Below are 72,089 nucleotides of genomic sequence, written 5' to 3'. Positions count from 1 at the left end.
AGTGAGACTGTAGGCTGGTTCCTAACCATTCCCTGTGATTACTGAGTTTTCTGCAGAATTTCATGAACTTATGGTGCTTCTAGCAAGACTTCTTCAATAGTAGGTAATGATGCCAGCTGCCACAATCTACTCATCATTCTCTGCGAAAAGTAAGAGCAACACGTGCGGCCCTTACCTGGGAGGTCACTGGGTTGACCTGGTCAGCCTCTGGGGCACCTGAGCAGGGCTAAGGACACCAGCCAAGTCAGCGGCAACGTCTGGATCCATTTGCTAGGGCTGTCGCAACAAAGTAACGCCAACTGGGTGTCTTAACAGAAATGTATTGGGGGGAAAATGCGTCTTTTCCGCAGGATGGTTCCTCCCAAGCTTTGTGAGGGAAGGTTCGGGTCCAGGCCTTGTAGGTGGCCAACTTCTCTCTGTGTCTCCTCACATCATCTCCCCTCACGTGTGTCTCTTTCTCTGCACACAGCACTTTTCTCAATAAGGACACCAGTCCAATCGATTAGGAGCCCACCCCAAGACTTCACCTTAACGAGCTATATCCACAATGACCCTATTCCCAACTAAGGTCCCCACCTAAGATACGGGGGATTAGGACTGACTTAATATTTAATTTGGGGGGAGATACAATGCAACCCATAACAACATCCAGGGAACAACACGCGTGCCCCAGCAAATCCCACTGTGTAGTCACATGATCTCTCTATGCAAATACGGAGAGGGTGCTTAGGTCTCTTCCTCTTCTTATAAAGGTTAGAGCCCCACTCTTATGACCTCATTTAACCCTAGTCTCCCTCTCATAGGCCCCGTTTCCTGATACACTCACATTACAGGTTAGGGCTTCCACATATGAAGGGCAGGGGGGAGGCGGGGAGGCAGGGACACACCCTTCACTGCATCGCAATCCCCAGTGGAAGAGACTATCATCCTCATTTTACACATGAGGAAACGAGGCACAAGAAACTTAAGCGCAGTCCCACCGCTAGAACTAGAATGAGCTGCAAGTTGGACTCCCAAAAGCCATTTATTTGTCCACCATTACTGGGTGTCCCGCACCATATGACTTAATATGAAAAAAGGGAAATTTAGAAGCGCTTTGCAGGTGTCTCTAACCGGCAGAGAGGTACGACGCACCCGGGTGAGGACCATGATTCCTTTCCCCACTGCCAACCGCCCTACTCTGCTCCGGATCCCGGAGGCATGGTGGATCCAGGGGGCTGGGAGGCTGTACTGCCCAGCCATGCACACGGGGCGGAGCTGGGTCTGAATCTCAACTCTGTGACCTTACTAGGACCTAAATGTTTGATGTCTCTGTGCCTCAGGGTCCCTTGTGCAAGGAGTTTCGGAATATGGCCCGGCACATGGTAAATTTATAGATGCTTTAGAAATATTACTTGTTATTAAAGCCATATAAGCCTTGAGAATGAAGAATTTTTGAATGCTCCCAAGTTCCTTAACCAACTGGGGCTATCTGTAAGTTAAGGACTATGTGCTCTCTGCGTTCAGAGGCCCCAGAAACGAATTTTTGACATCAGCTTAACCCAAACTCTTCTAAGATGTCTTCTGCACTTGGGCTGCAGATCCAAGTATGAAAGAGTCGCTCTGGGATCCAGCGGTGAGTCTGTCTTATCTACAAAGAGGCACAAATCACGTGTCGGTGAGGCTAAACCCACACCAGACCACCTCGTCTCTCTCCCTCACACGCCTCTCTTCTTCCTCAAGGTCTGAAAGTTTATTACACCAAGGCTCAAGAACGAGTTACCCAAGCAGTCTTGCGGTATGCACGTGCCATGTCTTAGATCTATTTTATTCATTTCAATCCAGGGTGTCAAATGACCTGCTCCAGGAAAATGCGCCCCCCCCCCCAACCCTTTGGTAGGTTGGAGGAAGTCCAGAGGGAGGCAATGAAGTCCTCACTCTGAAAGACTGAAGTCTCACATGCTCCAGGAATATGCTCTGGAAGTGGGAAGGGATCAGGGAAAGAATGTTGCTGAGGTCAAAATGAAAGAAGATTCGAGCCCTGTATCCTCGCATCCCCACGTACAAATGTGGGTGATACGGGCTGTATCAAACCCCACGGATACTTCCCCAACCAAACGCTGACTCTCGAAGGGTAGAGACGGGAGGAGTCCCATGGAGGGGCCGCTTGACCACTGCTTCCTCTGTGAGGGACCCTCTTGCCCCCGCGGACTCCGTGGGGGAGGAAAAGTCTCCCATCTGTTTCCCTGCGGCTCCCTCTTCGCTCTCCTGCGCGAGGATTTTGTAAAGACACCCCTGCCACCCAGTTGCAAAAAGTAGCAACTTCCCCTCCGGCCGACTGAGCGCTCATTTGAATGCGTTTCCTTTTCATTAAGAACAAAGGTTGGAGTCCGAGCTCGGCTGCGCGGGGGCAGGAAAGTTCGCGGCGTGTGTCGAGAGAGAACACACACACACACACACACACACACACGCGCGCGCACACACACCCCACACACACACACACACTGACCCACGAGAAAGGGAGAGGGGAAAACACCAATCCTCGGGGCGCTGGGCTTTTTCGACTTTTCCTTTAAAAAGAAAAAAAAGTTTTCAAGCTGTAGGTTCCAAGAACAGGCAGGAGGGGGCCGAGGCGGGGGGTTTTACAGAAAAGGCGGCCGTTCGGTTATGAGTCACAAGTGGGTTATAAAAGGGTCGCACGTTCGCTGGCGCGGGCTTCCTGTGCGCGGCCGGCCACGTCGGGCCGCCTGCAGCCTCGGGACCGGAGCAGACGCGAGCGCGGGCGCAGCGCAGGCCGCCCGGGCCGCCAGGTACGCCGACCCCGCGCCCCCGCCCGCCCTTCCGAGCCCCCCGGAGCCGCGGCCCCCGCCCCGCGCGCACGTGGCCGCCGAGCGCCCGTCGGAGGGGCGCAGTGCGCGGGGCCGCGCCCGGGAAGGGAGGCCGCTGGGGGAGGGGGGGGGGGGGTCCGGGGGGGGGGGGGGGGGAGCGCGGGGAAGGGAGGGTGGAAGGACCCGCACGCAGCTTCTGTGCCAGGTTCCCTTGGCTGGCGGAGGAGGTAGGTCCCCGTGACCTGGCCTTGGACGAGCTTAGCCAGCGGGGTGGCCAAGTGTGTGCAAAACACACTTGGAGGGACAGGGTCGATCTGAAGGGACCGCCTTCAAAACACGTGTCCTTTCTATTTTCTTTGGAAAAGCAACTCATAATCATATAGCTTAATTTTACAAAAGTCCGAGTCCTAACTTATCAGATCCCAATGTCTGTATAATGGACGTAAGGCCATTGAACTTCGGGATTGATTTGCCCCCGTGGTGCCAGGGGCGGGGGGGGGGGGGGGTGTTTAGTTTCTGTGTTTGTTTTGTTTTGTTTTTGCGGAGCACGTTGGATATCTTTCTTTATTCTCGTAAAACCCCAGGGCCCGGTCTTTCGAATTTTATATCGTCCTAAGCAGGCATATTGGGACGGTTATGAATAAACTTTAAGCTAGAATTACTGAAGCTGACGGCTGACAGAGATACAAATGAGAAGCCAGTCTTTAAAAATGAGGGGGCTGAGGCCGAGAGAGGTGAAGTTACTTCTCTGGTGCCACACAGCAAATCTAGGATTCCCCTATGATTTCAAGAGGCCGACAGTACCTAACGATGCTTGTAATTTAATTTATATTTTGCGCCAAATAGTTGAGGTTCAATGGAGATAGACTTTCCCCCTAATGTTATGTAGATGTTTCCAAGTCAAAGTCGCTCATTATCTCCGTTCATCTCCCTGAAGAAGTAGTGCCTCTTTTATATGGCTTTAACATAATGTAGAATCTAAATGAACTAGGGCAGCCAAACTTTTAATAATCACAGGACTGATCTTTTAAAATGGGCATGTATATTTAATTGCTTATCTATGCGAACAGTGATATAAGCTATGAAGGTGACAAAGCAATTTCCTGCACATTGTCTACTCTAATAGTCATAATGATAAGAAACTGCAGGGTTAGGTGGTGTTATCCCCATTTTGTCCGTGGGGACTTGTGGCTCAGAGAATTTGTGTTTTCTCTGGTAAGGTCATTAGGTTCTTAGTGTAAAGCCTACTGTTAGGGGCAGATGTGAGATGTGGGATGTTGGGGGTTGGCCGGTGGTGGGTGGGGGACTTGGGACATGAAACCTCTCAGCTCAGGCTCATTCCCATCATACTTTGCTGCCTCCCTGATTCCTTCCTTAGAACCGCAGCGCTTTTAGTCATTACTTCTGCTGCACAGGCTACTCCGTAATGGCCTGTAATAACTGGGTTCTCTCACATGGCGGGGGCAGCTCACCTTGGCCACAGGACAGAGTTTCATCACCACACGTATTAAGAAAGAGTAACATGAGTGCTGGCTGAGACCTACACTGTTTCAAGACCGAACAGTGGCATTTGCACAAACTCCTACTCTGTTTTTACCTAACTAGTCATATGTAAAAAGTATAACTTACTGGTTTTTAAAAGAAAAAAAAAAATCCGTAAATGCCACGTTCCCTAAATGGGAAGGCCATCATCACGTTCTGTCTGGGCCAGACACTGTGCTGGACGCTGGAGAGCAGTCAGCAGTGAACAAACAGCACAGCCCTACCCTCAGGAATCTTAAAAGTTGGAGGAAAGGCTAACAGCACATTGCTCTGTCAACGGCATGTAACATAAGTAGTTAAACTACTTAGGATGTGCTGTGAATTTGGTCATTCTCTACGTTCCAGTGGCATACATGGAAAATTAATAACCTTCATCTTTCTTCATAGCTCATCAGATCAGTCTTCGGTGAATCAAAAAATCCACCCCTAAAAAGCCCCCTAGGTTTCAACTTCTGAAGAGTTTTTTCATCAGCTATTTTATGTCATGACTAAGATCTACCATTCAGTCTAAAGGAGGTTTTTCATTTTAGAGCATTAGTTCTTAAGCCCCTTTTTTCCTACCTTAAATCTAATGGAAGCCATGTGCGCTTTTCTCAGAAATGGTAAGAAGCGAAAATATGCATCCTCACACACAATTTTGTATTCGTGTCAGTGGGCTCCAGCCTTCCTTGAAGCTCAGGCACAACCCTCCTGGGGTGGACTTTGCTCATCCATCCCTATTCTAACCTGGTAGAACTTGAATAGCTTGAAAGATAGAGAGTGACGTGTGGACTGCACCTTGCACCTAGACAGGACGTCTTGGCCCTTGACTCGTTGGTGTCTCTACATTTTTGTGAGTCACTAGCTGTGAATCATAGCTCAAGCTATTGATTTTAATAGCTTTCCTGCTTTGGTGGTGGGCCTGCCGCCCACAGAGCAAAAGCCTGGTATTTTGGAAGAGGTACCAGCCTGAGAACCATGGTAGGACTCTAGTCCCACCTCTGTGCAAATTCCTGTGCCTCATTCTTCTCATCTCTAAAATGGGTGGTGGGGACTGAGTCATCTCTAGAGTCCCTCAAAGTGATGAAGAAATTCTGTGATTCCAGCATATGATTACTTACCACTTCACTTCACTTTCATACATCTTCTAAGACAGAGCCCGACCCAGTGAATCCATATCCCCTCTGTCCAAAGAGTCAGAGTCAGTAAGCACCAGTACAAGTGACTGGAGAATGTATGTTTGTCTTTCATCATCTTACTGGCTTCCAAGCTGTCACACATTTGCTGAGTTGGACAGAATAAGAAAATCATGACACACTCTGTCTCAAGGAAAAATGCTAAAGTTTGAAAGGCCGCTCTTTATCCCACCTTTTCTCTGACTACATCTTTCTTATATGTATATATTCCCTTTATCTCAGACTCTTAAAGAAAACAACAATGTTTATTTGTTCATTGCTGCATAAGACTCACCCGCCATAAAACACTGAAGCCGTGTCCGTCAGTCTTGTCTTGGGGCTTACAAGAGTCAGGGCCAAAAGCACACTTATCCTCAAATGAACACATCACACATCTGAGCAGTTCAGCATCTTCATTCATGGCTCCAAGGCTCTCTCTCGGCAGCGTGGAAGAAGAGCGAACCAAAAGGCACAATTCCCACCCGTAGACGCCGGTGACATACTAGCCAGAAAAAGAGACTTCGCATGGGTCCAGTGGCATGGCTTGACGGGTTGTGCCAACTCGGAATCAGTTCTGGAAAACAATACCCACATGCGGGCAGATGGGGTTAAGGCAAAGGCAGAAAGGTTAGTGAAGAATATCACACAGCTCGTGTGATCAAGTTGTGAAGCTGATGTTTGGAGAAGTGAATGACATTCAGCGGCATTTACGCAATTCTCCATGATGAGAATGCTGTATACACGGTGTAAGTTCCTGGCTGTCCTAACGAAGTGCTGTGCTCCTTTATGTTGTGCAGCCACCATGGGGCCAGCATAGTGGTTCAGAGCACGGACACCGGTGGCGGATTGCTCGAGTTTGTATTCTAGCGGCAGCCCTGCTTACGCACCCTTTAGCCTTGGGCAAATGACTTCACTTGCCTGAGCCCCAGTGCCACCAGGGATAAATGGAGAGGATGATAAAAGTCATTCCTAAGGCTGCTATGAGGAAGAAGAAGTCAAACGAGTGCATGGCCCAGAGACCCATGGAAGTGTTTGCAGTTAGCGTGCATATGTGTATGATCTTGCGTATTTCAAGAAACCAATTTGGAAAGTGAGATACAAAACCAGTCCGAAAGAGTGAGGTATGTAGGTACAAAATGGCCTCTAGAAGTTCTTGACAAGGTTGTTCGGTTTTGATGGGTTTTTAACAGTTTCATAATACGTTTTTTTTCCCTCCGTAGCCCCAAGAAACTCATAAAACACTTTGGAAAATTGCTTCCACGGAAACATTTTGGCGTACCTTTATGATTCAAAGATTAGAATACCAAAGGATGATTTTCCTCCGACTTGTATGTGTTTGTTGCTAGCCTCTAATTTAGGGGATGACTCAACCATGCAGTTGTAAATGTATCTTGTACTTTTCAAACGGCCAAGGCAGCAGGCGGCACATAGCCAGGTAATTTCAGGGACTCAGCAGGTATTCGTGACCGATGTCGTTAGTACCGCAGCTAACATCCATTGAGCCCTGAGTGTGGGCCTGGCGCCCACCCTCAATGCTTTATGATCATTGTGTCACTTCATCTTCACGACGACCTTCTGAGCAGGTTCTATCATTATCTCCATTTTTAAAGAAGCAGCTAACACAGAGTTTAGTTAAATTGCCGAACACCGCACAGCTAGGACCATTGCTGTGGTCAGGAACGGAACGCAGGCAGGTTGAAAACAACAGACCAATAACACGCCTCGACCTTTCACTTTGAGACATTAATTGTTAACATTTGCCACATTTGCCTTCTTTCTCTCTGTGCCTGTCCGTCTGCCTATCTCTCTCTGTCTCTACGAAGACCTGGCATCTCACCTCTAGATGCCTGGGCACTTATCTCCTAATAAGGGCACACCCCTACCAACAATGAAAACACGTATTATGACATCCAAGTGTGGTTTTAAAACACAGGAATGGAACCTAGTTTCTACCCACAACTTCAGATTATTTCTGGTAGCATTCTCCAGCTTTATCCTTTAATGATTATACTTTGTGGACTCAGTTCCAAGCCTCAAATCCGCTAAATGTGAGTTACTAATGCGGAAAAGCAACAGACCTCATTAATACATTTCCGCATTCATAAGCTGCCACTACGCCAGTTCTCCAAGAATCTGCGTGTTAGTTCGGTCATGCCCCAGGGCCAAAGCCAAAGCGAGTGTGCAGACAGAAATACCCCTGGAGCATCTCAGGGGTTTACCCAACAGCATTTACTGTCAGTCATGTATCAAGCACTGAGGTAGGACCCAGTCTCTGCCCTCAAGTATACCTCAGAAGAGACAAGAAGAAATCATCCCAGCGTAGTGTGAAAACAGCTTTGATGGAAGTCAGAACCAGGACTAACCGTCTTGGGGGAGGCAGTGAGGAAGGGTCACGCGGGGCACTGAAGAGGGCCCAGCCTCCAAGAATTTGCTCTGTGAGAGAAGAACTAAGAAGGAGAAGGCAAGGCGGGCCAGTCCGTATCCTAGGAGCAATTGGAAGTAGGTGTCCTAGTGCCTAAGTGTACATGCGACATGACGTCTGCAGAGGACATCTTGGGGAGCACCAAATACGACCCTCATTTGGTACGTGAAGACATTGCGTAAAACACCGCGGGGCTGTAAGTAGGGGATGGGATGGTGTTTGCTGTGTAACAGGGTCTTGCCATACATCATGAGAAAACTGATTTTTAAGCAGGCAAAAACCAAGCCTCTTGTTCCCCACAGACTCCCATCAGTTTGTCTCACATCCTTCCCAGGACACAAATTCTTCCTTGTGTGGGGCCATCGCTGTGTGTAGAAATAGAAAAGAGGACTTTTCCTGCGAGGAAGTCCACGTAAGTGACAAACAGGTTGCACATAGTAAGTTCCAAAGGAGGCGTTTTATTGACGTTCCACGTTGGGAATAAACACAGTGAATTCAAGTGCACAGAGAAGGTCTCTGGAGGAGGAGACTCTTCCAAGGATGACAGAGCACGCCAGAGTTGACAACTGCCATCACGTTTCCTTTCTCTGGGGGGAGATGGGGATAGAGAGGGGAGCAAGGATATTGAAAATAAATTGCAAACAAAGAAAATGATTATCAAAATTCTCTTATGGAAGTATGATATTAAAAAGTTTAAGTGGTTAGGCACGTGGAAAAACCTTTGAGTACTTATGAAGTAAGAATGAATGGCCGTGATTTAAAGAGAAAGAATGCGTCTCCCCCCATCCCAAGCTCTCTCCTTCCTGCTCCTTGTTTTCATCCATGTTTGCTTAGTAACATATTCCGCAAGTTTGGGGCTGGCAGCTGAGCCAGTGTGAGGTCCGGTGTTGAGACGCTGGTTCAGGACAGGAGGGGAGGGGACTCATGCTGGCTCTGGACCCACTTCTGCTTACGCTACAGAATGGCTCTGGGGGCAGATACTTCTAACCTGTTTTTTTCCCCACATCCTTATCTGAAAAAGTGAAGGTATTAATCGCTGTCTATAATAAAAATCTATTGGGAAGGCTGCTTAGCTTGTACATAAGATCCACAAGTGGTTTCAGTGAAATTTTCTGGTTTTAAAATTGGGAAAAGCAGAGTAATCCTCTAAGGTCCAGATTCTTTCTCATTTGTACATTCACAGTTAAAACGGCCACTCAATATGATGTTTCCATAGTGATCCTGTGAATTCCACACTGGCTGTCTTCTGAGACAGTGCAAAAGTATGTCATGCTTAGTTTTATGTGTTAATATCATTACTGGCATATATCTTTAAAAACATTCATTTTCTGGATTTCAAAATACAGAAAGGTATGTTGTATTACAGCTGTTCCACATGCAAACCTGCCTTTTCAAGAAGGAGCCCTTATTTGGCAAATAGCAGGTATTTGCCTTAAAGGATTCATAATTAGAACTATCAAGGGATGCTAGATTTTTGTGAAAATAGGTGAAAGAAAATATCATGACATAGAGAGTTGATGATCATTTTTTTCCCCAGCAATGACTTCTATAGGGAGTTTTTCTTAAATGTAAGAAAAAAGTTAATAATATGAAGAGTAACTTAACCATTCACCCGGAGGTCAGGACATGGATGACACTTACAGACCACGCATTTTACTTTTAGAAGATGCATTTGTGTGCTTTTGAAGACATGACCCCCATCACTGACCATCTCAATCAGTAGCAAGCCACACGGTCAACCCCTTTTTACTGAGGGAACTCATGTGAATTCGAGAGGAATCATAATATTCTTTGCCCCATTTCCTGACAGCACAGAAGTTGCCTTCGCTTCTCATTTGCTGAGATGTAACACAGAATGATCATATGCTACAGAACACATACGATTAAAAAATTGCACACACGTTAACAAAAAACAGTTTAGAAAACCATTCCTGTGAATATTTCTTTTTTCACAATATTAAAGGTCTGTATGAGGAATTACTGAGATGGTACACTTTTCTAGGAAATTTTAGACCATGTAGGAAATTCAGACACAGAGGACTGAACTAAAACTCAGGCAATACTGCTTCAGGTACTCAATTGGTGACTGTTTCATGCCGGACAGGAAAAGGACGAGCTCTTGAACTGGTGGGAGTACATCATCATCTTTCCTCTAAATCATTCTTCATCCCCATTAAAACTTACCCACCCTGAGTCCTCTCTTCTCAGTCCTTGATCTCTGCTTTCAAAGATGACTAGCTAACCAACCCACTAAATAAGTCTAAGTTCCAGTGCCAATGAGAGGGGCTTCTCCCTCTCCAGATACCTCCTTTCCATTTCAAGAACAGCTTACCTGAAACCCTACCTGGCACCTTGCTTCTCCCGCCCAAAGGACATGGTTCGAATGGTAAGAAATGCAGACGGAGTGGAAGGAACGCGAGGCACTATGACAGGTGTGGCATTTTTAGAGGGGAAGGTCTTTGAGGACTGTGTTTTCAACCACCTTCATCTTCTGACCTTAGGTCAAAAAGGTAATGAAGAAATTGTCACTGTAAAGATTAACTACGACAGGTCCAAATTTTCTCGGGTCCTTGATCCTTACATACCTGCATTAATCTTCACTGCTTACTTTCATGACCTGAGCCAAAACAGCAATTTCAGAATATAGAGAATCAGCGTGAGTTCTGGTGGGAAAGCCAGACAACGCTCTCTTACCCAGTTGTATACTAGTCACTTCTAGTGATCGGATCCAAATATGGATCAACATTGAATGCCATCTTAATGATTATGTTTTTCCCTGGTGTATAAGAAAATGGGAAATACTTAATGTATCTAAATTTAATCATTTTAATTTTCAAAAGCCTAATTACTTTTCACCCATTAAGATGGCTTTGGACTAGAATTTGCCCTTACTGCTACATCAATACAGGATCCTGCCTTTCAGTAGAAATTCGTGTATATTCACTTTTTGACAACAAATTAATAGTTTCCAAATATTTGCACATTTCAGGATGAATCAACTCATGATGGCTTAGTTATGAAATTCAACCACGTGACTCTTTTAAAAGAAAACTTTATGGCATGCAGTTCTTCTGGTATGCAAAAATTAAGTAGTTGGTGCTGGGAATAAGAAAAATGGGGAAATATAGAGATATATAAAATTATGGAAGGATATGTCATGATTCATTATGAGAAGAGATCCTTAGTGACAAACTTAGGATATATTCTGCTCTGAATACATAGCTGATAACGTCTTTCCTGGCAAATGAGTAAGGTAAGAATGAAAGGATCAGGGCGTGCCTGGCTGGCTCAGTTGGTAGAGCATGCGACTCTTGATCTCAGAGTCGTGAGTTTGAGCCCCAACTTGGGTGCAGAGTTTACTTTAAAAAAAAAAAAAAAGTATATACTGAAATGACATGGCCCTCCTCCAGAAAAAAAAAAAGAAAAAAGTCATTCTCAGGAAAAGCATAATTTGAGGAAAAGTTTCCCAGAATGCACCCTTCAGAGATACCTCTGGTAATGTCTTACCAGAGAGGAAAAATAGGCCTGCCATATGATAAAAGGTATCCAGTATTATTATTTATCTAGTACATATCCAGGACTTCATCTTGGTAGATTTTTTATCCAAGGTGAGAAGGGATGGTTTTGACAATGACTGAGTAACAAATTCTCCAAAGTACTAGATTTAGCCTGGAACCTATATGATTATTCAAAAGATGTTCAGTGGTAAAGCTTATCTTGACAATGGATGTGGGCCTGAAAGTATTGTGGAGTGAGGGAGTTTGAGGTAGGTTTTCAGAATTACCCTAGTGAAGCCTCTATTTTGAGTGAGCCATATAAATTGCCCTTGTATTGCTATACATTGGAAATCATGCTTGTCGCATTCTTATCAAATGCTTAGCGGCTGGGGGCTGCCGATGGCTGGGTCTATCACTGTGTCTAATTCTTCTCCTGCCAGTGGGGTGACTGTACTGGTGCCAGAAAGGGCCACTTCACTCCTCATTGCCTCATGACAGCATCTTCTGCCCAGTGTCTTGGCTATTAGACTAACCTTTGTTGTCTGTGGTCACTAGTTTCCACTCAGACACGGAGCAATTCTGGAAAACGGTGGAAGGCAGAAAACTTCAGTTGTTGGTTAATTTGGTTAGGAAGCCTAGTCAAAAACACTGGAAGTGACCATCACTTCCACACTAATGGGCCTTCTGGCCAATCGAACATCTAAAAGTCTATTGAATATACTTCTTAGGCCATTCTAAGATATTTTCTCCTTTATTCTGTGTACTGGGGTTAATGTTTTGCACCTCTCCTTATGTTTTAAGTGAGATTTCAGACTGTGTAGTGTAGTTAGACAAACTGTGCCTGAGAAGTCTGTCTAGATACACAATAGCACAGTTTGTGTTTGAGCACTGAGAACAAAAGACCTATGTGACCCTTTTCACTTCGGCATACTTTTCAAGTTTGAACCAATAAAAAAAAAAAAGATGTTAGAATGTTTACTATAGTGTAGCACATTGTGAACAACTGGTCACTTTTCTCAGCACTGTAATCAGGCAATCTGTTAAAAAAAAAAAAGATGAAAGAGAAAAAAATCCAATTATTATACTACATGTATTTTAATACCTGTGATCAGATGTCACCTTTAGAGAATAGGAGAAAAATTTATGGGTAGAACAAGATGCAAACAATTTACCTTAAATTTGAATTAGACATAACTCTTTAAGAAAGGGTTGAATTATATTGGTTGGAGAGGAACCAACATTGGGATAGTAACATGTGTTGAGTATTTACTGTATCTAAGGCACTGTGGATAGGGGGAAAAGGTTATTTTTATAATCTTTATTGACCGAAAATCTGTAAAAATGAATTAAAGTCCTGAATTGGCATCATTGTTTAGAGCTCTTCATCCTTAAGTTAATTCATCTCAAAAAAACAGCAAAGTTAAGAAAAAAAATTACTATCAGTAAGAATGATATATTTCCTTGGTTTGGAAATTTCCAAACCACGGTATTCTGCTCTGTCAAAATACATTCATTGGGGAATTTTTAACTTTATACATTTCTTTTGAACTTAATCACAGTTTTACATCTAGCTGGTTTCATGATGAAATAAAGGAGAAGGTGATTCCCCTCTTGCACAGAAGAGACCACATGCTTGAATGGTACTCTAACTTCTAGGTTCTGCTATAGTAACACCGAAACCAGAAGCTTGTGGGAGAAATGTCACTTTATCTGAGAGAGTAAAATCAGACTCCAACAGGAAGTAGCAAATTCATCTTTGTCTTTTTTTAATCCACTCCTTGCTGAAGACAAGAAGTTTGAGAAACAGCACTTTTAAGTCATACTTCCTTTACGTAGATCAAAAACCAAAGCCACCGGGTAGCGCTTTGGCCACAGGAATCTCTAAATAGCAGATGGGGCCATTTTATGATGGATTCATTTATAGGAGAGATCCCCACTGCGTGCACCATATCTCTTGGAAAAAATAAAGGTAAAGCCTCAAGTGTTTACCACGAGTAAAATTCTAGCCTGAACTCAACCTTTACAAATTAGGCTAATTCGGTTTTAATTCTTACAAATCAGAAAGTACTATGTTGAATATTTTGGCCCTTTACTTAAATCATCTAGTTCCCAGGTAAAACATAAATCAAAAAAAGATAGTACTATCAGAATTCAGAATCCCCTGTTTGCATTTTAGCATTTGGCAACTTTTGAAGAGTTGTTTTGTTTTGTTTCAAAAGAAGATGATACCTGTGCATAAACAATTCACATTACAGAATAGAATTTAAAACATATTTTTTTAGACAGAGAGAGAGAGAGAGAAAGCAGGGGGCGGGCAAAGGGAGAGAGAGACACAGAGAGAAAGAGAGAATCCTAAGCAGGCTCCATACTCAGTGTGGAACCCACCGCCCTGGATTCATGACCTGAGCCAAAATCAAGAGTCAGATGCTCAACCAACTAAGCCACCCAGGCACCCCAAACCATAAATTTACAAATAGTCTTCAAGTAGACCTAAAGGTAAAAATGTCTTGTGATTGCCAATTTCTCTAGCCTTTCCAACAAATTACTTGCGAGGATTTCATGAGCTAACTCTCTCCCTTAAAAAGAAAATAAAGGCCATTTTTGCTCTCAGACTTATATTCCCTCGCTCCAGCTTTAGAACCGCATGTGCACACACAACCATTTCTCTCTCTCTTGCAGGTGGCGCAGACCAGGAAGGGGAAATCTGTGGTTTAAATTCTTTATGCCTCATCCCCTGAATGCTCGAGGCTTGCTGTAGGCTGTATGCTGTTAATGCTAATCGTGATAGGGGTTTTTACCTCCGACTGACTCCTACATGTTAGCATTAACAGGGTATGATGCCTGTTACTAGCATTCGCATGGAACAAATTGCTGCCGTGGGAGGACAACAAAGAAGCATGAGTCACCCCGCTGGATAAACTTAAGACTTCAAGCTGTCTTATTTTCTGTTAATCATGATCTGGTCACCAGGACGTTCCTTCCACCTTAAATTAAGTTTTAAGAGAGTAATGTCATTTAAAAGATTGATCAGCAGCATTCTGAACGCAAGCATTTATACTTTCATCCTCAAGTCCCCATTTTTGTATCTTTTAGTGGAAAACGTATTCGTGTCATTTTTTAATTCAGAGTTATGGTTTATTCATCGTAACTGTCCATAAGTACTTTTCATAACTGCCCTGGAAGAAATATGGACTAAACTCATTCTGCAAGAAATTTCTAGAATATCTTTGTAGTTAAAACTTAGAAGGACTGCTCCTCTCCAGTTACATCATGGATGGTCTGGCAACATTTTTAAACAGAAAAGTTGGTATTATTTTCCCCCTTGTTTAACAATTTTCTTTTTTTAATTTTTTTTCATATTTATTTGTGAGAGAGAGAGAGAGAGAGAGAGAGGGAGTTGGGGAGGAGCAGAGAGAGACGGAGACACAGAATGTGAAGCAGTCTCTAGGCTCTGAGCTGTCAGCACAGAGCCCAACTCGGGGCTCGAACTCACGAACCATGAGATCGTGACCTGAGCCGAAGTCAGACGCTTAACCTACTAAGCCACCCAGGTGCCCCGACAATTTTCTATTCACAACTCTAAAGTTAGCACTTCAAAAAAATTTTTTAAATAAAGTTAGGACTTTTATTTGAAACTTAAGAGGGAATGGAAAGGCTGTGACCATGAATTTGTTTTTTAAAAATGCAATATTTTTAAAAAATGAAATATTTTCCCATTTAGCATGGTAAATGATGTCTGAGAGACAACCCCTGTCTTTTCCCTACAAGATACAAAGACTTAATTTTAAAAATTTCATATTTGAAATTAAGTCCCAAATCTAGGTTCAAGCATAATAGCTTGGCCGCATAATAATGTCGTGGGGTCAGAGAATCCACTTTTCCTCTCTAAGCCTGTTTTTTCACCCACAGAATGCAGCTGACACTTCACAAAGTTGGTGTGAGTCTTACACGGAATAGAGAACTATTTTGAAAAAGACAAAGCATTACATTAATGTTACAGTAAAATTAATCCAAGAACTAGTCCCCCACCTTCCCGACTTTGTTAGAGAAAAGCTAATGATTTAATTTACAGATTTTTTCAGGTTTGGCTTTCCATGCAGTTTTTTTTTTCCCCATAATTGACTATATCATTTACAAATAAATAGTTAATTGTAATTGTGAGCATATTTAATGTATACTGGTATTAGCGACTTCTCAACATTTTGTCAAACAGTTATGCACTGTAACCAAATAAATCTCTTTTAGCCCTTAGTTGATTTAAAATCATGTTTCATTTATGGCCTTTTTTCTTTTGCAAAGTACAAACTGTAACTTCAGAAGTCATTCACACCAAAAAAAAAAAAAAGACAATGGGAAAAAATTATGAGAATACCAAAGGAACAGCCATGACCCCTAGGACATGGTATTCTCCTCTGAGGGCATCCCCTCAGCCTAGCCCACATTTGTGGTCAAGCTCTTGTCCTGCCAAGATCAATTTCTCCTCTTAGCGCTTGGAACGAACCTCTGGTTCCATGGAGCTCCGAAGTAGGCACGTCACATTCAAGGGTGTTTCTTCAGACTGTGCATTTTATCTACACTGCTAATCTCATAAAAGGAGTCCTTGTTTTGAGTCCCAATTCTCCAAAACCCTGCTTGCTGCCTACAGCCAGAATGTTAGGCATGTTTTGGCCTGATCAGGTATCCTTTTCCTGCTGTTCTAATGAAAAGCTATGAACACCAAAAAGGCAGCTTGAGAAAAACTGCGCTGTGAAATGCTTTATTTGAAGAGCACTAGACTACATGAAACTTGGGTGGGTTCCTTAATCTCTGTAGGCCTCAATTTTCTCACCAGTAAAATGACGACTGTTTCAGAAGGATGGTGGGCTTAAGTGAGATAGCGTAAAGTGCACGGTGTCTATTACGCAATACGTGTTAAATGAACACTAGCTTTAGAAGTTCTAAATTTCAGTCATTAAATCAAATAAATGATCTACTGTAGCACACCTCCCTGGTGATGCATTAGCTCCAACCTAACCATAATCCCGTGGTGACAACCCGGAGAACCTAGATGTGCCAGGGTGGCTGGGTTTTCTCTGATGCCCGGCTCTCATCTCGTTAGGCTGCTGGTTCCTGTTCTCTTGGTCTTAGATGGAGTCCTCTTGACCGATATGTTCAGTCATGCCAAAAACTCTTGGAACATGCATAAGACTGGGTGTGTGTTTAGGTTGGAGGAAGGCGTAAGTAGCAAAGAAGTGTGTGTGTGTGTGTGTGTGTGTGTGTGTTGAAGCAACAAACTAAGGGTGCTTGAAGTAATAGTGTGTTCTGTGTTACATGGAGAAGGTAAAAGGAACCCAGAATAATGAATCGAAGGAAACACTACATTATGCAGGACATGGTTTCTTTAAAAAAAAAAAAAAAAGAAGAAGAATGTCAAGAGAGTTGCCTAGGATCTGACCCACTTCCCCAGAAATTTGCTGAATTAGAGACCAGGCTTTTCCTATTCAGTGTCAGCAGTAAGACCCAGTAGCTAAAAAATAGAACAAGGACAGGGGGAGGGGAGGGACGAAGTCAGGAGATTGAAGAATATATAGAAAGCATGGAGTATTAGAATTTTTCCAAAAATAAAAAGATGACCCCAGTACTTTGGTCAAAGAGGAAAAAGAGCTTGAAGAAAATAAGAAGTCTATAAATGGGAAGCACTCAAGAAAAGTTGGCCCATTAGGTGGTTTTCTAGTAGGAAACAGTGAAACCAACAGATTAAACTTACACATGAGAGTTCAGCTTTCCACTTTGGACTTCAATAAGGATAAGGAACTAACATACACATAAAGGGGTTGGGTTTTTTTCTGTTGCTATTATAACAGATCTAAGTCTTCCAGTATTCATCGCCAGCTGGTTAACACATATATTATATTCCTAACCACTCAGGTAATGGATTTTTTTTTTTTTTAGGTAGATTGCTCAAATGTAACTCTTCCTCACTTCTTTGCAGAACTCAGGGATTTCCCAGGTCACTAGCACTGAACACAATGCATCATAACTGGTTGTGGTGTGTAAATGACCGCACTGTGAGAAGCGACAGTCTCCACCATCTTGCAGATTTATATCTTTGATTATTCCAAGTCCAATTGTAAAAACAAGTAGATTTAAATACCATGAACATTTCACTTTATACCCATAGGCTCAAGGAGGCGATTTTTGGGAAAAAGAAGCTCCTCGCAGCAAACAAATGACTGAAAAATGCTACCTATAACTGAAGAGCTGGGGCAGTGATTCTCACTTTGAGAATCTGTCTCCAGGATCCCACCCCAGGGCTCCCAATCCTGCAGTGGAGCTGAGGAAACTGCCTTTTTACCAGGCTCACCAAGTGACCTAGAGGCAAGTGGTTCATAAACCAACTGAGAGACAGTGGCTTATACCCAGCACTACTGTCCATGTGACAGTTGGGAATGCTCAGCAGAAATCCTGCAACATACAGATGCGCTTCTGTTTACTGTTTATACGGCATTTATTCTGTGCAATGAGAGGCTCTGTGACACGGGTGGCATGGGGAGGTGCCCTGTCCTTGGTCTCTTTGCAGGATGAGGAGCAATTTCAGGTCCCATTAGCCCTCCCCACCAAAAACGTCCTAACCATCTCCATAAAATCCACCTGACTTGAAAGTTGCCCACTGAGATCAGGTGCCCTGTGTTCTGTCCCAGCTGCAACTAATCAATGACCTTGAACTATCCATGCCCAAGCTATCGGCTGCTGCTTAGGGCAGCTGTTAGGGAAGGTCAGGGAGAAGGGACTGGGTGCCTGTTCCTGCCTCGGAAAGAGCAGGCTGACCTGATGGAACAATCACAAAACGTCACCGCCATCCTGGCTCACCTCGTGCTGTCAAAGCTTCACCAATCGAGATATCCGGTCTCCCCTTAGGAAAATACAACCCTTTCCCAAATGCTGACATTCAACAATTTCTGATCCTTTAGCCCATGCCCGGCACATAGGAAAAGAACTCTGCAAAGGGTTCCATCCAGCATGATCTTTTTCCTCTGTTCTCCCAAAGTACAGCTTGTAGCTCCCCTATAAACAAGTGCTTCTCACGGTGCCCCCACATTTGTTACTTGCTTACAGGCTGTCCTCTCTTCTAGATCATGAGCTCCTGTAGAAAGAAACACTTCCTACAGTATAAAACCGTTTTACACTTTTCTGTATCCCACTCAGCTCAGGACCTTGCTCACAGTTGCTTAAGTAGAATGGGAAACTGTATCCAAGTCTCCATCGACTTTGGAAATACAGCTTGTTCTGTTGTTGGAGACTATCTGTTCCTGCCATATGTATATATCCCGACTAGAAGAACTGTTTTTCAAGTTGACCTGTATGGACTTATCGCAGACAGCTCAAGCATCAATTTGGCTCTTCCTGAATTCTGCACATAAAGGAGGCCGTCTCCAGATTCATTTTAAGAAATTCCATTATTGAAAAAATATATATGAAAACTTGTCCTTTTAATCTCTACAGGCAGGCTTCACAATAACACCCAACTTCGAGATCCCTTGGAAATAAATTACAGGGGTGTGTGGCTCAGTCGGTTTAGCATCCGACTCTTGATCTCAGTTCAGGTCTTCATCTCAGGGTCATGAGTTCAAGCCCTGGATTGGGCTCGATGTTGAGCATGGAACCTACTTAAAAGTAAATAAATTTTCCGGGCACCTCGGTGGCTCGGTTGGTTAAGCAACCAACTTCGGCTCAGGTTATGATCTCGCAGTTCATAAGATCCTGCGTTGGGATCTGTGCTGACAGCTCAGAGCCTGGAACCTGCTTCAGGTTCTGTGTCTCCCTCGCTCTCTGCCCCTCCCCCACTCATTCTCTTTCTCTCTCACTCAAAAATAAACATTAAAATTTGTTTTAATAAATGCAACAAAATAACATTGCAGTAGTAGCCTCTCCTAAAAATTTCCCCTAAATATTTCCCCTTTCTTTCAACATATTTAATCATGTAGGAAACCTAAAATCTACTCATTTGAATAAATTTATCTTTGTCTACATTATCGAAACTTAAAATACACATACTCTTTGATCCACAGGATCACCTATAAGAATTTATATTCTAAACTTACAAACACATGTGTAGAATCGTATGTACTGGGTTACTTGAAGCATTACTTGAATAGCAAAAATTAAAAATCAACCATCAACAGGGACTGATTAAATAATGGTACACCTATAAATGAATACTATCTACTGAAAGAATAGGAACAAAATATGTAAATTCTGAAATAGAAGAGAAAATAAGGAAAATCAGATCAATCTAATACTTGGCAAGAAACAAAAAAAAAAATGTAAGAAATAGATAATCACAGTAAAATGTACATGCACTAAAACTTATCTAGTAAAGGACAGTAATTCCAAGACTGGATTTTAAAAGAAAACAACAGTTTTATGCTGTTTGCAAAAGACTTGAAACTTCATGACCAAAAAAAAAAAAAGAAAAAAAGAGTTGAAAAGTTAATAGTAAAGGGACACAAAAAACATATACCAAGAAAATGTTAAAAACCCAAAGTAAGGGGAGCCTGGGTGGCTCAGTCATTGAGCATCCGACTCTTGATTTCAGCTCAGGTCATGATCTCAGGGTCGCGGGATCAAGCCCCTCGCCGGGCTCTGTGCTGAGTGTGGAGCCTGCTTAAGATTCTCCCTCTCTCTTTCCCTCTCTCTCTCCCCCTGCCTGTTTCCCCTGCTCATACTCTCACTCTCTCTCTCAAAAAAAAAAAAAGAAAAGAAAAGAAAAAGAAAAACAACAATAACAACAAAAAAACACAAGGTAATAATAGAACCAGATTAAACAAAATAAATAGATTAAAGAAACCAAATTAAAGGGGATAAAATCATTATAAGGGATACAGAAGACCCTTATTTAATGACAAAAAAGAAACAATTTGCCAGCAAGTTATAAAAACCACAAACCAGAATACACGGTGCTAACAAAATAGTCTCAAAATATTGAGCAAATACTAGTTTAATTACAGCAGAAATTGTCAGATCTACAATCTTTGCAGGAACATGGATTTAAGGGGAAAAACGATTCCTCTATGCTTTTTTTTTAAATTATTTTTTAACGTTTATTTTTGAGAGAGAGAGAGACAGACAGACAGAGCACACGAAGGGGAGGGGCAGAGAGAGAGGGAGACACAGGCTTTGTCAGCACAGAGCCTAACGCGGCCCTCGATCCCACGAACCGTGAGATCATGACCTGAGCCGGAGTCGGACGCTCAGCCAACTGAGCCACCCAGGTGCCACCCCCATGCTTTTTTTAAAGAGAAAACCTAACACATTGCGACACGAAAGGCCAAAAGGAGTAAAAGATTATTTGCCATCACCTAAAGAAACCTGGTGGAGAAATTTCAGAATCAGAAGAACAGATTTTAAGACAAGTCGCTCAGAAGCTGACAAGTTGGTCCTACAATAACCACAATTTTGAAAAAGGAGAATAAGCAAGAACTCGGAACATGCTAGACAGCTGTACTAATGAAAACTGCAAGGCAGCAGCACAGGGCAGACACATGGGCCGGTGAAAACCCCCGGGGAATGTGAAGGAATCGGACACAGGACAGCAAGGCAGGAGCACGGGGTGGAGAGAAAGAACATGGTAGAGAATAAGTGACTATCCGCGTGGGGTAGGCAGGAATTCAAAATCAAATCAATCCCTTCCCTCCCTCTATATGCAAAAGTATACGTCAAGTACACAACTAAAGAATGTGAAAAACGAGACTGGAAAATATTAAAAAGCACAGAACGATGCCTTTTATTTTTCTCCAAGTTTTTATTTAAATCCCAGTGGGTTAACACAGTGTTAATATTAGTTTCAGGTGTACAATTGAGTGATTCGTCATTTCCACACAACACCCCGAGCTACTTCAAGTCAGAAAGGGCTTTCTTAAATTTCTTAAACACATATAAATCATAAAGGAAAAAATGGGTAATTTTGACCCCAGTAAAATTAAAGCCAGCACGACAAAGTTAAAAGGTAAGCCAGCCTAGAGAAGATATGTACAGTGGCAAAGGCTTAACTTTCTGAATATGTAAAGAACTCCTGTCAAAAGGACAAAAGATCCAGTTGGGGAGGCAAAATGAGAGGCAAAGACTATAAACTGGTAACACACAGAGGAGGAAACCGTGCTGGATAAAAAACAAATGAAAAGATGCTCATGGTCTCTGTTCTGTTCGGTATTAAACAAACTAAATCAAAAGACAGGGTCAGGCAGAGCCAATCAACCTAAATGTCTGACGATGGCAAGTGTGTGTGAGGGGGAGGGGAGACAGGACTGTCACCGCTGATAGGGAGTAAGCTGGTACAACTATTGGCGTGACTAGTAACATCTAGTGGAGTTGAAGATGCATGTTCCCCTTCAAATGTGTACACGAAGAAACCTACACAAGGATGTTCTTTTTGTAACACTAAAAAGCCCACCCTCAATGGCCACCGATAGGAGAAATGAATTAATCATGGGATTAATCACAGAACGAATACTACACGTATCGACCAGCTATGCACGTATCAACAGGTTCAACGTGAAAACATAATGCTGAGTGAGACGTTTCAAAGGGACATGTGTCACGAAACCAACTGCGTTTAGTTGAAAACACGGAGGATACGACACACTGCAAATCATGAAGGGTCCAGCTCTGCACAAAAAGGAGAGCAGTTCTTGGAAGGAAATGAGAAGAGGAAGATTTTCAATGAAGAGGTCGCTTTTTATTTAAAAACAGAAGGATCTGAAGTAACTAAGGGAAAAGGTTAACAATGGTTACACTTGGGTAGTGGCCACACGTCAACAAGCCCGGTTGCGAATGACGGGGATCCGCTCTAGCTAGTTTACGCAGGAAACAAATGGCTCGCGGACAGCCCCAGGCTTGGAAATCGGGTTACACAGCTCGAAGAAATGCCCTTACGCCAGAGTGGCTGCAGAGGGGGACCTGCTGGCACCCTTGGAGCACTGCTGCCTTGGAAGCCACAAGTCACTGCTCCCCTCGACAAAGTGCATCCCGTGTGCCACTCTGTCTTCCTGGTGTCACTCCCAAATGTCACACAAGTGTGTCTGCTGGTGACTCTTGCTGAGCTAGGCTGGCTCAGTTGGTAAAGCACGCGACTCCTGATCTCAGAATCGTGAGTTCAAGTCCCATGTTGGGCATGAAGCCTGGCTGAGCCCCAGCTGCCAGGCAATTTCGGAAAGTAAGTTCCACTCTTGCACTTGCTGAGATAAGATCCATAAAAGGGGAAGTCACCAGAGTGGATGTTCACACAGTGCTAGGTCTCCGAAAAGCATGACAGATGTCCACTCACATAAGGGTGAAGTTCTGCATGTCTCTGTATAAAAATACACAACTATTTTGTTTAAAATAGCTCATAATTCAAAAAAAAAAAAAATCAAAGTATAAATCCACAAAGGGGATGGGAGAGGAAAGCAGGAGCAGACAAGAAATTTCCAGCCATCTCCAAAAGATGTGACTAATACAACAGTAGAGGATGTCACCACCTAGACTGGATGTGGAGGGAGCCCATCAGAAGAGAGAGCCGATGGGCCTGGAGAAGCCCAGAGGTGGTAAAAGACAGAAGAGGAGCTAAAAGGGGGATTAGAGGTCTATATACAAACCAGTTGACCTCAACCCCTTATCCCCGATCTCCAAATACAGAAAGGCCCGAGTCCAGGTTATCTCCCCCCAGGCAAAATGTTGGAGGGATCTCATAAGGGAAAGAACTGTCTGGGAGGAACAAGAGCAGTCAATATAGGCATCTGTCACCGGAACCGAAGACCCCATCATTTGAGCATTTCGAAAATCTCCATCGTAACAGCCAGCATCAGTACTCATCCTCACAGAAGCTGAACGTTGCCTGGACCACAGAGCTGCCATCCAATCTGCCCATAACCACCTCTCCAACTAAAACTAGTAACCAACAATCACTAGATTTTGGAGGCTGGGGGGAAAACCCTGAAACATGAAAAATTGAGATAAGCAAAAAAATCTATCACTTGAGGAAAGATAGAATTCAGGGACCAGGAAATAAATGCATATAATTCTATCTGTTCTTTAGAGTCACACAGAGGGCTGGCTCTCTGGTAGAGGACGCAACTCTTGATCTCAGGGTCATGAGTTCAAGTCCCACATTCGGCATGGAGCCCACTTAAAAAAATAAATAAACAAAAGGTTCAGAAAGATACACTGTCTGTTATACATGAATTTCAATTAAAAAGATAAAGATATACATAGAAAGAAAGAAAGAAAGAAAGAAAGAAAGAAAGAAAGAAAGAAAGAAAAAAGAGAGAGGGAAAAATACAGATCTAAAACCTAACTAAATGGTATTAGAGAAACAGAAAAAGGAATATTTAAAAAGAAAAATTCCCTAGAGCTCAAAAGAGTTATCAAAATTGAAAGCACCAGAATAATTAAAAACCTAGATAGATATGAAACATCTAGGTCATCTAGAACATCAAGGTCCTAAAAGTACCCCAAGTGTGTATGCATGTGGGGGTGTGGTAGGGCAGGTGATATGGAGGAAGGCAGGTTTAAGAGAACAGTATATATAAAAAGGAACAAAATCAGACAGCGTATCAGACTTTTCATTAGCAACATCAGATGCCAGAAGTTAACCTGAGTTGCTTTCAAAATCTTGACAGAAAATTACCTTTCAGGGGCGCCAGGGTAGCCCAGTCAGTTAAGTGTCAGGTCACGATCTTGCGGTCTGTGAGTCTGAGCCCACATTGGGCTCTGTGCTGACAGCTCAGAGCCTGGAGCCTACTTCAGATTCTGTCTCCCTCTCTCTCTGCCCCTCCTGCACTTATGCTCTGTCTCTGTCTCTCTCTCTCTCAATAATAAATAAGCGTAAAAAGAAAATTACATTTCAGTCTACAACTCTAGCCAGTTGACCACATGTAAGTTGCAAAGCAAAGCTCCTTTAGACATGCAAGGGCTCACCTCTTAGACGCTTTTTCTTAAGATGGAACTCACTAGAGATTCCAACACAATGAGAAAGTTCATAAAGGAACAGGAAGATATGGTCTCTAGGAAGTAGATCCCACCCAGGGAAGAAATCAAATCTTCAGAAGAAACCTGTGCACTTAGCCCAGAAACAAAGTGTTCACCCTGGAACAGAAAGAAATCTTTTGGCCAAACAGTTTTAAAAGGGCTGATAATCAAGATTTGCCCCAGACACGGGAAGCAGGCACTCCCAGACTGTTGTTGGGAATGCCATTTGGCAAAACCTTGTGGAGGCTGAGCTCTGGTAGCATCTGTCAATAATTCTACTACCAGAGTCTATTCCTCTGACGTCACTTATATATGTGAGGCAGTGTAGAGCATGCGGGTGAAGTTACGTGGGTCCACATTCCAGCTTTGCTACTGGCCGGTTCTATGGTCTGTAGGTTTCCTCCCTTACAAAATGGAAACACCTTCTCAACACATTTTGAGGATTAAATAAGAGATTCCATGTGAAAGGCTTAGCACCATGGCCAGAACATAGGAAATACTGTTAACTTGGTCAATACTCAACTAATCTAACCACAAAACACTTAAAACATTTTGTACAAAAATGTTTACCGTGCCATCGTTTAAAATAGCAAAAATGGGGGCGCCCAGGTAGCCCAGTCAGTTCAGTGTCTGACCGCAGCTCGGGTTGTGATCTTGTGGTTCACGAGTTCGAGCCCCACATCGGGCTCACTGCAGTCAGAGTGACCCTCTATCCCCCTCTCTCTCTGCACCTCTCCCACTCACTCTCTCTCTCTCAAAAATAAAAAAATAAAATAAGATAGCAAAAACGGAAACTAGTGTGATCCTTTGTTTTCAAAAGATTCCACTTGTATTTGTACATATGCTTATACATGTAGAAAAAAGAACTGAATGGAGAAAACATGTCAAGGTGTTATATCTGGGGAGCTGGAGGGCGCAGGGTTGTTTCTGCGTAAAATTCTTATTGTGAACAGCATAAGCTGTCTTATCCTTTAAAGGAAGGAAAAAGTATAAATTAGTATAAATCTTAGGGAGAAAAAGACAGTTAATCTTTATAAGCCCACACAAACATTTTGTAGAAAACTTTTATTTTAATTTACTATATATATTTAATTTTTAGGAAATTACTGGGTCGATGCACTTTCCTCTGTAGGTTTAGTTTGATCTTCAGTTACCTGTAAAAACATGAATAGCTTTACTTTTCTAATAAAAACAACTTTTAGTTCCACCCTCCCCCCACCATTTTAGATCATTCCACAGTCCTTCCCCTATAATGACCCCTGGTCTTTCTCCTTCGTTAGTAATTATTAAAGAAAGGTAAGTAGAAAAAGAAGAAACCTTACAAGGCCAGGGTCACAACAGAAATTATCAAGTAAAGTACAATTCCACTCAAAATGTAATGAGGCATCCATCTAGGCTTCCCAAGTTTGTCGTTTTATTTTTCAATTACAAAATGAAATCCTTAGTGTGAGAAAAAGCCCAGTAATGCTGTAACACAGTATTTTAAATCAACAGAGTTTCTTGAGAGACATAATTCTATTTTAAACATAGAATATTACAGGTTTAGTAGAAATAGGGACCTGTATGTCCCTATTTCTAGTCTGTGTCACTCAAACACATCCATCAAACAGCTAAACTATACTCATCACCCTAAAACCTGCCCCACGTCGTGCATTACCTATCTCGCTGAGGGGTTCTGCCCAGCTACCCGAGCCTGCCACTGCAGAATATAGGTTCTCTTCTGTGCATATTTCAATCAACAAGAATTCAACGAACTCTACCCGGGGCTCTCACCGCAACACCTGAACTTGAGGCTCTCATCTCTTCCATCCCTCTAACAGACTGCAGGCTTACGTCACAGCTTTGTTCCGTGCTGCCCCAGAGTGAGCTCTGGAACAGGAATAGCTGACCAATAGGTCACTTCCTTTCTCAAATTCCCAGTTGCCTCCAATCACCTTCAGGAGGGGAATGCAAATTCCCTACCATGGAAGACAAGCCCCTCAGATGCTATTTCCAAGAAGCTCACTTTGTTGGACTCATCGCCCACACTACATACGACCGCACACCCAGGTTTATGTTCTAGTCACCGTGCTCTCCATTTCTCCGTGCTTTTAGGCAAGCAGTTTCCTCTGAGATAACTCCCAAGCCAGCCCCCCCAACCCAGCCCCAAGCAACCCCACATACCAAAGGGTGAGCTCAAAATTTGGCATGACACATACATAACAAGCACTGACTGGGTTCACAGACTGAATGTAAAGGCACTAGCAGAAACAATTAGAAAACTATACGAGGAGGCATATAATCCAGCAGGAACTGTAGGAATAGATATTTGTTCGGTGATGGCTCTGAGAAGGTTTCATGGAAACAGTAAGACTTGGACGAAGTACTGAAGAATGAGTCGGATGTTTCATTTATATACAGGAGGAGAAAGGGAAACAGAGTCCAGACAGAAAAACTGCCATGAATAAACAAACCAGAAAACAAGTCTGAGTTAAGAATACTAGTGTTGTATATTTGAAGGTTGCTGAAAGTAGATTTTAAAAGTTCTCATCACACACACACACACACACACACACACACACAGAATATGTCACTCTGTGAGGTGATGGATATGCTAGCTAACCTTGTTGTGTAATGGTCTGCAATCCATACACACATCAAATGATTGCAGGGTACGTCTTACACTTCAACAATGTTAGGTGTCATACATCTCAGTAAAGCTGGGAAGAAATAAAGTGATATAAGAATGTAAACTAAAAAAAAAAAAAAAAGTTTGAGTGTATTTGCAAGCTTGACTAGAGTGGAAAATTACAATAACCAGGATGAGTTCAAGGAGGCCAGACTACACAGAATAGCTCTCAGATAATGTAACTAAAGGCTAAGTACTTAGTCTATGAAAGAGTAAACAGGGATAGAACTGGTCAAGAAATATAATCATTCCTACTTGTGAAATGTAAATACTAATGACACAGAATGAGCTACAAATGCAAGTACCCAGGAAATTTGCACATCTGTCAACCAACAGTCAAGGCAGCTTCAAAATACACGTGACAAATCTCACTCTTTAAATGTTCATTAAGCTTACAAAAAATACCATCTCTTGAAGACCCAATTAACACCACTGGACCCCCTTAAGAACTCTCGCTACTATACAGCGGTCCCCTTATTCTTCTTCAGGTTCCACAACATCATTTCCACAATATTCACAAATAAAAACAAGAGAACTGCCAAATCACAGCTCTTCTCTTGCCAAGATGCTACCAGGGTCAACAGCTACAACACCGCTTTAGCTACAGAGACAACCAATTAATTTTTTTCTTCTGTGTTCTTTTATTTCTTTATTTACTGTTTTGTTGTTGCTTAATTTCAAAACAACTTTCTTCATGGAACAGTACTCATTAGCTGTCAAAAATACTTACCATTTTCCGAGATCTCTCCAATAGCTTATTCCATATAGTAAAATGTGCCTTGAAAAGAAAAGAGTCACGATGAATTAAATATAGCAATGAAGTTAAAATAAAAGTAGCCGAGTCTTATATAGGTTTTAAGCAAGCAAACACATAAAAAAGAAGGCAGTACTAATGAGGTTAAGTGGTTACAGAAGTGGATTACCCCTGAAAAGGTATTTAATGGGACAGCCACTTTGTTTGGCATTTAAGCAAAAAAGACTAAGTCTTTTTTTAAGACTTTTTAAAGAACATGCCATTCTTCCTCTTTTGTCCTTAATCATCAGCATCATAGACAGTGTTTCTTCTAACAGGAAGCAAAACTGTGCCCCATCTTCCCACAGGTTGTAGTTCTTTCCTTAAATAGCCATTTACAACCAGCTAGAGGTCATTCTCCACACCATCAGCAGTCACAAGGAGAGGTTCATCAGAAACCGACTGATATCTTCACACTGAAATGGGAGCCCCAGAGGTTTTACCTAATTACCCTAAGAACAAGTAAAAACTAACGCAGACAATAATAAAATTATAAAACCAATTTACTTAATCCTTAACAATTTTATACAGCAAGGGATCATCAGAATGCAGATGAAAACTGTGCCAAATGCGTAAGGACCACATCAATTTTACTAAGTCACATGAACGACCTGGCAGAATCCATGATAAGAGGTTAAATTACTATATGTACACGTAAGCCCTTCTGGAGAAAAGGGCAGCATCGCATGTTTAAAGGGAAGACAGCCGAATGGACTGCTGGTGCAGACCCCGGAGTGTGTGGCTGGAAGACAGCAGATGACAGAGAAAGTGCTATGAGAGATCAGAGGGGCAGGCAGGGGCCACGTAATGCAGGCCTTCGTGAGACAGGCTACAGGGTTGGGATCTGTTTACAAGAAGCCACTGGAGTGTTTGGGGCAAAGGGATTACATGATCCGAGTATGAAAAAGGCCATTCTGGCTACTAAGCAGGGAATGTGCTTTGGAGGGGGAGCATCCTCGGTGATGAGTAAGGGGCTTGGAAGAGTGGTGAGCACAGATGAGACGCTACGTGATGGAAGGATTCAGGGCATGTTTCAGAGTTGAGCTGAAAGGTCTTGCTGATGGACGGGACGGAGCACGGCTGGGAGGGAGAGAGAAAAGCCAAGGATCACTTCACAGCTAAGCAGATGATGATGCCATTTACTGAAATGCAGAAAGCTAGGAAAGGAAGCAGGTATGTGGCGAAAAACAGAACATATGCTAAAAATTACAAAATGTTGATGAAAGAGATGAGGATTCAAACAAAAAATATACTGTGTTCATAGACTAGAAGACTCAATTTAGTAATGATGTCAATTCTCCCTAAATTATACGGGTTTAACTCAATTCCTATCAAAATCTCAGCAAGATTTGTCAAATCAGAAAGATTATCCTAAAATTAAATGAAAAGGCAAAGAACCTAAAATAGTTAAAACAATTTTTGTAAATAATAACAACATGGGATGAATTATTCCACCTGATTTGAAGAACTATTTACAGCTACAGTAATCAAGACTGTGATACTGGCAGGACAGAGACACACATCAATGGAACAGAACAGGGAACCCAGAAATAGACCCATTAAATATGCCCAACTGATTTTTAATAAGGGTGAAAGCAATTTACTGGAGGGAGGACAGCCTTTCCAACAAATGGTGCTGGAGAACCTTGACACGTACAGGCAGGAAAAGTGCACCTCCACCTCCTTCTCACGCCGTGTACAAAACTTAACACAAAGTGGACCACAAACCTATATAAAACTATAAAACTTTTAGGGAGAAAAAGAGGAAGACAAATCTTTGGGATCTAGATCCAGGCCAAGAATTCTTGGAATTAACACCAAAAGCATGATCCATAAACAAAAACTAATAAACTGGACTTCATCAAGATTAAAAACTTCTGGGGAGCCTGGGGGGCTCAGTCGGTTAAGCGTCCAACTTCGCCTCAGGTCATGATCTCACAGTTCACGGGCTCAAGCCCCACGCTGGGCTCTGTGCTGACAGCTCAGAGCCTGCTTTGGATTCTGTGTCTCCTTCTCTCTCTTGACTCTCCTGCTCATGCTCTCTCTCTCAAAAATAAACATTAAAAAAAATTTTTTTTTTAATTTAAAACTTCTGGTCTGCAAAACTTCTGATCTTTTGTTAAGAAGATAAAAAGACAAACCACAGAGAGAAAATATTTGCAAACTATGTATCTAACAAAGGACCGATATCTAGAATATACTAGGAAAAAAACTCTCAAAATTCCACAGTAAAAAGCAAACAATCCAGTTAGAACATAAGCAAAAAACATAAATTTCCCACCAGAAAAGATATACAGATGGCATATAAACACAGGAAAAGATGTCAACACAATTAGCCAATAGCAAAACACAAATTAAAACCACAATGAGAAATCATACAAACTTATCATAATGGCTCAGATAAAAAATAGTGACAATGTCAAATACCGGGAATGGCAAAATGGCAGTCACTGTGGAACTCAGTGTGATAGTTCCCTAAAAACTAAATATGTGCCTTCTGACCCAGCAACTTTACTCCTGGGCATTTATCCCAGAAAGATGAAAACATATATTCACAAAAACCGGTACACCAATGTTCATAGCGGCCTTATTCGTAATAGCCAAAGAACTAGAAACAACCCAAATGTCCTTTAATGGGTGAATGGTTCAACCAACCACAGTAGATCCATACCACAGAATACTACTCAGCAATTTAAAAGAAAGAAAGAAAGAAAGAAAGAAAGAAAGAAAGAAAGAAAGAGAAAGAAAGCAAGCTACCGATACATACAACTTGGATGAATCCTCAGAGAATTACTACTGAGTGAAAAAAACCCAATCCCAAAAGACTGCACAATGCATGATCCTATTCATATGATACTCTTGAAATGAAAATGCATAGGAACAGAGAACAGATGAGTATTTGCCAGGGGCAAGGAGGTGGGGGTGGGGCAGAGGAGAGTGGGCGTGGCTATCGATGGCCAATAGGAGAGAGCCGTGTGAAGACACTGTACTACATCTTCACTGTGTCACAGTCCATACATCGGTTGCGAAAGTTTGCAAGGTGTCAGCATTGAGGAAACTAGGTAAAGGGATCAAGGATCTCTATATTACTTCTTATAACTGCATGTGAACCTACAAAGATTTTGAACTATCTCAGAATCCAAAGTTGATTAATAGAACTACCCTACAAGCCAGCAATTGCACTACCAGGTATTTATCCAAAAGATTAAAAAATGCTGATTCGAAGGGGCACATGCACCCCAATGTTTAAAGCAGCACTATCGACAATAGCCGAAGTATGGAAAGAGCTCAAATGTCCATCCACTGATGAATGGATAAAGATGTGGTGTGAATATATCTGTGTGTACACACGTACACACACACACACACACACACACACACACACACACACACACCATGGAATACTACTCGGCAAAGAAAAAGAATGAAATCTTGTCATTTGCAACAACGTGGATGGAACTAGAGTGTATTATGCTAAGTGAAGTAAGTCAGTCAGAGAAAGACAAATATATCATTTCACTCATATGTGGAATTTTAAGAAACAAAACAGATTAACATAGGGAAAGGGAAGCAAAAATAAGATACAAACAGAGAGGGAGACAAACCCTAAGAGGCCCTTAAATACAGAGAACAAACTGAGGGGTGCTGGATGGGTGTTGGGTGGGGGGATGGGCTAAACAGGCAAGGGGCATTAAGGAGGATGGCTAGTGTCGGGATGAGCACTGGGTGTTATATGTAAGTGAAGAATCACTAAATTCTACCCCTGAAAGCATTATTATACTATGTGTTAACTGACTTGGGTTTAAAGTAAAAAAAAAAAAAAAAAACAAAAAAAAATTAGTGACGGGTGGGAGCAATATGGAAAATAAAAGACTCTGAGTCATGAATAGATCATGCCAAACCTAAGACCAAAAGGCATTCTAGAGGGTCTTACCAACATGCACTCCAATAATCTCAATGCACCCTCCCCTATATTAATTTGAAAAAGTAAAATAACTATCTCAGTTTGATTCAACTTTTTCAACTAATATCTCTTTCGTGAATTATCCGTTTACATTCTGAGCAAAATTGTTCTTAGCATAAACATGAATTTACAAAATATTAGTGTCACAAAATTTAATGAAAATTAAAATGTACATCCTTCAAATTAGTATAAAATCAAGAACCAGAATGACATCCACTCCCAAATTGGACGACCTGAAACTTTCAGCTTTACTTACTCTTAAGTGTACCGGTAAAGACAGACCCTGGAATCTTCGTACAAGACTCAACTGCGTGGCTGGAAGATTGTGAACTGCTGATACTTCATACTGGAAACAAATACTTGTTCTTGGAATAAGAGGACCCTCACTCACATCAATGAAGTCACCAAATCTGATTGATTTTAAAAATAAACAAATAAAACCTCAAAATCAAATCGTTTAGAGTAGTTTGGGGGGAAAAAGAATCTATTCAATCTCTTTGAGGCAATGTCCACAATCAAGAACATTCTATATGGCTCAATTCAATCTCTAATTACCCCTGACATAATAATCTCAAGTGAAGCGGCTAAAACTATGAAAATTAAAGTCAAGTGAACCTTGTTCCTTACTAGCATTGATAGAACTTTAGAGATTTTTAAGATCATTGAACACATCATGCTCTCAAGTGAATCCAATGTCTAAAACTGATCATCTACGACCTCATAACAACTCACTGTAATAGAGTTTAAAACTCACTATACAGGACAGATTGTCCAAAGAGCAGCTTTCTAAAAGAAAAAATTAACTGAGTCATGAAAACATGAAGCTGAGAACACAGATACAGGCCATGAAGTCATTTCTGCAAATCCATTATGCACGGTCTTACCTCCCTCATCCCAGTATCAGCACATTCCTATTTCACTTACACGTAACATAAGTAGTTACCAGTCAGTATCCATATTTGCACATACACGTGAATTATGCTCAATTCACAACAATAAATATTTTGCCCAATTTCAAAGTTAAGTTTTAAAAATCACATTTTTAAACAATGGTTTTCAACTCTTGAAATGCGGAAATAGAAATAAGAAACAATAAAATGAGGAACAGAAACCACAATGGCTCCTGAAGAGAATTTAAACCTTCCAATTACCACCGTACCAAAACAATGCACAAAGCAACAGAAAATAAGGTAACAAGAATAACAAATTATGGCACAGATTCATCTTTTTCAGTCATAACTGTACGTTCAGTCACGTCAATTCCACTGCCTAAGTCTTCCTATAAATTAGCAGGACAGCAACTTTATTTTTACTTACCTGTGCAGCTTGACTATCCTCTCAGGGTTCTGAGATGCCTTCTCTTCTATGAAATCCGTTTTGTACCTAAAGAGGAACAAAGAAAAAGCGACTTACTCCTAAACGCACAAAAAGGGATTTACGGACATCTCCCCTCTCTTCCACGTTGGCCAGAGTTTTTCAGACGGCTTTACACTTGGAGTCTCCTCTTCACACCTCACCTCCTTCAGTCTGGCCACAAGCTCACGGCTCCGCCAAAGCCATAGGTACCTCCCTGGCCTCACCCTAACGGACACCTTTCTGTCCTTATTTCCACTGTTCACCTCCATCTGTCAAAGTGCTCATTTCCACTGGTGTCTGTGGCAGTCCCTACAGCTTGTTATTTCAACTCTCTGGCCACTCTTCCTCCCCTCTCCCCTTCAGGGGACCTGTCCTAAAGCCTCCTTTCAAGCAAGCGTCCTCCCTGTGCTGGCTCCTTGATGCGCACAGCTCTAATTACCACTTCTGTGTCCTTATCTTCCACATCTCAGCGTCTAATCCACATCCTTCTTCTGAGCCCCAAACTACGTATCTAAGACCCTCCCGGACACGCACTAGGCTGTTCCACAAGCATCTTACACTCCTGAATTCTCAAACAGAGTGAAAACTTACTCCTTCTTTTCCCACCACACTTACCCTCATTGCTGAATTTCCTCGCTTAGCAAATGGCACCACCAACCACCCACGTGCCTGAGAGAAAAGCTGCAGGGATCTCCTCGATTCCTGCTTCACCTACCACACCCCCTCCATCCAACGCATTGCCAAATCACGTCAATGCTACCGCCGAAATGTCTCTCAAACCCACCCAGTTCTGTCACTACAGCCAATAGCACAGACGGAACCGCACAGCCCAGGTACAAACCATAACTTGACCACTCACTACCAAGAGCCTTCTCTCTTCATGCCAGAGTGCTAAAAAGTATTACGTTTGTATATGGCAAAGTCGGGAAGCATTAGTTCACGTGCAAACGTCTACCTACTGCCCACACCCCTTCTGCCAAAGCCCCCATGCATTACTAAGGAAGTCCGTTCCCTTGACTACCTGTCTCTCTTGACCCGACTCGAAGACATGCACCTGTCCCCGGGGAGCCGAAGCCACTTAAAACTCCCCCTGCAGCAGAAAAGCCCAATCACAGATCTACCTTCAACCATCCAAAACTCTGTCCCTTCAGACTTGCCCCAAGCCATCCCTACGTCCTTCCACACATTCAACTAACTTACCAAAGTCCTATAAGCCTCTCCTGGACTTTGAAAGTCCAGTGGAGGGGATGGGAAATCACATGGAATGAACAGCTAGAGTAAATAAACTACGGAAGCTATGGAGCACTTAAATGTAATTAGTCCTAACTGAAATGTGCCTCAAGAGTAAAACGCACCAGATTCTGAGGACTTAGTATGAAAAAGAGAATACAAAATATCATTAATTTCTAAATACTGATCACATGTTGAAATAACATTTACATGCACTTTAAATAAAATGTATTATTAAAATTTACCTCACCTTTTCTTTTGACTTTTTTACTGTAGCTACCAGAAAACTTACTTCTCTAGATGTCTCACATTATATCTCTATTGGACAGCATGACCCTAGAATTGGGGCACTGGAAGTGTCTTGATATGTTCTAGCAATCCAAGGAATTTTCTCATAGAATCAACGTTGGTTTGGTTCTACAGAACTATCTGCACTCTAGTTCAGTTAAAATAGTACATTCCTATTGCTTTCTAATTCACTGGTTCCAGGCTACGCAAAATATTATAAACTACCATTACGAGAACGTAGGTCTCAATTCACAAATACCTAAAGATTTTCCAATCCAGAACCTTGAACAATTTGCAAGAGCATATTCTGTCTTCAGAATCTAGCGTCTATGTTATTTTCTTTGCAATGTAGATTTCCCTAACTAGTTCTAGCTTCAATTAGATTAATACTAAAATATAGTTTATGTTGTTACAATTAGTAAAAGGTAAACTGGAAGTTTTCCGAGTGAGAAAGGGAATTAAGAACACAGGGAGGATTTAAAATGCTGGCAAAGAAAATCCCCCTAATGGATAATTTGGTGCAGAAGATGAAGACCCACCCGGCTGTGTAAACGTTTCACTTCTCCCCTTAGCTCCCTCCAGACCACGGGCATTCTCTATCTCACCCTTCTCGTTTACAGAGTAGAGGATGGGAAGGAAAGGCTGCCGACCGTGCAAAATGATACAGCTTCGTGTATGCTATCACCTCACAATGGAAGGAAAAGAGGGAAACACACCGCCAAGCTGATATGAAGGACGGACCAGCCAGAGAAACAGAGAAGTAAGACCAAGTGAGAAAATTACCAAAGGTGAGCGAAGTTTTTTTCTCAGGGAAATAAATAATGGGATGAGTAAGTAAATAAGTAAAGAGGCTGGGAAGTGGGATGAATGAAAGTAAATAGGTTGGTACAGAAAAAGAGATCTTAGAGCTAAAAATAGAACAGTGTCCTACCCACATCAGATATAAAGATTCTTAAGAGCTGATTTCCTTCATTACATGTAACTTTGGGGGGTTTAGCCTTGCTTTCAAGGAAGCCAACACTTACTTGTTGTGCTGAAATATTTCCAATGCCACTTTTGCTTCCACTTCCAGAGTTTCAAATGGAAGATCTTTATAAATTAAAGCACGGGCATCTTTTGTGAAGGAACGCAGGTTCTCCTTCGAAAGGAAAGTATTAACCTCTTGTAACAATTTACTTAAAAGCATTTCTCCATAAGGAAGGTAAGATAAAATCGTATGCTAAATATTATAAATCCAACTAAAAGAAAAAGCAGAAGCAAACTTATTCGGAAAGAAAGTTACTAATTTGCGACAATTATTTAGACCATTTTTAGACCGTAAAATGTAAGGTCAACAATTTATCTCAACTCTATGAACTATAAACTTGTAATTTACTTGTAATTAAGATATCAGTCTATATTAATAATTATTAAAGATAATCCTACAAAGAAATTTTAAGTTTTCATTCGAATTACATAATTAAACAAATGTTCATTAAAACAACGATGCAGTTAGAAACGCTAAGAAATAAAAGATATAAAAATCTGTTTACATTGTAAGCAAAACTAAGTTTTTATAAATGCACAGGGAAAACACTGTTTATGTGATTCAGAAAGTTTCACCAGGAAACGTAATGTCATCATTGGCCCTGCCCCAAATATGGCATATATCTAATATTAAAAACCTGTTTAATGAAGAGATTTTATGCAATTAAAATCATTAATACACATTAACAATATCTGAGATTTTTATTAAAACCATAATTGAGTTTTCATACTATAGATCCTTCATTACTGATACAGAAAAACCAGGCACTGTTACACAACTTTTGTAATAAAATTATTTCCATAAACTATGAGACTTTCTTTGCACGAATGACTCTTCTCCATTCTTAAAGGGATAACTGACTGTATAACAAATCCACATTCACAGTTTATACAGCTGTTCCTTGCGTAACTCTCTACCACTTCTTCTAAGCAGTCCACCCAATACCATGATGCCTGCAATTAGCCAGTGCCTTTTAAGTTTTATATTTAAAACTTGGTTTTGTCAGTTTATTTACCTATCTTGAAAGAGACAGTGGCAGAAGGGCAAAGAGGTAGGGAGAGAGAATCCCAAGCAGGCTCTGCACTGTCAGCACAGAGCCCTATGTGGGTCTCGAACTTAAAGAACCGTGAGATAATGACCTGAGCTGAAATCAAGAGTCAGAGGCTCAACCACGTGAGCCACCCAGGTGCCCTTTTAAGTTTTATATTTAAAACAGGAAAAAGAAGCAGCCAAGTTTTACAGCTCAGAAGTGAATCTTGACTGCGTTCATTTTTATGACATAAATAACGCAAATATATAAAGTAAGAATCACTTCTTCAACTTGAGGGCATATCTGAAAAATAAATTATATTGACACAGTTCAGAGATCACAAAGAAAAAGTTTCAATCCTTTCCCTGCCCCCTTCCCTATCTCTCTTTCTACCTCTCTTCCCTCCCTTTCTTTGTTCTTTCCTGTTTCCCTCCTCTCTCCCTCTTGACACTAAGCAACATGAGCAGGATTATATAAGAAATAACTTCCAAAGTCAGAATTTAAGCCTGAATCTGCTTTGACTCCAAAATTTTGCTTTTAGGAACTATAATATTTCACTAAAATGTACCACTAAGGAAAAAAACACTAGCAATTATAATCATAAGATGCCATCTATTATAAGACACATTTTGGGGGCGCCTGGGAGGCTCAGTCGGTTAAGCATCAGACTTCAGCTCAGGTCATGATCTCATGGTTCGTGAGTTCAAGCCCTGCGTCAGGCTCTGTGCTGAGAGCTCAGAGCCTGGAGCCTGCTTCAGATTCTGTACCTCCGTCTCTCTGTCCCTCCCCTGCTCGCTCTCTGCTCTCTCTCTGTCTCTCTCAGAAACAAACATTAAAAAAAAATTTTTTTAAAGACGTTTCCAGAGATACTAAAATGTGAAAAAAACGTACACTGTGGAATTGATAAAATGCTATGCTACACTGCCTTTCCTTTTCTGACCTCCAGACTTTCAATCTGTAGAAAATACGGTTTTGCTTAATTAAGAATCAGGCATGGGGCACCTGGGTGGCTCAGTCAGTTAAGCGGCCGACTTCGGCTCAGGTCATGATCTTACGGTCCGTGAGTTCGAGCCCCGCATCGGGCTCTGTGCTGACAGCTCAGAGCCTGGAGCCTGTTTCAGATTCTGTGTCTCCCTCTCTCTGACCCTCCCCCATTCATGCTCTGTCTCCCTCTGTCTCAAAAATAAATAAACGTTAAAAAAAAAATTAAAAAAAAAAAAAGAATCAGGCATCTGCCTTGTCTCCCCAATCATAACTAAAATCTCTGGGCTGGACATCTGAAAGCCACCGGCACATCCTGCCCACAGAGAATCTGATCCAGGTCGTCTTTGTCAGCCAGGTCCCTGGTGCTACCCAACTCCCAGATCAAACAGGAGAACGCTCATCATGCAATCAGACCATTCACCAAGAGTCTAGTCTGTTGCTATTTGAGTTAGCTTAGCTTTGTCAAAGTCTGATTCTTAATTCACTAACCGTCTACCCCCTCCACCCCTCCTCTCAACGTAACCCTGGTATACAGGGAGACCTCGCAGTATGCAACAGGTTAAAACGGTTAGGGCAATGAGTTTTACATTGTGCTCTGAGGACCCAGGAAGTTAGTAAGGCTCCAAGACAATTAAACTTGTAAATCTGATAGCTTGGGCATCTTGAAAACCACTATCTTAAGAAAAGGAATGAACAGCACAAGGAAGAAAGCACTTCCAGAAAAGGTCAAGCAGGACATAAAGTTGACCACATGAGGAAAACCCCCATTCCTATGCTCTGTCTTGAATACACTGAAAATGCAACACAGGTAGGCAGGTAAGGTCTTTCAAATATCCTCAACATGCAGTATCACTCAACAACACTGACACAAGAATCGTTCTAACCAAAGAAGGTACATACTCTAAAATTCATATTCTAAACACTATACTTACTTTTGTTGGCATCCACTCATCAAGTCTCTTATCCAGAACTACATCATAGCAGAAGGCTCCAGAGATTACTGTAAATCCAACCAAAATGAGAGGCAAAGTCAAATCTACTAGAGTTACTAATTTGCAACAACTGAATATTTAGACCATAAAAGGGAAGGCCAGCAATCTCTGCCAACTCGACAAATTATAAAAGTTACCATTATCCCAGCTCCTGCCAGAGCTCTCTCTAGCAGCTTTCCCTCACTCACTCTCTTTTTGTTGAACCAAAATCCCTAGTACTTTTTAAACATTCACATTTTCGTCCAGAATATTATCACTATAGAGACTGCACAGTTACTAGACATAAAACTTCAAAAGAATCAGATATTTAATGTGTAGACAAATGACTACGTGGGCGTGAAATGTTGAATTTGTTAATGTCTTCTAAGCTTTGTTTTTGTTGTTTTGTTCTTAGAATCACTTATTGAGCTTTTTTAAGTTTTTTGGCGCGTATACTCCTATCTTTTTTCGAAAATTTACAAATGCGATCCTATTGCACATACTGATGCGGAATCTTGGCAAAATTGCAAACACTGTGAGCTCTTCCATCTTCTCAAAAGTGTTCCCACCCCCCCCGCCCCAGAGCCATGTCATTTCTGCTGAAATGGTACCTCCTAAACATAGCTTTTTCCAGAATTCTATTTATACTCCTATTTCCTCCTCCTCCACACATTCGATTTAGAAATAAGTGCCTAAAGTGGTAGGAAACAAACACTGAAACAGGGTAATTACACAGAATTCATATTCAAGAGAAACATTATCCTCGAATTGTATTATGTTAATTATTGACCTCCAGTAATTAAATAAGATGGATTTTGTTACCGGTTATAAATGGAATGTATGTACGACAGTAATTTCTATCACATAAAATTAGAAATGAGCTAAAAAAAGAAAAAAAAGAAGCTCGGGGCGCCTGGGTGGCTCAGTCAGTTAAGTGTCCGACTTCGGCTCAGGACATGATCTCACGGTTCGTGAGTTCGAGCCCCTTATCGGGCTCTGTGTTGACAGCTCAGAGCCTGGAGCCTGCTTTGGATTCTGTGTCTCCCTCTCTCTCTCTGCTCCTCCCCCGCCCATGTTCTGTCTCTCTCTCTCCTTCAATAATAAATAAAAACATTAAAAAAAAATTAAAAAAGAAAAAATAGAAGCTCTATAAAATATCAAAAATAGGTACCAAAATATTCAATGATTACAAAATGTGCGTGCACGCATATGTACATTACCAGGAACTTCTGGAGCTCTGACCAAACTGACCACATATTCATCTTTGAATGCCCTCTCTATCACACAGCCCATCATCATGGCACAGGAACGCCAATAAGCCTAGAAAAATAAAACATACACAAACATAATACACACTAAGGTTCACTGTTTCTTCAATATTAAAATTTAGGTTAACTTTCAACTACATGGATGGAACTGGAGGGTATTACGCTAAGCAAAATGAACCAGTCAAAGAAAGACAAATATCATAGGACTTCACTCATATGAAGAATTTAAGATACAAAACAGATGTACATAAGGGAAGGGAAGCAAAAATAGTATTAAAACAAAGAGGGAGACAAAACAAAAGAGACTCTTAAACACAGAGAACAAACTGAGGGTTGCTGGAGGGGCTGTGGGGGAAGGGGGAATGGGCTAAATGGGTAAGAGGCATTAGGGAGGACACCTGTCGGGATGAGTACCGGGTGTTACACATTGGGAATGAATGACTGGAATCTACTCCTGAAATCATGATAGTAGCGCTATACGCTAACTAACTTGGATGTAAATTGAAAAATAAATAAGTAAATAAAAAAATTTTTTTGGTTAACTTTTGACTTAGGAACTATTTTTCTATCCATCCTTGGCACGTAGCAATAGTTAACATCAGGCCACGACACTACCTCTACCGAGCAAAAAGCACTGAAGAATGAAGTGCCAACTTCTGTTGTTAGCAGTGTTTCTGTACAAGATATCACACACTACGATGTTTATCAAACACAAGGTAGTTTTACTATCCGGTAGCAACTTTTCTCTCTAACCCAGGATAAAGATAACTTGTTAACAAACCTGTACTAAAGTAAAAAAATATATACATATTAATATACACCTGTTTAACGCCATATATAATAGAGAGGGAACACTGAACTCTTCAGAACTTGTGACTCCTCTCCTGTGCCTATCACCACAGAGCACATCACCCAAGTTACTCATATTTACGGCAGAGCAAACTCACTATTAACTGGGCTTTCGTTTTACTCGCACGTTTTGACCCATGGACATGCCTAATGTGGGTATCCATGCAATGACCTTATCAGAGTCGTAAAGAGAAACTCAAGTCCTATCATACCCGCCTATCTCGTGCCCCATACTGGCACTACTACAACTGGGCACTTGACTTTCACAAGCTCTTCACATCTGCGGACAAGAGTGGGCCCACTTCGCTGTGTGCAGCAGAGACTGCTCCAGAACGTATCCTACAGAACCACACAACATACACTAAAAAGGAGTACAAACTCAGGTCTTGAAGGCAAGTAGCAAAACGCACTTCCTCGTCTATCCTACTTAAATGTGTTTAATGTCTGTTGAACTCCAGAATCAGAATGCCTGGACTAAAATCCAGGCTCTAATATTTCCTAAACTGGTAACCTTGGTCAAGCTACCGAACCTCTCTTTGCCTCAGTTTATTTTTCTGGGAAATGGGAACGATAGCATCTATTTTTATGTGGTTTTTATGAAGATTAAATGAGTTAATACCTGTAAATCACCTAAGACAGTGCCTGATACATAATTAATACTTGATATAAGCTACTATTATCATATCTATCGTTTTCTTGCTTAAGTGTTTCATTTCAACATGTATTTATTAAATACCCATTGTCTGTAAGTCAAGGACTGGGTCCAACAGAGGATGTGATCCCTGTCTTCACAGAGCCGAGAATCCAATGCATTCAACAGTTCACATCACAAGGCATGATTAAAATACTGTATCTGAAGAAGTTAGCCAAGTGTGAGGCCCTAAAGAACAGAGGGATTCATCCTGACAAGAAGAAACTGGGAAGATTCCACAGAGCAGACAGCATTTTAATAGAACTATAAAAGATAAACAGGATTTTAACAGGAAGGAAAGAAAATACCCAGAGTTGAAGAAGGACACCCATAAAAGCCAGGAGGCTCACACAGCAAAAACCACTAGTGACCACGTCCTCAAATGTGGCCACAGCAGAGAGGAAGTGGAAAGATGCAGCGAAGGTGAAGCTTGAAAGCCACGCTGGGGTCAGATCCCACAGGGCCTGAAAAGTCATGAGGAAGAAATGACACAACACTCAGTCATGTCGCTTAATAAAAGTCTTACAGGCCTGGGGCGCCTGGGTGGCTCAGTCGGTTAAGTGTCCGACTTCAGCTCAGGTCACGATCTCGCGGTCCATGAGTTCGAGCCCCGCGTCGGGCTCTGGGCTGATGGCTCAGAGCCTGGAGCCTGCTTCTGATTCTGTGTCTCCCTCTCTCTCTGCCCCTCCCCCGTTCATGCTCTGTCTCTCTCTGTCTCAAAAATAAACGTTAAAAAAAAAATTAAAAAAAAAAAAAAAGTCTTACAGGCCTACTAAGGAAGACTTTAGTATTAAAAAGGGAGGTGGGGACAGAGAGTTAAAAAGCTACTGAAATAATCCAACGATGGTCAACGGCTGAATTCAAGCAGCAGAAAGAATGAAATATAGAGGATAATCAACAAATGTCTGTGGAACAAAGTCATGAAAGTAAAATACAAGTCACACAGTTTTCTCAAACCAAAATACAAAGAAAGGATGCCACTGGTACTTTGTGAGCTTGTGAAAATGCAAAAAAATCAAAACGCTGATTATCACGGGCATTACTACATTTGACCTTGGCCACATTTGCACATCTCATACTCCAAAGCAAAACAGATGTTAATAAAAAGAAGAAGAAGAACACTAGGAGAAAAAAAAGAACACAGAAGTAGAAATACCTTATTCACTTCTCCAGGATCACGATCTTTGAAAGTAAGAAATTCAATTTCACAGGATTTGGTCAAAGGTTTATACATGTCCCAAGGCTGTCCGTCCACAAGAGCCAGAATGGACTTCCCGCAGTGCCACTCACTTAAATCTAGGAATTTAAAATAGATTGAAGGTCTGAATCTAACAAAACTCAAATTGAAAAGTTACGTGTTTAAGTGCTACATTAAGAAATAAAACCAACAGAAAGGCAAGATTCTGCAAGCTGACTTCCTCTGGGAGAAAAAAAAGCATTACATAGCACCTCTGTACCAATAAAAAAATAATACCCAACACACCCAATGTGTTATTATTAACAAAACTGCCCAAACCGTTTACAAAAACCATTGAGGCTAAGTCTAATTTGAAGTTAATCTATTATTAAGTAGTAAAACAATCTGCCAAGAGTTACACTTGTATACATAAATATACATCCATAGTAAACCTGGTCAAAACGGGTTGGGTGTCTTGCTCCTACACCACCTCATCCTTCCCTAACACGGACTGTCCAAGTGAAATACCTTAACAGTTTTTAATTATGGGTATGAATTCACATATAAGCCCATCAGCCCTGGTCTGTTCTTTGACCGGAATGCAACTCTAACTCTAAACCTGATTAGATGTTCTTCAAGTACACAGCTAGTCACAGAAGTGCTCAAACTACAGGGCTAGAGTCTAAATAAGTCCCACAGAGAGAGGATCACGTCCATTTTTGTTCACTCATCAGTATATCCAGAACCTAGCCCCAGGCCTGTAATACAGTAAATACTCAAAAGTGTACTGAACGGTCGAAAGTATGAAGGAGAAGCACTTGTCAGTGCAGGTGTCATGCTGAGGGGGGCACAAAGGCTTCATCTCCACCCCTCAAAACCCACAAAACCCCTCAAGGGCCTGTGCTTCGTCCTAACCCTCCTCTGTAATCCTAATGCCTATCACACAGCAAAGGTTCAAATAAATGTTCACAGAACAACCAAACAACAGTCATAAGGACTCATCCAAGTGCCAGAGTGAAAAAAAGACTGAGAATGTAGACTATCTTAAGCTTTTAACTAAAATTGTTAATTACTTGAATGGAATCACTACTCCGTTTTCCAAAAATTTAAACAATGTGGTTTAAATGAGCATCCTGGTGTATATACCTATTTGGGGAGCTTTCTAAATTTAAATATTACCAGTTCTATCAAAGCTGCTTTGAAAGCATTTTGATCAAAAATAATCCATACAGAAGCTCTGTTCCCTTCATTTACACACCAAATCACACACAGGGCACAGTCCTCTCCTTTAAGATATGAATCCCAACACACACTTTTACCCTAACCGCATTCACCCCATGCACACTTCCACTTGCACATTCACTACATGTACACGGACGTATAAAGAAACACATAACACACAATCAGACAAGCGGGAAGCACCTAAGGTTTAAGTTAGGCCATAAAGAGCTAGAAAGGAAAAGAAGGCCTAAAAAGCTGGTCCTCGGAGGCCTGGGCGGTCCCTCTATCCCAAATTCCTTTAATGAGCCCCCCATGGGTGCTGTCTAAAAAAAGCAAGCACACTAGTATAGTAACAAGGCTTTCACCTCCGTCTTCTTCTGCCAGAAACAATTACGGCACCCCAAACCTAGCCAGATTCAAGTTTGAGTGCCAGGAAACCTGTGCATGACAGTACCAACCTTTCAAGACCCACAGGACCCTCCAGAGCTAAAGTGACAGTGAACAGAGAGGAAGATGCTGGATAAAGAACTTCTGTAAGGTCAGGGAGCAATTACCGAGTCTTGTCTCTTCTGAACCAGTCCTTCTGCACAGCTCATGGGAAAGTCAAAACTGTATCCTGATTCACTACTTACGCATAGCACAACTATAAGGAGTTGAAACGTTTTTATTCATCACGAAGATAGTGCCAGGGTCCGTTTTCCCAACGTGTTTAACTTCAATCTTCTCAGTTCGAGGAGTTAATGATAACTGCCTGTTTTTCTCTTTATTAAAGAGGTCATTCTGCATTTCTATCAGTTCTGTCGGTGACAGGTGCGAAGCTGGCGATGTTGCTATCAATCCTGTGTAGAAGTTACGATAAATATAAAGTGAATCAGTAACACACCGATGATACCCCACCCCGCACCACCGTCCTACAAGAATTGCGAGGCAACACGAGTTTAAAACGCCGTTCGCCAAAATGCGCTCAGAGATTAACTTAAACCACTTTCTAATATTAATAACTAAAATGCCAAGGGAAGAAACCCGCAGCTAGCCCAGATCCACACCTTTCCTTCAACTTGGGTCTCTCACCATCAGATCCCCATTGCCCATCAATTTCCTCTGTCGTATTCCAATCTGTGCTTTACAATAAGAGGCAAAAGGTAACCAGGAAGTAGTCAAAGTCACACTAGTCATTGGGAAGGTGAGCAAAGTTGTCGCCTTGAAACGTTTTGGGGACAAGAAAGCTCCAGGAGACTGGGGATCCCTCGCCAAAACTATCGATATCTGGAGCGAGAAATGCTGAGCTTATTTTCCAAACCCTCAATCAGAGGATTTGACAAAGCCAGTACGAGTATTCCAATGGGAAAATAAGGACACGTTTGCACCACGACGCGGGATCCTTCTCAGAGACGCCCCAAGCTCCTCCCACGGCCCCGTACCCACCCAGCGCCCCGAGATCTGTGTCCCCGGGCCGGGAAGGGGTGGCCGCCACAGCCAGGACGTAAAGACCCTCCTGCGCCCGCAGCCGCGTGAGACCTCCCAGGACCCCCCCTCAGGCCCAATCCGAGCCGACAATCCTTTAATCCTCTCTCTCCGTCCTCACGGCCGCTGAAACTCACTCCAGCCAGCCCCGCCAGCAGGGGCGGCCCGCCAGAGGCGCAGCCCCCGGACCGCCAAAGCCATTGCCTCCTCCGCTGCCGAAGGAACCGCCTGGTACAGGTCCTCCACTGCCCTCCTCCCCGGAAACTCTGAGCCCGCACCGCGTTCCGTAGAACACTTTTGTTCCGGTCCCATCGGCCGCGCTGCACGCCTCCACCAGGGGGCGCGTTTGCGTCTCGCTGAGGATTAGTGGCGGCAGGTCAGGAGGTCTGGAGCTGGGGTACGTTCCAGGGGCGCAGAGGGTGACCAAGAGGTGCTGGACCGCAGGGCGACGGGTCCGCCACCCCCGGGGGCTGTGCAGGGAGACGGGCGTCCTCTTTGGGGTCGCAGAGTCCGACCTGCGCCATCACCCTCCTCCCTCCGCGAGTTCGAGCCCGAAAGGCTGGGAGAAACCCTTGCTCCCCGCAAAGAATATTTCTGGGGAGAAGAACTGGGCAAAGACAGCTTCTGTGGATTTGCTTTCGTGGTCTGCCCGGCCGATCAAGCTAATGGCATCTTAACTCTCGGTTTTGTAAGGGTGATCTGCGCCAGGGTTCTCCATTTATTGAGCCATTGAAGGGAACTCTATAATTCGTATAGCTCTTTACAAGTTAGATTCGTTTGTGTAGTATACAGAGAATATAAACAGCATGTAAAAAGGCATCCCGGTGATGCTGGCAGGCCGTTCTGCGGACCCAGAGTCTTAAGGGGGTACTTAAGAGGGTCCCTGGATGCGTGCAGGATGCGTGCAGGAGGCGAAAACAGAGTTTGTTGAAGGTACAGAGAGAGTACGATCACAGACAGCGTCGGGGGGATTCAAAGGAAAAGAGAGAGCCTCGTCTTTGCTTGGGGTCTGGGGTTTTTCACTGAGGACAGTCGGTGGTCGGGTGTAGGTGTCCTCTTAGGCATCCAGGAACCAGTGAGAACAAAGATGAGGGTCCAGGTCTTACTCCTTCAAGCCAGGGTATCTTGGTGTCCAGATGTCTAGCGCAGGTGGTCTGGAATACTGTATGATAGCTTCCTCTGGTCATTCTCACCAGACTAGGATAGAATAGGATAAAAAAGTTATCTCTTCTAAAGAAGTCCCTTACAAGGACGACATACACTATTTGCATTATAAGGCATGTGTAAAATGGGGGTGCAGGTCCTAGCAAGAATAGCAGAGGGGGAAATAGAAGCAGGAAAAGGAAGAAAAAGAGTTCTATGGAGCCCTCCAGTTTCCCTATCTCACTGGGGTGGAATTTTTGTCTCATCCCAAGGGCCCGGAACGATGCATGGCACACAGTACGAGCTCAGTAGGTACGTGTTGAATGATTGACTGTCTTTGCGGGCAGTTCCAGAGCAGCGTCTAATACCGTTGTTATACCCCAGGATGTTATTGCCATTGAAGGAAGCATTCCGTAGATGGTAAGTATGATAATGCTTTTTATTCAAAGTGGTCGAATGCTGTGGCTTTACTTAAGGCTTGTTAAGTTCACAAATTCAACCCATGTCCTTCCCCCCCCGCCCCCCCCGCCCCCCCCCCGCCCCCCCCCGCTCCCCCCCCGCTGGGTTCTGACTTGCCATGGGAACATATCACCACCAGGGGGCGGTACTTGCTAAGGAACAAATACCAGGCAGGGCTCCGTGCCTTCCCTTGGGAAACTGGGTGAATGTGGTCACGAATCACAAACTCCCAGTTATAAGACAAATCAGCACTTGGGAGCTAATGTACAGCATGACGACTATAATTAACAGTACTGTATGGTGTATTTGAAAGTTGCTTAAAAAAATTAAATCTTGAAAGTTCTCATCACAAACACAGTGAAGCGACTCGTGTTAACTTACTGTGCTAATCCTCGTGCTGTATGCATGTATTTTAAGTCTTTGTGCTGTACGCCTTAAACTGAAAGTGTTGTATGTCACTTATAAAACTGGAAGACAACAACAGAGACTCCCTGCCTCCATAGATGTGTCTCCGTGGCCTGAATTTTATATTCCCAACGGCTCAGGGAGTGTAATTATCTTTGGTTTTAAAATAAGAAATGCATGGGGCGCCTGGGTGGCTCAGTCGGTTGAGCATCCAACTTCAGCTCAAGTCATGATCTCACGGTTTGTGGGTTCGAGCCCCCCACTGGGCTCTGTGCTGACAGCCCAGAGCCTGGAGCCTGCTTCCCATTCTTCGTGGCCCTCTCTTTGCCCCTCCCCTGCTCACTCTGTCTCTCTCTCTCTCTCAAAAATAAACATTAAAAAAAAAAAAAAATTAAAATAAGAAATGGGAGGGGTGGAGAGGGGAAGAAATGTAAGTAAACAGTAGAGCTTTGATAATGCCAGTCAAATTTTACTAGGCCACTTCTCATTTAAGATACAATTTCAAACTATGAAATACAGATACACATGTATGTATGATGTGTGTGTCTTTTGCTTTCTCCTTAAACTTGCATACAATTACTCTCTTGAAAGATCTTTGTTTTATCAGTCCCTTTAGACTTGAACCCCATCTAGTTGCCTTCAGAACATTTTAGAGCAATATTTAAACAAAACCTCAGAACATAAATTTAAGCAAGTTTAATCCTATATATGTCACATTGGGAGGATAATTGGAAGCCACAATTATCACAGAAATTAACTTGGAAGGATGTTAGTAATGGTAATGTCCAACAGGTGTTGAACATATGCCAATCAATCAGGTTTATTAATTCTTGCAACCTACTCCTTCAATAGGCACATAATAATCTTTATTTTCCAGAAGAGGAAATGCAGGTTTGGAGAACCTGGGAGACCTACCCACAGTAGATCAAGAACTCCCCCAAAATATTTCCTTACACTAAATCTCCTTTCTGACCTCCTTCTTTACCAACTTTCTCCCCAAATCTTAGCCTCACTCTCTCGGTCTCTCTCCCAAACAAAAAGAGTCATCAGGTCTGTGGCAGTAACTATCAAAGGTCGGCCTAGATAGAACATCTTGTTGTGTCAGAAAGCAAGAAAATACTCAAAGACAGGCAGAAACATGCTCAAAGGGCACAGGATCCAGCTTGACAAGGGTTTTCATTGTACAAATTTAGGACTGTTTAAATAACAAAAAGAATACTGATAAAGGAGTCTAACATTATTGTATATGTTAAAAATCCAGTTCATAGCGATACTAAAAAATAAATGGGAGCAGAGAGGAAGTTTTCTTTACAAAATCCAGAGGGTAGAACCACAGAATGGGGAAAAATCACCACTCTGCATCTACCAGTGTAACAATTGTTTCAGAAATGAGTCACCTGTGGATGCTAACAGCATTGGGGAACATTTTTCCAAGATCAAGATATTCTCCTGGTGTCTATCACCCCAGAGGTTATCCCCCAAAGGGATAAAGGAAATTTCAATGGAGAAATCTACTGCACACCACCTTACCAAAGTGGTCAAAATTATCATCACCCAAAATGGGACCATCTGACACTATTTGTGCCTCCTGGTTGTGATATAAACATCACCCATGTAGTATAAATGTCTAACCTGATTCTAAAGAACCGCGAGGAAAAGAAATCAGATATATCCAGAAAATGACACATTCTACAAAGCAACTGGCCTAAGCTCTTCAAAAATATCGGTTCCACGACAGATGAACCAAAAAAATTCGGGAGCTGTTCTAAATTAAGGGAGCCTAAAGAGATAGGCAATGAATGGCCATGTATGATCCTTATTCGGGTTTGGGATTTGAAAGCAAAAAAATTCCGAGGACATTAGTATGACAAATTTGAATATGAACTGTATAGTAAATATTATTGGATCAATGTTGTATTTCTTGGATTTGATAACAGAATTATGGTCATGAAGGAGGAAATCCATGTTCGTAGGATGGGGGAATATTTAGGAGTAAGTATCCTCCTGCCTATAACTAATTCTCTAATGGCTCAGTAAAAATGGAGGGCTTTATATCTGGAGAGGAAGCAAGAGAAATTCAGCAAATGTGGCAAAATGTCAGCAACTGGTGAGGCTAAGTGAGGTGCTGATTATATTACTCTTTCAAGCGTATTCTGAAATTTTTCAAAATGAAAAGTTGGGGGAATAAACCACAGTTTTCAACCACAGAAGTTTGCTCACATTGCAATGCTACAGGCCAGCTGTGGTTCAGCAATTTCATTCCGGAATCCTAACGGCCCCCCGGCCACCCCCCACCAGCCTGGGACTTGTGGTTACCTGGCGGAGGGAAGGGAGAGTTTGGTGTGCTCAGTGCACTGGTTCTTGAAATCTTCTCAGGCTCACTAGCTCTCGGCCTCATGGTCCCCTAGCCCCAGCAATTTCAATGGCCAAGCCCGGTGGCAATCCAGTGGGCAGTGTATGCCTTCTTGGGATCTGGCGAATGAGGTTATCGAATTCAAGGAGAAAAATAACTCACTGACATCTAGAATCCAATTGCTCGGTTACCCACCCAAGACTGGTTATTTTCCCAAGATCACTAGCTGATAAGGGACTCCAGCTCAGATCCATCTCCAAAAGTCATGCTTTGTTTTTCTCTCAAATTCATGTGTTTTTTTAATGAAAACATTTGATTTTACGTTTTCAAATTGTTATACATTTATTTGCCTGAAAACTCAAGAAAATATATAAGGTATACCTTGAAAAGTTTGTGTCCCAGTTCTTATCCCCATTCATCCCCAAAAACCTCACACAGGATATCACTGTTATTAATTTTTTTGTGTATCCTTGAGAGTTCTGGGTGCCTCTATCAGCTAACCCAAATGTATAAACTTATTTCCTCCCCCTTTATGACCTAAAATGTAGCATAGCAAACACATAGTTCTTTGCCTTGCAAAGCTGTGCTTTGAATCAACGTCAATCTGTTCATACGGTTCTCTTGAGGATGGGCACCAAGACAGAGTTAAATATGCAAAGATTTCATTTGGGCTCCATACCAATGAGAGAAGAGGGGAAGACTGGCTCCACGTGAAATCCAAGGGAAAGGAAGAGACAATGGCGGCCCTCCCCCCCCCCCCCCCCCCCCCCCCCGCAAGCAGGATAAGGAAGCCTGGTCAAGACCAAGAAAGGAAGGGGGACTCCTTAAGCCCAAGCCTACCACTAGAAGGCTCCCAGTCTCCCAGGGGCAGGCCGGCCACACTCAGCCTCCCGGCTGGGAGCAGCCGGTGGGAGGTGTGCCCTCAGAGCAAACGTGGTGGATTTCAGAGTTCAGTGTCTGGGGCTCTCGGTCATGACACCCCCCTGTAATTAGACATCTATGAAGCACTCAAAACGAGCTGTATTTAAGAAATCAAATAATTAAAGAAGCACTTGCCATGCATTTTACACTTACTACATAATAATCACACACAAACATTTCTGTCAATGATCTCATAGCAGGGCTCAACACCCTCCACATCCACGTGGCCTGAAAGGTACAGACAAACACACAACTCCTGAGATTATAAGAACACAGGAAAAACCAGGCGCAACTCAAGGCTTTTCTTTCTGTTAGTGTGATACCATGGGGCAAATTGGTACCTTCACTTTGAGGCAGCAGTGGAAAGAGAGAGAGAGAGAGAGAGAGAGAGAGAGAGAGAATCTATGGGCTTCTGGAGAAATGAAATGCAGTTGAATACAAAAATAATACGTATCGCCCACTCCTTCTGCTAGCATTCCTCCTTTAAGCCATTCCTTTCTTCCTCACACCACAAGAAAATCCATTCTTTGTTACTAGTAAACAAGAGAGGACCAGAGATACAAATCACCAAAGTGAAAGGGTTTTTTTTAGGTAATATTTTCTATTTCATTTGACAAATATGTGTGTGTGTGTGTGTGTGTGTGTGCATGCGTGTAAGAATTGTGTTAGGAAAGTACATTTTTTGCTTCTAACCTTCATTAATAAATACCAAGTAATGCTGATTTAAAATGTTAATGATTCAGTAAGTCTTGAGGATGAGACATTGAATCACAAGTTGAAGGCAGTGTATGGATCATTTATTCCACCCACCTCATTTACTAGATGGAGAAGATGATTCACAGAAAGATTGGTATTTGGCTCAAGGTCATACAGAATGCAAGGGTAGCATCTGGGAAAACTGGAAACACCAGGGCATGTGGAAAATGCCAGGACTTCTGAAAATTGGCATGTGCTCCTTAAAATGCTCTGAATCATCCCACCCTGCAACAGCCACACCAAACCCTTCATTTCACAGTTCTGGGAACACTGCAAGAATTCTCTTCCCATTTGCTTAGGACTTCAAAGATGTACTAATCCCTCAAACACATGTTAATATGGATTTTCTTTGAAGAAAAGGGACAGATATATTCTCCAGAATTAAGCTCCTCCTTCCTTCCTCCATCCGGTTTCAGAGTGAGTACCTTCCAGTTCACTTAGCGTCTTTCAGGATGGCTCCTGAGGGTGAAAATTAGCTAAAGTGATGCTCTTTGGTGAAGTGAAATACTTTCCTCCAGAGTTCCTCTCCCTAATTATGCATAACTCCTTTTTTTCCCACTTTTTATTGTTGTTTTAAACTTTGGACTTTCCCCTGTCTTATTCCTTATTCCTTGGCCATGACACTCGCCTGTCCCTCCTCCTCTCCCCACCATCCAATCTTGACCTGCCCTGGGAAGAACACACAAGCTGAGTCCTGAATGCCCCAAAACCACCCACACCCACTGACTAACTCATGAAATGTATTTACGTGAGGAAGTAAAAGCATGTATTAGATCCCAGATCTCTACTTCTTAGCCCTATGACCTTGGGACAGTTGGACCATAATTTACTTAAACATACTCTCTCTGAAGTACACTCAGGATATTTGAACTATTTTGCTGCAGTGAGCATCTGCTATCTAAAATCTGTGCACTGGTATATTTCTTCAGCAGAGGTTCCTAGCAGTGGAATTGTTTGGTCCAGGGTATATGTGTTTGAAATTTTGATAGGTACTCTGCCAAAATGTCCATCAAAGCCATTAACCAACAAGACAAAGCAGAGATGTGTTTGTTCCAGATGAAAGTCGCAGATATTATCATAGTGGTAAAAGGCTACGCTTTCATGCATCTTTGAATGGGTGAATGGGGTCCAAAGTCACACCCTCTCATCTTCTTCCTTTCCCGCTTCGTACGCAAGAGCTTTTTAAATGTGGCCTGGCATTTACCTGTTTGAGTCTGGCACTTATCTGTTGGAGTACTCAGAGGAAATGCAAACTCAGAGCCAGTAATCTGTCAATCTCTGTTTCAAAGCGCTGGATTATATCTCTCAATTCTATTATATAGATGCTTGTACTACCTAATTGTATATCTGCAATTAGAATGAGTTGTTCTATCCAGACTTCCCTTAGTGTTTTCCTCTAGATTCCCTCTCAAATGTTCTTAATGCTTTTATTGCTGTTTTACATTACACAAACAACATAACGTCTCTATAAAAATTCAAACCCATAGAGAGCAAAGCATGAGTTGTCCTTCCCAGTCTCGCTGCACCCTATATGTCAATATCTGTAGCTACATCTCAGCCATTCTTAGGTTTTCAGTCCATGATTTGATACTCAACTGCTCTGCGTACTGATAGTATTCAGGTTGTTCAAATGAGTCCCCAAGTAGAAGTGGCAAAGGCAGTGACATACAGGGACAACTAGAGAAAGAAATAGAAACTCCCTGAACAGTTCTCTGTGACAACTGTGGGAGTATTTTGATAAGTGTTGGCAGCAGGACACTGCATGTGATGTGGGGAAGGAAACCTTGGCATTCGAACAAGCAAATGGTTTGGCGACAGTTTATTAAATTTCTGCAATGCTTGCAAATGCCAGTAACGCTTTCTCAGACCGCAGACTTACTACATGTGACAGGTTTGGGAACGTTTCACAATTGTCATCAAATAAATGGCCCTTCAAAATTAAAAAAAAAGTATACGAACTCTGAATAATTGTCACCACTGAAACACAAGCCTACTGGAGTCGATATATTTAAACTTGTGTATTTTGGTTGCTTCTGTGCCACAGAATCAGAATCTAAGCAAAGGCACCCAAGTACAATTGTAACTCAATCCCACTGGTAGGTTTTGGGTCAACTATTAGACTTTCTTTATACCAAATAAAAGTCCACATTCCTTCCTAAATGTATATCTGTAAATGCCTACATTTAAAAAGATTTCAAAGCAATAGCTACCATTATGCCTTAAGGAACTAGAATAAGAAAGAGCAAACGAAACCCAAAGGCAGCAAAAGGAGGGAAATGAGGAAATTAGAACAGAGATCAATGAAATAGTGAACAGAAAAAACAACAGAGAAAATGAATCCAAAAGTCAGTTATTTGAAAAGATAAACAAAATCAAACAAAACCTTTAGCTAAGCTGCCCAAGAAAAAAGAGGGAAAACACAAATTACTAAAATCAGGAATAAAAGAGGCCACGTTACTCCCAACCTTCTAGTAATAAGTTAGATTTTAAGGAAAGCTATGAACAACTGTATGCCAACAAATCAGATAACTTGGATGAAATGTACAAGTTCCTAGAAAGACACAAACTGCCCAAACTAACTCAAGAAAAAAATTAAAAATCTGAATAGGCCAATAATAAGTAAAGAGATAAAATTAGTAATTTAAAATTTTCTTTACAAACTCTTCCAAAATATTGGAGAGGCAGGAACACTTTTAATTCATGTTATGAGGCCAGAATAATCTGATACCAAAACCAGAAAAATACATCACAAGGAAAAAAAAACAAACTGTAGACCAAAATCCCTTATGAATATAGATGTAAAAAATCTTCAACAAAATACTAGCAAACTGAATCCAGCAATATAAAAAGATTGTGTGCCAGGACCAAATTTATTCCAGAAGTTCAAGGGTGGTGTAATATATGAATATTAATCAATGTAATACACTATATATAGAATAAATGACCAAAAAAACCACATGATAATCTCAACAGATGCAGAAAAAGCATTTGATAAAATCCAACATGCTTTCTTCATCAATACGCTCAACAAATCAGGAATGGAAGGGAACTTGCTCAACCATCCACAGATAACATCATACATGATGCTAAAAGACTGAATACTTGCCCTTAAGTGAGGAACAAGAAAGAAAAGGATGTCCACTCTTTCACTTCTATTTAACATTGTACTGAATGTCATATCCGGACAATTAGGCATGAAAAGGAAATAAAAGTGCTCACTTCAGCAGCACATATACTAAAATTGGAACAATACAATGAAGGTTAGCATGGCCCCTGAACCAGGATTAGACACAAATTCATGAAGCATTCCATTAAAAAAAGAGCAAATAAGTATCTGGATTGAAAAAAAAAAAAAAAAGAAGCAAAACTATCTCTATTTGAAGATGACATGATTTTGTACATAGAAAATCCTAAGGAATCCATTAAAAATGTATTAGAACTAATAAGAGTACAAGAAGGTTGCAGGATACAAGATCAATATACAAAAATCTATGGTATTTCTATAGACTGGCATTGAAAGTTCTGAAAATAAAATTAAGAAAACAATACCATTTACAACAGCATCAAAAAGAGTAAATTATTTAGGTATAAATTTAGCAAAGGAAGCACAAGACTTGTACACTGAAAACTACAAAACATCATTGAAAATAAAGACCTAAAAAAATGGAAAGATATTCTATATTCATGGATCAGAATTAATATTGTCAAGATGGTAATACTCCCCAAACTGATTAAAAGATGCAATATAATTCCTATCAAAATCCCAGTTGGCATTTGAAAAAATGGACAAGCTGATCGTAAAATTCATATAAAATTGCAAAGAACCCAGAAAAACAAAAAAAATCTTTAAAAAAATGAAGAATAAAGTTTGAAGAAGCATGCTTCCTGCTTTCAGAATTTAACTATAAAGCTACAGTTATTTAAGATGATGTGTCACTGGCTTACAGATAAACATAGAATGATGGAAAAATTGAGAGTCCACAAATAAACCCTTACGTTTATGGTCAATTGATTTTTGACAAATGTACCAAGACATAATAGGGAGAGAACAATATCTTCAATATATATTTCTGGGACAACCAGATATCCACATGAAAAGAACAGAGTTTATTTCTGAGATATATTTCCCATATCAGACAACATACACAAAAGTTATATGACTTCTTCACAACATATACACAAAGTTAATTCAATGGATTATAAACCTAAATGAAAGTGCGAAAACTACAAAACTCTTAGAAAAAAATTTAAGAGTAAACCACTTCGACCTTGAGTTAGGCAGTGGTTTCTTAGATTAAAAAAAAAAAAAAAGCATAAGTAAAAATAGAAAAAAATAAATTGCACTACACCAAACTTGCTGCACAAAGCATCAAGAAAGTGATCAGATTTCCACAGAATGGGAAAAAAAAATTGCAAATCATATATCCGACAAGAAACTTGTATCCAGAACATATAAAAAACACAACTCAATAACAAAAAAAGGGGCAACCAATCTAAATTAAAAGTGGGCAAAACGTTTGAATAGACATTTATCAAAGAAGATATGCAAATAGCCAGCAGGTGTGAAAGCGACATCACTAACCATCAGGGAAAGCACATCTAAACCAAGTGAGTTATTACTTCACACCCATTAGGTTGGCTATAATTAAAAAGGCAGTTGTTAACAAGTGCTGATGAGGATATGGAGATACTGGAAACTTCAGGCACTGCTGGTGTGAATGGAAAGTGGTACAGCTGCTTTGAAAAACAGTCTGGCAGTTCCTTGAAATGTTGAATGTACAGTTATCGTGTAACCTAGCAATTCAACTCGTAGGCATATACCAAGAGAAATGAAAACATACATCCAAACAAAAAGCTGTACCTGAATATTCATAGCAGCATTAGCCATAACAGCCAAAAAGTGGAAACAACCCAAAAGTCCAACAACTAATGGATGAAAACCAAAATGTAGTGAATCCATATGACAGAATATTATTCATCAGTGAAAAGGAATAAAGTACTGATACATGCTACAACATGGATGAGTCTAGAAAACATGCGAAGTAAAAGAAGCCCATCAGAAAAGATGACATAGTGTAGGGTTCAATTTATATTGAGTGTTCAGAACAGGAAACTCTATAGAGACAGAAAGTAGGTTAGTGGTTGATTAGGACTGGAGAAAAGGGGTTGAGACTGAGGGTGAATGCAATGGGTACTAGGTTTCTTTTAGGAAAAGACTAAAATGTTCTTTTTTAAAATTTTTTTTGAAGACAAGTATTGTTTATTGAGAATTTGTTTCCTGTTTTATATAGATGTATCTGTGGGTAACAGTTGTGACAGTCAAAATAAGATGTTCTAAAATTAGATATGGCGATGGTTTCACATCCCTATAAATATACTGAACAACACTGAATTTACACTTTAAATGGGTAGATTGTATAGCATGGGACTTATACCTTAACAAAGCTGTTTTTAAAAAAAATTCTGACCGAAGGATACCTTATTCCTACTCCCTTGGTTATGACACTTGCCTGCCTCTTCCCAGCAAACTTGACATGCCCCAGAGAGAAGGCAAGCTGGGTCCTGACCACGTAAAGCCACCCCAAATTAGTTGGATACAACCAACGTGAAATGCCGGTGAGGTAGCACAGCTCCAGAGATAAGCTGCCTTTGTTCAAATCCCTCCTCTCCACTTTTTAGCCCTTGACTTTTATTAGTTTATTTGCACCTCATCCTTCTAATTAATCATAAAAAATTGGAGCCATTATAACACCTTGTAGCATCTGGGGACAATTAAAGCAGTTAATACATAGGCATTTAGCACACTAATGGGTATACTCAGTGAGATCAGTTTTTGTTACTGGGAGTTGCCTGTTCACACTCTGACCCGCGTGGGTCTAGTTCCGGCCACATTTGGATGATTTCTCACTTTACTTCACATGGAGATAACATCAGTTGCCTTCACTGGGCTCCGTTACATAGCAGAAGGCACCAGCCCTCTTTGCTACGCTGTGGGTGGGCAGCACAGCCATTTGCGCATGGGAGGTAGTTTAGTGCAAATCCATAGTTAAGGGGAATTATGTGTTTTTAATTAGAACGTTTTCTGCATCAAGTGTGTAACAACTGAAGGGACACATATTATCTCATTCTTATAAAAATAATTACACATAAAATAGATTTGGAGTATAAAGAAATGCACTTAGAAGATAGTGAACATTGAAAGGGCGCCTGGGTGGCTCAGTCAGTTAAGCGACCGACTTCAGTTCAGGTCATGATCTCAAGGTTCATGGGTTTGAGCCTAGCATCAGGCTCTGCACTGAGCTCAGAGCCTGCTTCAGATCCTCTGTCTCCCAATCTCTCTGCCCCTCCCCTGCTTGCTCACATGTGCACATCCTCTCTCTCTCTCTCTCTCTCTCTCTCCTCTCTCTCTCTATCTCTCAAAAATAAACATTTTTTTTAAAGAATAGAATGTAGTGCACATTTAAAACGTTGAAAGAAGGGAGTGTATTTGCAATTCTAGTTTTAAACTTTTGACTTACTTGTAACCTGATTGTGATTTTTTAATCAACTTAGGTTAATTTTCCTGTTGGTATAAGTCATCTCTGATAATCATTGCGTATTTATTCTCATCCCTTTCCTTTGCAATCTACAGTATTTAGATGCTTTGGCAAGCTGGAAAATTCAATTCAGTGTTCTCTTCAATAAAAAATTTCCATCATGTTTGTCAATGAGAATTTGAGAATCCAGGTAGTAATATATAACAGATATCTCAAATGTTGGTAACTGAGTATTTATAGACAGACAGGCTGGCTGACTTTTTTTGTTTTTTACTTGTGACACTTTCATGAGCTTTTATAATAGTTTAGAGCAGTGGTTCTATATCTTCCCTGAGTAGCTTTTTTAGATTTTTTCCTAGTACCCACCCCCATGACATTTTATTTTTAAGATTTTATTTTTAAGTAATTTCCACACCCAATTTTGAATTTGGGGCTCAAATTCACAACCCTGAGATCAAGAGTTGCATGCTCTACAAACTGAGCCAGCCAGGTGACCCCCTCCATGACGTTTTAGTATCACTGATACAGAGTTGACCCTTGAACAAGGGGATTACGGCACCAACCTCTCACGTACTTGAAAATCCACATATAACTTTTAATCCCCCCCAAAACTTAACTCCTAATAGCCTGCTTTTTTTTTTTTTTTTTAACGTTTAGTCATTTTTGTTTTCTTTTTAAATTTTTTTTAACGTTTATTTATTTTTGAGACAGAGAGAGACAGAGCATGAACGGGGGAGGGGCAGAGAGCGAGGGAGACACAGAATCGGAAGCAGGCTCCAGGCTGTGAGCCATCAGCCCAGAGCCCCACGCGGGGCTCGAACTCACGGACCGTGAGATCGTGACCTGAGCCGAAGTCGGACGCTTAACCGACTGAGCCACCCAGACACCCCTTTTTAACATTTATTAATTTTTGAAAGGCAGAGAGAGACAGGGTGCGAATAGAGAGGGGCAGAGAGAGAGGGAGACACAGAAACAGAAGCAGGCTCCAGGTTCCTAGCTACCAGCACAGAGCCCGACGAGGGGCTCGAACTCACGGACCGCGAGATCACGACCTGAGTGGAAGTCGTCCACTTAACCGGCTGAGCCATCCAGGTGCCTCATGCTTTTGACCAGAAGCCTACGGATAACACAAACAGTATATTAACACATATTTTGTATGCTGTGTGTATTATATACTGTATTCTTACAAAGCAGTAAGTAGAGCAAAGAAAATGTTATTGAGAAACCACAAGGAAGAGAAAATACACTTACAGTACTGTATTTACTGGGGGAAAAAATCCATGTATAAGTGGACTCATGCAGTTCAAAGCCCTGCTGTTCCAGGTCAGCTAGACTATATATCTGTTGAAGCTTTTTTACCACCAACAAAAGAATTGTCCCCCCTTGGGGGCAATATTGCGCCCATTGAGAATTCATGGCCTAATTCTAGTATTCAAAGTTTACATGGTAAATTTCCTCCTCCTGCCATTTGTTATTTCAGTAGCAAAAATACACTTGAGGGGCACCTGGGTGGCTCAGTCAGTTAAGCATCCAACCCTTGATGTCACCTTAGGTCTCACAATTGTGAGATCGAGCCCCACATCTGGCCCCACGCTGACAGTGCAGAGCCTGCTTGAGATCCTCTCTCTCTGCCCCTCCCCTCCCTCATCCCCCCCTCAAAATAAATAAACATTTTTAATTAATTGAAAAAGAAATACATTCGAAAAACACTCGAATATTGCCATGCTAATTCAGTGTGGTCCATGGATCAACAGCATCACCATTACCCAGTAGCTTGTTAGAAATGCAGACTTTCAGCCCCACCTCAGACCTCCTCCATCAGAATCTCATTTGAACATGATCTTCTGTTAATTCAGATGTCCATTAGTCTGAGAAGCACTGGTTTAGACTACAGTCCTCTACTCAGTTAGGAAACATTAAGTTAATGTGTGAATGGAAAGAATATGCCTGGGCCCTGAAACCAGGTTTTAGGTAACCCACCCCTTCCTCGCAAGTTCTGACTAATACACCAAATTTTTTTGGTCATCAGTATTCTTTTTTTCTTTTTTAGAGAGAGAGAGGTGTGCAAGTGAGTGAGGGGCAGACAAAGAGAGAGAATCCCAGGAAGGGCAGAGAGAGAGAGAGAGAGAGAGAGAGAAGCGTGGCTCACCCGAGGTGGGGCTCGAGTTCACCAGATGGGACTTGAACTCACGTACCATGAGATCATGACCTGAGCCAAAGTCAGATGCTTAACAACTGAGCCACCCAGGCCCCCCCATCGATATTATTTTCTTTTTTTTTTTTTTTTAATTTATTTTCGGGACAGAGAGAGACAGAGCATGAACGGGGGAGGGGCAGAGAGAGAGGGAGACCCAGAATCAGAAACAGGCTCCAGGCTCCCAGCCATCAGCCCAGAGCCCGACGCGGGGCTCGAACTCACGGACCTCGAGATCGTGACCCAGCTGAAGTCGGACGCTCAACCGACTGCGCCACCCAGGCGCCCCGATATTATTTTCTTAAACACAGAAATGGGTGTGTTTTGTTTGTTTGAGAAAGGTTAATTTTATGTCCTTCTAAGCAAGTGAAAAATCCCTATGAAGCCTCACCTCGCTGTCCATAAAATGAAGCCTGTTTTGATAATAATAATTTCACTTGGATCAGGTGACAGAAGGAGCCAGTAATAAAGCAAAGAGATTTTTATCTACTTGACTGTTTCAAAGAGCCTGCAAGTTAGCATGAGGATGAGAAGATACCGAGTTAATTCACTTTGGCTCCTTATTTATAAAGATAGAGTTAAGTTTTTCATTAATTTTGGGGGGTCTAAGAATGAAATTTTGAAACGCGTGTGAAATAAATGTGAAACATCTCAGTCATACAGAAGACATAGGCTAGCAAATAACCATATACCTACTACCCAGGTGAACAATCTGCCACGTTTAGCTGCTTCCATATTTTTCTGAAACATTTTAATATTTATTCATGAGTTTTACTTAACTAAGACTTTTGAGGTTAACACTAGAGAGAGTTCCACTACCACGAATCTTCCATTGTTATTTCCATCGCGTTTTCTCCGACTACAGGGAATGAGAAAAAAACCCTGGACCTGTCAGACTTGGTCCAAGTACCAGCTGAGTCTTTATTTTTTGATGTTTCCAGAGGAGCCTTGACAGCAGAAAGCCAAGTTCTCTTTAAAATTCTCCACTATTGACAAAGACCGCGGTCAAGTTAGGCCAAAAGCCAAAGTGCTCCTCGTTGAAAAATGCTGTGGAAGATTAGGCTAAATGCCAGCCACTTTTTCTTAATCAAGAAACTCAGCTAACAAGTTGGAGCTTTTAAATGCAGAAGGAAGAGAAGAGAGTATAGAAAAGAGGTAAGAGGAAGATCAGAAGAGAGAAGAAACAACTTCAACTCAACTCAAATGCCACTCATCTCAAAACCCCAACTCAAATGCCGCTCAAAAGGCATCTCTTTCTTCTATCTCCCAATATCCCTTTCTACATCTTGACTTACCAGGATAAAATTAAATATATTTTAGACAGTTCATGAGAGGTGTGGTGTGTGCGTGTGTGTGCGTGTGTTTAGTGGCTGGGGGCAAGAAGGGGAGGGGCAGAGAGAGGAGGTCAGAGGATCCAAGCAGGCTCTGGGATGACAGCAGAGAGCCTGAGGCGGGGCTTGAACTCAGGAACGATGAGCCACCCAGGTGCCGATGAGCCACCCAGGTGCCGGGAAAGTGCCTTTAAAATCACCTACCTCAGCTCTGTGCTGACAGCTCAGGGCCTGGAGCCTGCTTTGGATTCTGTATCTCCCTCTCTCTGCCCCTTCCCTGCTCATGCTCTGTCTCTCTCTGTCTCTCAAAAATGAATAAATGTTAAAAAAAAATTTTAATAAAAAAAAATAAAATAAAATCCTACCTCAGACCCATTTTCTATATATTAGGAACTGAGGTTCCAGAGGCATTAGGTGGCTCATCTAAGAGTGTCTCTAGGAAACAGAGATGTTACTTCTGGAATGACCAGTATATCCTCACTTCTGATTTTCAGTACTCCAGGATGTTTAGTCCCTATCCTAGGAAGGACTGATGAGGATGGCCACTCCCACCACCAGGACTCTAATCCTGCATGCTGCTTGCTAAACAGCATCCCTCCCCACGGGGCATTTTCAAAGTCTCCACTTTTAGCCAGCCATTGTGTTCACTGGCTCCAAGCCAGCAGACAAGCATTTGAACTTCTGCACCTGAGATGATTCCTAGCCCTTCAGGGAACCAACAGCCTGGCTTTCTTTATAGTATTACACTTCCAGGAAAAAAAATATTTTCGCAGAGTGTTCTAATTCGCAGGAGTATTTACATCTATAAGGCACAAGGCAAGCCTTAAAAATTCGGTGAGATGACAGAGTTTTAAAGCCTATCATATGAGAAAATATGCCCTCTCTTGACTTTTCCAAAGAAACATAAACCTTGGCTTACATGGTGGACAGAATGTTGTCACTTACAGTGTTTTTAGTGGCAAAACTAAAGGTTAATTGGAGCTACTTTTCATCAGGGCCAAAAAAAAAAAAAAAAAAAAGCATTCTGGAAAGACTAACACTATCCACCTGGTTTAAAGAGGATGGATCCAAGAACACAGTGGATTCTTAAATCTTTGGGAGCAAAAAGGCATCATTCTGTTCCTTGTCCACCTCATCCAGTTTTTGCCAGAGCAAGGTACATCAAGTTCATTTGTGTTCTCCAACCCTCTCCCAAAGATCTTAAAGATGAAAGAACACAGTTGAGATGCTGGTAGGAAAAGTTGTTTTGAGTATCGAATGCTAAGTATAGCATGAAGAACTTGATTATGCAAAACATTAAAATATGTTCGGGATATAAACACCAAATAAATAATAAACAGTCCGTTTGCTACACGCACTTCTATTTATCTGTCTTATGTTGGAGGACATACTGAACTCCGTACTTCAGAGGAGGGCCTTGAGGGGCGCCTGGGTGGCTCAGTCGGTTGAGCGTCCAACTTCGGCCCAGGTCATGATCTTGCTCTCTGAGAGTTCTAGCCCCCACGGCGGGCTCTGCGCTGACAGGTCGGAGCCTGGAGCCTGCTTCGGATTCTGCGTCTCCTTCTCTCTCTGTCCCTCCCCAACTTGTGTGCACGAGCGTGCTCTCCCTCTCTCTCTGTCTCTCTCTCTCCCTCAAAAGTAAATAAACATTAAAAAAAATTCAAAAGAGGGCTTGAGGACTAGGGCTAAAGACAAAGGGCTGCAGTGGCTTCTATCTTTTTCTATCTGTAATTCAAGAAAAATTAACCGAAATGCAAAGAATGCTTTAATTTTTTTAATTTATTTGAGAGAGAGAGAGAGAGAGAGCTTGCACATAAGCAGGGTAGAGGAGCACAGAGAGAGAGAGAGAGCGAGCAAATCTCAAGCAGGCTCCATGCTCAGTGTGGAGCCCAACACAGGGTTTGATCCCATGACCCTGGGATTATGACCCGAGCCAAAATCAAGAGGTGGACACTCAACCGACTGAGCCACCCAGGTGCCCCCAAAGAATACTTTTAAGTCACGTTTTTCTTTTTTGGTTCAATGGCAGAAATACTCTCTTGGCAAATAAGCAGGTAAGAGACTCTACTACTAAAAACTCAAATATTGCCATTGTCAGTTTGGCCATGAGCCAAAAACTTCCGAATTTTTTACACACAACTACCTTGAGGTAACAGACAATAATAATAGCGGGACCTTTGGAGACAGGTACATAAAAATGTGTATCATAGGGGCACCTGGGTGGTTGAGCGTCCGACTTCGGCTCAGATCATGATCTCACGGTTCATGATTTCAAGCCCCGTGTCAGGCTCTGGGCTGGCAGCTCGGAGCCCGGAGCCTGCTTCGGATTCTGTGTCTCCCTCGCTCTCTGCCCCTCCCCCGCTCACGCTCAGTCTCTCTCGCTCTCAAAAATAAACATTAAAAAAAATTTTTTTAATAAAAAAAAGAATGTGTATCATACTTTGTGCTGTTAAAAAAATCAGACCCACCTCAAAGTAAACGAAATATGAATCCATCAAATAATTATGAAATCCCTACAATAAATGCAAAGGCGCCATAAGTAATGCTGCTGCAGTAGACTGGTTACTCGCAAAGATGGTCACAAGAGCGGAGGTCACATGGCAGTGTTGTAATGGCTTTAGACGCAGGCAGACATGGAACCATCTTTTGTTCTGCCACTGGCCAACTGGGTGGCCTGTGTCAATGTTTTGGACCTCACTCCTACCCTCACTTCCTCCAGTGTGCAATCGAAGGAGATAATGAAAAGAGAGCACTGGGCAATGAGATGGGCATATGGAGATACTGAAGCTTAAAAGTACCAGTGACTGGAAAAAGATACTGTTAGGTGCTATGGACTGAATGTTTGTGTTCCCACAAATTTATATGTTGAAGCCCTAATCCGAATGTGATGGCATTTTGGAGGTGGAGCCTTTGGAAGGGGATTACGTCATAAGGGCGGAACCCTCATGAAGGGGATTAATACCATTAATAGGTAATGGGAAGACAGAAAAGTTGGAAGAGAAGGAGGAAGGCATAAAAAAAAAGTGGGGGGGTGCGCCTGGGTGGCTCAGTCGGTTAAGCGTCCGACTTCGGCTCAGGTCATGATCTCATAGTTTGTAGGTTCGAGCCCCACGTCGGACTCTGTGCTGAGTCAGATCCTGGAACCTGTTTCGGATTCTGTGTCTCCCTCTCTCTCTGCCCCTCCCCTGTTCATGCTCTGTTACTGTCTCAAGAATAAATAAACATTAAAAATAATTTTTTTAAAAAAGGAGAAGAATGAGATGGGGTGAAGAATCAATGAAATCAGCTCAACTTTAGACTCGATTTTAATTTCACATTTTTAAAATCAACTGAAATTGATTTTGTGTGGCCCATCTACGTACATATATATAAAAAGAGGCCAGAGAAGCAACCAGCTCTCATTCTGCCACGTGAGGATACCATGAAAAGTTGGCTGTCTGCAACCCAGAGGAGGACCCTTGCTAAAAGCTGATCATGCCAACACCCCGATCCTAGACTTCTGGCCCCCAGAATGTGAGAAATAGATTTCTGTTGTTTGTAAGCCATCTGGTATCTGGTACTTCGTTATAGCAGCCTAAAGAAACTAAGTTATTAGGTTAAAAAAAAAACTTACAGTACAATCACATTCTCGTCAAACATTTATCGATCTGTATGTTCCTCTAGTAGCCAAATATTTATTGAGCATTTAATAGCTGACAAGCCCTTTTTTGGTAAAAGAGACTATAATAGTGAACTAAAAATTAGACAAACTTCTGCCTTCATGGGGTCCACAGTCTACTACTGGTGACTGGTTATGACTAATTGAGTTTAATATCCCAACTGGGATGCCGGAGAGGAAGGGGGTAATGAGAGCTTGCAATGGTAGGATTTGATCCAATCAGGAAGGGCAGGGAAGTTTCCTAAGGAAACTGCATTTTAGCAGAGACAGAAAAATAAGTAGGCTTTGACCGTGTGAGAGGGAAGCATATGGGAAGCATGCACATAATGGTTAAGCAAATTGAGGCTGGAGTGAGCCGGGCGCTGTCCCAAAGCTCACCTTACCACCCACAGAATCCCAGTCATGATTCGGGGCCTGCCACTCAATTTCTCCATAGCAGTGACCTCACCTGTAAAATGGACGTAACAGATTTCCTTATTTAATACGATTGTTACAAGAGTCAAAATAGACAAAATGAAAAGAGCTTAGCATGGTGCCCAATATTCGGAATATATTTAATAAATGCTAGAGAATACCAAAGTTGGCGGGGGGGTGGGGGGGGAGGACAAAGAATGAAGACCCAAGTGCAAAGAGGGAATAGGGTATGCAAAGTCCCTGGGGCAGCATGATGACAAACACAGGGCTTCGTTCCCTGTTGAAAATTCTCCTTTTATTCTGAAAGCTGCTGGAAGCCATTGAAGGATTTAAGCAGCGGGCACTCCAGGGTCTCCATCATTTTCCCTCTCAAGCATAGTGCTACATACAGCCCCACCTGCCCACCTTTGCACATGCTGGTTCCTCCTCATAGACTGTTCTTTCCACCTGTCTTCTCCTACTTGCTTCAGATTTCAGGCTAAGTGCCACTTCTTCAGAGAAGCCTGACCCCCAACCAGCCAAACCCTTGTTAATAGCTCCCCTAGAGTGCAAGCTCGCTTTGCCTGATTGAGGTCTGTCTCCCCCACCTACATCTCCAGAGATGAGGCACTGTCAGTTACTGTGCCTCATTGTGTCCCCTACCATTAGCACAGCGGTTGGCCTCTAGTAGATGTTGATTTCATAGTAGGTAATGGGAAGACAGAAAGGTTGGAAGAGGAGGAGGAAGGTAACAAAAAAAAAAAAAAGTGGGGGGGGGGGGAATGCCTGGGTGGCTCAGTCGGTTAAGCATCCGACTTCGGCTCAGGTCATGATCTCACAGTTTGTAGGTTCGAGCCCCGCATCAGATTCTGTGCTGAGTCAGAGCCTGGAGCCTGTTTCGGATTCTGTGTCTCCCTCTCTCTGTGCCCCTCCCCTGTTCACGCTCTGTCTCTGTCTCAAGAATAAATAAACATTAAAAAAAATTTTTTTTAAAAAGGAGAAAAATGAGATGGGGTGAAGAATCAATGAAATCGGCTCAGTATTAGACTCGATTTTAATTTCACATTTTTAAAATCAACTTAAATTGATTTTGTGTGGCCCATCTATGTACAGATGTTCTAAAAAGAGAGAAAACTGATCTGGACTTTGAGAGATCTAAGCTGGAGACATGTTTAGGGTCATTAGAACATGAACAATAGTGGGGCACCTAGGGTCTGACTCTTAGTTTCGGCTCAGGTCATGATCTCGCGTTTTCTGGGTTTGAACCCGCGTTGGGCTTTGCACTGACAGTGTGGAGCCTGCTTGGGATTCTCTCTCTCTGTCCTCTCCTCTCTCTCTCTCTCTCTTCCTCTCGCTCTCACTCTCACTCTCTCAAAAATAAATAAAAACATTACGCAAAATGGCTGAAGCAAGGGAATGGGGAATAGCAGGGCCTTTGGAGACAGATCTTTTGGGGTCAGTACCTGTGTGGGCAGGTTGCTAAGTCTCTAGGTCTCCTTTAAGAACAAGACATAGGTAGGACCCTATCATAGCCAGTCACGCTTTCAACAACGTGCTTCCCATGTAGCCAGGCTGCTTACACCTACCCAGCTGGTCACCCAGGTTACCCTGAATGTTAACCATACAGAAAAATGAGATATTTCCATTGACTTGGCATCTGGAGTTTCTCAAGTTCAGACTGATATCTGTCAGTTAGAGATATGCATAATTTTACCTCTCCCCAGCTCCGTCACTGGGTTGTTGTGGAGAACATGCAAAATCTCAAACAGAAATCAAACACATGAAGATGCCATTATCATGATAGAGATTACGTGATAATAGCCATGATAATATCTTTTTTTTTTTTTTTCCATCCTAGGAAAAGAGAGAAACACATTCCACTGGAGTCCATCTTTTCAGATACCTTAGCAGTTAAGAACATGGGTCTCGGAAGTCCAAATAACTTGGGTGTAAACCCGGCTCAATTATTTCGTGGCGGCCTAGTCCTGAATCGGGGACTTAGTTTTCTTAAGTCTTTCTTCCAATCTATAAGATAATAATAGCCCCTCTTCCCAAAGTTGTTTATTAGGTGACACCTATGATGGGCTTTGCACAGTGCCAGGCATAAGTAGTGCTTAATAAATGTGAACAATTAATACAGTATCATTATCGTTAGGAGTGTTCTGGAAAGCAGTGACCAAATGGAGGAATCATTGAATCTTGCCCAAATTCTTTCAGTATCCTCTCTTCTGGGCTGTATTGCCCCAGATCCAAGATGTTGAGTGAGATGGCAGAGTTCCCTGCAACACAATGGAGAGTTCTTACCTTCCCCACTCTCTCTTTAATTAGGACACGTTAAGTGTCGTCATCCCAGGCAAGGGATCCATGGGGGAAAATCAGGTAATAGTTTGGGTCAAGGTGTATACAGAAAGGCAAACCTATTCCCAGCCAATGCAGAGGATCCATTTTGGGGACTCCACCCCAAAATATCACTAGGGTCCCTTCCAGGCCTGGCTCGTTTCTTATCTAGCCATGTGACCTTGAGTAAGTCATTTCACCGTTTGGGTCTCATTATCTATCATCTTTAACTGTGACATGAGAAAGGGGAGAACGGAGGGCGGAACAGAGCTGCGAATTATCTCTAAGTTCTCCCCCAAGTTGTAGGTGTTATGATTCCATGCTTCTAGACTAATTGGTGCCTGTCCCTTCTTCACTGATCCTAGCAAATGTTTGTTAGATGCTAGCTCCTCCCCCAAGGAAATTTCATGTACAAAAAAAATACCATTTTTATATTATCTAATTCTTTATAAAATTGCTAATTGTCATTCAATAAAGAAGCCAACCATTGAGTTGATAATGTGCTTTTAAAAATGAAAGCATTAATAATTTACTGATTGCCGATGAACTTCATTTAATTGATATGTAGAACCACCTTAGTGATGTTAAATTATATGAGAGTAAAGAATGTGAAAGATATTCCTGCTTGTAGTAATTAGAACCAGGTGAGGCTAGTGAGAGGTTTTTGTTTGTTTTTCTTGGAAGAAAGTTTTGTTATAATGTACCTGAAGAAAGACGTCACTTTGGGACAGTAATGAAGGCTGCATGCTGGGGAAACACTGTGGGTTTCTCTGAATAGGTTTATCTGGCTGGAAAGGGATGTGGTTTGAACACAAGCCATGAGTGTGCTTATATACATATCAGAATGGAATGTCGAATGAGGCTTATTCCAGAAAGTGATCTGAGGAGATAATAATTGAGGGACAAGTCCTAAGAATCCCATTAGTTAAAGACCTTAAATTCTACCCACCGTTTAAAATTTATAGGAGAGACACTTGGGAATCTATGTGGTTCAGGAAGCGAAAGACTTTTTTTCCCCCTTCTTTTCTCTAAATTGCAGAGTGTGGGCACACTTTCCAGCATCTTCTCCACACCCATGAAGAAAAATAACCCATCCAACACAGAAATACCAAATCTGAGATGTTGTGAGAAGTCACTCAATTTAAACCCAGCCTTCTCTCCACTGCCTCCACACCTCCTCAACTTTCCCTTGAATTCAGAATGAGGGTGGGTGGAAAGAACAAACAATGGTAAGATGTCCCAAAGCACCAAGTCCCCATGGATGCTGGCCTGACAAAACTGTTTATAGTGTCATAGTAAGAGGGATTATGACACGTGGGGAGAGGGGGAGCCCAGTAGGAGCACGGAGAATAGAAGGGAGGTTGAGGGACTCCTGTGTTTCCCCTCCAGGCCTCCTGACAAACGCCCCATGCTGCCTCAGGGCAGGGATTCTTGCCATCAGGGAGATAATGAAACCAGCTCCCAAGCACTAACTGTGCAGTATTAACCACTGCTATTCCTTCCAGCATCCGGCCGCTGATGTTTATAATCACGTCAGTATTTGTTTCTATCCCATGCCCTAGTTTTATACCTTGTTAAGTATGGAACACAAGTGTCTACATTTTTTCTAAAAGTTGGGTGGAGGCTTGCTTTCTCTGTTGTCCAAGGGGTCAATGCCCTCATAATTGCTAACTGCAGGAGAAATTCTCAGTCCTCTTCTTTTGGCATGTGACGCTGTAAACACCTTTGCTCCTAATTCTCTCCCATTTCCTCTCACTCTTTTTTGACTGCTCTTTTCTGTGATCTTTCTCTAGGTCTTCTTTTGGTTTGTTTTAATTTTGCTAGATTTTGGGGTTTTTTTTTAGAGCAATTTTAGGTTCCCAGCAAAATTAAGCAGAAGGTCACAGAGATTCCCCACATACCCTCCCCCAATATCAGCATCCCCCACCAGAATGATACATTGGTTAAATTCATAAACCTACACTGACACATCACGATCACCCAGAGTCCACAGTTTGCATTACGGTTCACTCTTGGTGTTGTATACTCTATGGGTGGGTTTGGACAAATATATGTTGATATGTATTCACCGCTGTAGGGTAGGTAGCTTCACTACCCTAAAAAATCTTCTGTATTCCACCTATCCATCCCTCTGTCTCCCCTAATCCCTGAAAACCACTGATTTTTACTGCCTCCATACTTTTGACTTTTCCAGAATGTCATATAGTCAGAATCATACCAGATGTAGCCATTGGGGATATTGGCTTCTTTCACTTTGTGATCTGCATTTAAGGTTCCTCCAGTTCTTTTCATGGATTCATTTCTTTTTTAGCTCTGAATAGTATTCCACTGTCTGCATGTACTATAGGTTATTTATCCATTCACCTACTGAAGAACATCTTGATTGGTTCCCAGTTTTGACAATTATGGATAAAGCTGTTCCAACCATCCATGAGCAGGTTTTTGTGTGGACATAAGTTTTTCAGCTCCTTTGGATAAATTCCAAGAAGCATAATTACTAGACTGTATAGCGTGATATTGTGATATAATAAGACATATATATTTGGTCTCCATCCCCGATTCCTGTACAGAGCTCCTAAAATCCTTGTAATTTCCCGAGTGATGGGCTGATAGCAGCATCTTTTGTTATGATATTTGATCTTAGTCCCAGTTTCCTAACACAAAAGCTTCTAAGACCCTTGGCATCTCTGGAACGGTGAGTGTCTTTTGAATGCTAATGAGATGTCTAGTGGCTGGGGGCTCCCAGATAGCTTCAGATTGGGGGCTGGTCACCAGAAGGACCTGGGCATGATTAGAGGGTTAGATAGAACTTTCAGCCCCGCCTCACACCTCCAGAGGGGTGAGGGGCTGGAGATTGAGTTAATCATCAATGGCCAATGATTTCTTTCGTCATACCTACCTAACAAAACCTCCATAAAAACCCCTTTACTACAGGGATCAGAGATTTTCCAGGTTAGTGAATGTATCCATATACCAGGAGGACGGTGTCCCCCAACTCCATGAGGTAAAAGCTCCTATACTCAGGACCCTTCCACACCTCACCCTATGTATCTCTTCATCTGGCTGTTTGGTTGCATCCTTCTTAATAAACAGGGGACAGTAAGTCAGTAAGTTTCCTTGAATTCTGTGAGCAATTCTAGCAAATCAGTCAACTCATTCCAAATCTGCTGGAACTATGTATACTCCCTATGTTTCTTATTCAGTTAATGTGCTATTTATAACAAACGCATACACCAACCCAGGCTAAAAATCTCAGTTACCCTCTCCCCCTTCTCACCCCCATACCTAATCCATGACAATCCTGCTAACCAGGTTTGTGAAATATCATTTGAATCTACTTGCTTCTTTACTTCCCCCACTGTGATCATTTACCTCACGCCTCAGCTCTTTCTCAGAATATTGCAATAGTTTTCAGAATTATCTAACCTCCTGATTCTCTGATCTCTAATCCACTTTACATTTCCATACCAGTCATCATTCTAAGGCAGCGATGTCTTGTAAAACTTCCTGCACTGATGGAAATGCTCCATATCTGCACTGGCCAATAGATTAGCCATTACCCCCTATGTTCCTATTGAGAACATCAAACATGGCTAGCGTGACCGGAGACTTGAATTTTAAATTTGACTGAATCCAAATCGACACAGCTACATGGATCTGGAGGCTGCCATATGGGATAGCACAGTTTTAAAACATGATTTTTTTTTCTTCTTTTCATATCCTACTCTAGTGCTTTCAAAAAGCTCTTTAACTGCAGGATAAGGTCCAGAGTCTGTAGTATGGCACTGAATGACTCTCATAATCCAACCGCCTTTTCGGTTCTCGCCACTTCCGCTGGCACTGTAGAACATTGCTTTACCTAAACAAGCCAGAATTTTCCAGCTTTTCATCTTGCTCTTTTCTCTACCTAGAATGCCATTTGCTTATTTTCTTCCTTTCAACAGCTACAATTTTTCATGCCTTATAAAGCCCTGCACACACCCTTCAGTAGAGGAACATCCCCCTTATTCTTGACCTTGAACAAGCCATTGGCATCTAGCAGTCCAGTTTTCATCTGCAAAGTGGGAATGATAACATTTTCTCCCTTACGGAGTTGTTGGGGGATTCAGTGTGGCACTAGCCAGACTCCCCCACTGAGAAAGCACTCAGTAAAAAGTGCTGTTATTATTTTCTGTTCTCCCACAACACTTATGTGATATTAGAAATCTTTCCAGAT

The 72,089-nt window shown here is 41.9% G+C and overlaps 1 protein-coding gene, 1 long non-coding RNA gene and 1 other non-coding gene across 4 annotated transcripts in view; 1 reads left to right on the top strand and 2 right to left on the bottom strand.

The window, feature by feature from the left end:
- Window positions 1–25,456: 25,456 nt before the first annotated feature.
- On the bottom strand, window positions 25,457–45,714 carry MRPL39 (mitochondrial ribosomal protein L39). Of its 2 annotated transcripts, none has more exons than XM_049629314.1 (10): window positions 45,525–45,714; window positions 44,556–44,762; window positions 42,682–42,821; window positions 39,938–40,037; window positions 38,679–38,746; window positions 35,731–35,843; window positions 33,149–33,214; window positions 32,088–32,241; window positions 27,805–27,852; window positions 25,457–25,560 (listed from the first exon to the last, which is right to left on the bottom strand). In XM_049629314.1, exons 1-10 carry the CDS (start codon window positions 45,697–45,699, stop codon window positions 25,510–25,512), a joined length of 1,122 nt encoding a protein of 373 aa, XP_049485271.1. In that variant the 5' UTR covers window positions 45,700–45,714; the 3' UTR covers window positions 25,457–25,509. The 2 variants fall into 2 exon arrangements, with proteins under 2 accessions (XP_049485271.1, XP_049485272.1); XM_049629315.1 differs by lacking the exon at window positions 25,457–25,560 and adding an exon at window positions 25,567–26,828 and having other exon boundaries at window positions 27,806–27,852.
- An 8,921-nt stretch (window positions 45,715–54,635) lies between these two features.
- On the top strand, window positions 54,636–54,742 carry LOC125922184 (U6 spliceosomal RNA). The gene has a single exon (XR_007457621.1). It is a non-coding gene; the product is annotated as a U6 spliceosomal RNA (small nuclear RNA).
- A 12,634-nt stretch (window positions 54,743–67,376) lies between these two features.
- LOC125921733 (uncharacterized) overlaps window positions 67,377–72,089 on the bottom strand; it is a 6,735-nt gene continuing 2,022 nt past the window's right edge. The window contains exon 3 of the long non-coding RNA XR_007457476.1: window positions 67,377–67,815. This is a non-coding gene — a long non-coding RNA (uncharacterized LOC125921733). The remainder of the gene's footprint in view (window positions 67,816–72,089) is intronic.

The sequence above is a fragment of the Panthera uncia genome, chromosome C2, assembly GCF_023721935.1.
Source record: "Panthera uncia isolate 11264 chromosome C2, Puncia_PCG_1.0, whole genome shotgun sequence".
In the NCBI taxonomy this organism is placed as follows: Eukaryota; Metazoa; Chordata; class Mammalia; order Carnivora; family Felidae; genus Panthera; species Panthera uncia.
Note: the sequence above shows the minus strand (reverse complement) of the source record. Positions and strands in the feature narration are given on the sequence as shown.

Excerpts from the sequence above, each read along its gene's own strand:
- MRPL39 (XM_049629315.1), bottom strand. The coding sequence starts at position 45,699 with ATGGGACCGGAACAAAAGTGTTCTACGGAACGCGGTGCGGGCTCAGAG. Across the intron at positions 35,844-38,678 it reads ATGAGTGGATGCCAACAAAA|GAGAACCTGCGTTCCTTCAC; the intron begins GTAAGTATAGTG and ends TTCCTTTCGAAG. Across the intron at positions 27,853-32,087 it reads CTTTACCGGTACACTTAAGA|GCACATTTTACTATATGGAA; the intron begins GTAAGTAAAGCT and ends TTTCTTTTCAAG.